The sequence below is a fragment of the Vicugna pacos genome, chromosome 10 (genome assembly GCF_048564905.1).
Source record: "Vicugna pacos chromosome 10, VicPac4, whole genome shotgun sequence".
Classification (NCBI taxonomy): Eukaryota; Metazoa; Chordata; class Mammalia; order Artiodactyla; family Camelidae; genus Vicugna; species Vicugna pacos.
Genome location: NC_132996.1, coordinates 48,170,274 through 48,242,362, shown reverse-complemented (window position 1 = coordinate 48,242,362; position 72,089 = coordinate 48,170,274). Strand labels below are relative to the sequence as shown.

Genomic DNA, 72,089 nt, shown 5'->3' with positions numbered 1-72,089 from the left:
TCTTCTTTAGATTATTCTCAGTGCTTCTGAATCATAAGTGAAGTTGCTGTGACTGTCTTGGGATATGAACCTTGTCATATAATCTGCAGGTATCTCTGATTTTCCTAGGATCACATTTTAGAATTACAATTGTTGGGTCAAAGTCTACGTAGTTTTTAGTTTCTTGATACCCAGTGGCCAAGTTGTGCTCATAAAGGAATGACTTTTTACATTCTCACCAGCAGTATAAGAAAGGAGACAGAAACTTGCTGGAGAGAAGGCAGATTTCAGATGCTGGAGGAGAGTATTGTAAACCTGAATTTCATCAGAGGTTCTAGAGAAGAGTCTAGGTTCATTTTTATGAACTTTACTGAAAGGGCGTTTCAGTATTGGACTGGGCTGGACTCTTAGCATTTTCCCTTGAGAGAGTTCAGTACTGGTACAGTGATCGTTAGTTATGTAGTAGTGGCTGGAACTAGCTCAGTCTTTGCCAGTTTATAATCACCAAAAATATTTCACATGTCTGTCTCCATTCTTTTCTAATGTTTTAAGATCATTTGAGTCCATTAGATCGGAGAATTCCCACACTTACTCAGAACCAAGACTGCTGTCAGTTCCTGTGCTGTAGGGGCCCAAAGAGACAAAGTTGGGGGTGGGGCATAATTATCCTCCTTGACATGGATACACATGGATATCCATCCTGTCCCAAACATCAAACATCTTAGCCCAGCCAGAGGTAGATGAGAACCCAGAACTTACAGTAATCTCAATGATCTTAATGCTTGGTTTGAAGGGGATAGTGGTGTTTGGTTTCCTTTAGGAGTGAGAGATTTTTAACTCATCTTTGTCTACAGGTGAGCCCAAGAAATCGGGAACCCTGAGCAAGATTTTTAACAAAAGTTCAAAGCAGCTTAAAAAAGTATAATGATAGTGTGTATTTGGGCCATAATTGCATATAGAACCAGACACCAGACTAGTTTTCAAGAAAGAGTAACCTTTGGTAAATTATATGAAGACTAAGGGAGGCAGACTGGTGGGAGGCAAGAACACCACCCTGCAAATGCAGAAGCCAGGGCTTTCCTTTGGTCTCTCCCACTAAGTTAACTTAATCACAGTGTGACCTTGGGGAAATTACTTAACCTCTCTAGGCCTCATGTTACTCCATCTCATCTTAGGTCTTCAATTACCTCAACTTGCATTCCTAGATTTTTACAAAAACTCAAAAATATTGCAGGGAAATAAAGCATTTAATTTGTAATTGCTGCTCATGGCACATCAATGAGTTGGACAGCAGCATAGATCATTTAAGTTTCTCCTTCAGAGAGAGCATATCAGATGTCACCGAGCTTCCTTTCTGACCTTCCAGATCTAGTTCTTTTCAGCCCCAGGGAATTTGCACTTGCTATTGCAAAATGTTTCCTTTGACCTGCAGGTGTTTCTCATTTCTCCCATCTCAGATAAAATCTCTCCAAAGAGGTCTTACTTGGCCATCCATCAGTCAGCCTCTGTTCCAACATCATCCTATTTTAATTGCTTCATGCCATTTGAAGTGATCAAACTTATAGATGTATTCATGTGCCTGTTGTCTGTTTCCCTTCACAGAATAGAAGATCCACAAGACAGATGTTGCGGCCTCATTCAGACTGCATCTAGAACATGAAAATGACCCAAGGCAGGAAAAACTTAGTAGGCTGGAAATGAGAAAAGAGTCCATGAGGCTGGAGCTTTTGGGATGAGGAAAAAAGTGGTTAAGACTTGATCTCAGGGAGGTAGGCAGGGGCTAGATCACATAGGTCTTATTGACTATGGTGATACATGAGAATGAAGCTGTTTATAGGAAAACCTTTGAATCTTCTCAATTGTATATACTTTAAAAAAGTAAATCATTTGCAAACATCTATACTTTACTTATTAATAACAACCAATTACTTGAGACACACTTTACAACTGATCACCCCATCCTAGTATGTCACAACTTTGTAGCTTTATAAGATAATCTCAAAGGCAGGGGCTCTCAACCTGGGCTCCAGGGAGGGGCTTCAGAGAGTTTGTGAATCCTTGAACCAAAAATGAAAATTTTTGTTTGTAAGTGCAAGCATGGACGTGTGCTTCTGGGAAGAAGGTCCACTGGCTTCAGCATATTCTCAATGGGGCTTTATAACCCCCCAATTTAAGAATCATTGATTCCTGATCTTAGCTTTCTCTGAACACCTTGACTCCTACAGCACCTTGCTCTGTCTATTTAAATCACAACTTAAATTTGTGAAATATACTTTCTTCAATAAGCGGGTAGGGAAGTAAATATGAGACATATTTACTTTTTAAAAAGATCAATTAGCAAGTGACAGCCCATGATAAATTCGTGTCCATGTGTTAGGCAACCTCAGTTACTTAACAAGGGCTGATTTTCCTCCCCGTGACAATGGCTGAAATATCCACATAAGATGATCTTTAAATATTTGATGTTGCCTTAAAAAAGCTACCCTGATTTTTTTTAAAAAGAACATAATTTTAAAACCCTTAGCTTATTTTTAATTTATAGTCCTTGAAAAAAAAATAAGTAGCTGGCCCAATCATTTATATGCCTGGGCAAAAGCAATACATCTATATAAAAGTACAGTGATATATTTCTGTTGCTGGTTTAATGTGCTGCTCCTCGCCCTGTATGTTCTGATTCATTGGAGAGTAGCAATCATGTCGACAGGCGCTGTTCTTCAGTTCCCATCAGCGACAACTAAAGGCCAATTCAAGGTTGTGGTGGGGTCATGAATCTAACACAGTCGCTGATAGAACAATTTCCCTTCCACGCAGCCTTGTCAGTGGGACACACTGGGAATAGCCAGGGAGGCTGGCGGTGTGTATCTCTATCCTCTTGCTTTCCCTTTTGTTTCTGAGCCAGTGTTTGTGGTGGGTACCAATCCAGTGCCATTAGGGAATAGAGGGCCAGTGAGTGGAAAATTGATAAGGAAGAAAATTTCCAATGCCTCAAGAATGTGGGGGGAAAAAAATTCTGCCCCTCTGTGCAAACAAGTCATCTGACAATGCATTACAGGGGGGTCAAGAGCAGAGAGAACAGAAGGAGAGGCAGAAATAAAGGCCTGCTGGTTAGAAACAGGAGAGGTCTCAGGGCTTTACAAAGAAGATGTTTACATTTCAGAGACTCTGAGACTTCATTAAACAACTGAGTTCTCTATTCTTTTGTTTCCCAAATAGCGTGTGAGGGAGTGAGGATGCGGCAGCCACTTCATCTGTGCTCCTTACTCATTCTGGGCTGCAGCCCAAGGTTGACCAGAAAGCCAAGCCTTACCCCTTTCAGTCCACAGAGTGAATGCAGGTTTATTGAAGACAGAGTCCAAAGACACAGCTTCTTGGGTGAGGCTTTCATAGGCAGTGTCATAACTTTTACAGGCTAAGCCTCAAGTTTTCTTGAGATTAAAGACATCTGGAAAGTGGGGTGAAGGATGAGGATGGGGAACTAGGTTGGTTGTGGGACAGGCTGGCTGTGGGACAGGGTGGCTCCAAGTCATGGCATTCAAAGAGTATTGGGTCTGTCAGGGATTAACAGCATTTTATAGGGGTTTTGAACACAAGCTTGTGATCCAGAGAGGGCACAGAGGCATTAAAAACTCACTCAAGGACACACTGGTGAGTGTGGAGCTGGAACTTGAACCAAGGCCTGTTGAAGTCCAGAGACTACCTTCTCTGTCGCTAGCCCCCGGTTTTGAACATCCACGTGGAGGAGGTTAACCATGCACTGTCCCCCAGTGTGTCTCTCGGGGCCCCAGACAGCAACCATCCTATCAGCAGTTCCAGTTCTAAGGGTGGGAATTCTTTGATCTGATGGAACCAAATATTTTCAAAACATCAGGAAACAAATTTAAGATGAGTGAGTAAAATGTGTTTCGTAGCTATAAACCCCAAAGACGGAGCTAGCTCCAGCTACCAAAATATAACTAACTACGCCTTTCTTCCTTCAGCAAAGACAGTTAGTTACCTAAAAGGAAAAATTATAAACACTAATTCAACACAATGAGTAAGTTCATATAAGAGACAAACCTACTACAACAGGTCTGAAGTTCACTTTAGTTACTTTACTCACCGCCCTTCCTTTTTACAAGAAGGAAAAAACCCTTATTTTTTTTTTTTACATATTTTTCCAGATTATAAAATGAACAGAACATTCTGGAGGCACTGAAAGGTAAAAGAAGGGAATCAACCAGTCATAGTCCTACAACACTGTTAATATTTTAGTGTATTCCTGCTTCACCTCTTTTGTATGTATAATTTTGGTCAGTTTTTAAATAGTCACACTGCATAGATAATTTTGAAACCTAGTCTTTAAAATGTATCATTTCTGTGTAAACATTTTCCCATCTCTTTATAAACATTTAATAAATGACATTTTAATGGCTGCTTAAGGTTCCAACAAGTGGATATTCCAGAATTGACTTAATGGTTCCTTTATCACCAGACATGAGGTGGTTTCCAATTTTTTGCTAATACAAATAATGTCATGATAAATATTGCAGGACATTTTCCACATTTCAGATTATTTCCTGGGGCCAGACTTACCGAAATAAGATTGCAGGGTCAAAAGGTATGAAAACCTTCAGCACGCTGGAGAAATACTATCATATTGCTTTATAAAAGGGTTGACTGCGTTTTACTGCGACTAGCGACTAATCAGGCAAAACTGTAAAATGATTAAAAACAGTTTATGCAGTTAGGCTGAGTTCCTCAACCTCAGCACGATTCACCTTCTGCACTGGAGAACTCCTTACAGGGCGGAGGCGGCTGTTGTGTGTCTTGTGGGCTACTCTGCACCATCACTGATATCTTCCCACTGGACGCCAGTAGCAAACCCCAGCTGTGACAATGAAAAATGTTTGCAGACATCGTCAAATGTCCCCTGGGTCAGAGGGGCAAAATCACCCTCTGGTCGAGACCTACTCTGTTAGACAAACTTCAACTTGTATTTGAGCTCCGCCTTGTGCTAATAGTCCAACGTCGGCAGATTACTTGATCTCCTTGGCTTGTCGTCTGTTATTCATTGTAAACCAGGGATGACCACACTCAGCACGGGGGTTGGTTGTAAAGATTAAGTAAGATAAAGTGTGTATAGCATTTCCCATAAGACTTGGGGCGTGGTAAGAGCTACGAGCCACTTACAATGAAGATCATGGTGTTGCTACTTCTAATGCCCAGGGAAAGAACTTGGCCTTTATATGAAGAAATGGTGTCTGTCCCTCTTGGTACATCAGTGATCTTCATTCATGCATGCATGCATTCATTCATTTATTCGTTCAATCAGTATTTATTGAGCCCTTACTACACACCCGGGATTGTTCCAGGCGCTGAGGACACAGCAGTGAATAGAAAACTGCTCTCATGGAGCTTACATTTGAGGGGGACACAGATTAAACTGAATGAAAAAGCGTATTATATGATATGTTAGGAAAGGGAATAGGAATTGTTCGGGAGGTAGGGGAACGTTAAAATTTTAGAAAAGCTATCTCAGGAAATCTCTATCGAGAAAGCGAGAAGTGAGTTAAGACCCGATTTCACCATGTTTACACTGCAGTAAGAGCAATCCAGACAGAGTGAGTAGCATGCCTGGACTGCTTAAGGACTAACACGGAGACCAGTGTGCCTGGGGGAGGCTGGAGAAGGAATAAAGATGCTGGGTGAGTGGTTGGCTGGTGATGAGAGCTTTGTAGAGATTTTGCTTTTACTCTGAGTGAGATGGGATGCTGTTAGTTATAGTTGCATTGTACTCTTTAAAATAATTTCTGATGAGGAGGAGGGTATAGCTCGAGTGGTAGAGTGTATGCTTAGCATGCACTAAGTCTTGGGTTCAATCCCCAGGACCTCCATTAAAAATAAATAAATAAACTTAATTACCTCCACTCCCCCCTTACCAAAAAAAGAGATTTTAAAATAATTTCTGATGAGAAACCATGGAAGGAGGACAAGGTAATGTAAGTGTGTCTATCCTGGGGATGTAGACAGTGTGCTAAGATGGAGAAGGGGGAAAATTTGTTTCTTCTTGTTGAAAAGGCTTAATCCACCCAAGCTCCAAATCTTGCCAGTTTGGAAATTCCATCTTATATCCATTGAAGGACTTAGGTTGGCTGAAGGCAAAAGTTCAGGTTTAATAAAGAGAGCTGACTGCAAGCATCTGGCATCTTCATCCAAGGAGACCTGCTTGTTTCATTCTCTTGTTTGTGTGTGTGTGAGATGTCCATTATTATGGACACGACACTCTCCCTAGAACATGGAACTCAACCCTCTCTCCTCTCTGGACCTGCAACAAGGCTGTTAAAGCATTCATGGAAGGTATGTCCATTCCTCTTTCTCCTTAAAATGATTAGAAAATGAAGTATTGGAGTGAGAAAATGAGACAGTAACTAAAAGAACAAAGTGGTGTGAGGAGGGTTGAAGGCACTCAACCATAGCTTGTTGTTATGGCCGCAGGGTGACAGGACAAGTCATTGAAACAAATTTCCCTGTCGCTTGGGGGATTTGGAATTCTTGTCTCTTGGATTCTTGGTGAGACTGTGTCAGCGGTATGTAGTTCTCAATAGTCTTTTCTTCCAGTACTATGACTCAGACTTAAGGTGGATCTTTTATGCATGTCAACAAGTATAAAAACATGCTTGACTGTTTTGATCTCCCTTAGTCCAAGTTGATATTAATCAGAATGTATTTCAGGTAAAAATCTCAACATGTACTTGAACTCAAAGGTGAGAGTGCATTGCATTCTGTTCTCATTTCACGGAGCAACTCTCCTGCCAGCTCTGGCTTGGCAACTTGACTCCCCCTGCAAAAGATGGTTCTCTGGAATGCTACAGAGTGGGGAGCATCCCTGACACCACCCGAACTTTGATAGCAAGAGGAGTTGACTGCTTGGTGTTCCGTAAGGTTTGCAGCATTTGAGGCAATTCTGTGGCTTTCAAACTTTAAAAATCATCTCTTCATATTTCGTCAAAATGAAATTATTTAATCCAGTTCTGCCTCCTGCTACTCACTGCAGAATTATCATAGCAGGATTTGCTAAAGGACCAAAGACAACTGCCAACCCCTTAAAAGGCAGTTTTCCTGTACAAACGTCACACAGACAGACTGCCGGCGACTGCATTTATTCACTTCCCAACATTCATTATCATACGTCATCTTGGATTAATTTCTTGACAACAGCCAGCTCATCACTTTGCAAGCTCCACCCTAAAATGGGAATTCAGTTGATGCCTCCGGCCGAGTGGGCAGCCTTCATCTACTTGGGGTGATGAAGATGTATGGTCCCTTGATCCAGTCCCTTATTCCTTAGTCATTGTCCCTTCAGCAGAGGCATCTGAGCTAACCAGAGCACTCGGCCAGCCTGTCTGATGACTTTTAAGCCTTCCCTTGTCACCTAATGAACCTACCTTTTCAAAATCTATTACCTTGAATGTAAAGAAAAACTGGTTGTTTGTGTAGCCATAAATGCCTCACCACTGAACACATCTCACCCTTGTATTAGGAGGGTATAAATTCCCACCATGTGCTTCCGTCCTTATCACCTCACAAGCTGCTCGGGAAGTAGCAGAGCAAATATCCTCCCTGCGTTCTCCCACCACTCTGGTTGACGTCAGTGGGTCCAGGAAGCACCCACCACAGTGGTAGGATCATTCTTGAGTTTCACAGCATAGGGTCCAGTTTGTGACCATCTGCAGTGACAGGCCTGCCCTCAGCACCAAGAATGAGGTCACAGCAAGTGGCATGGAAACACCCCCGCAGCTTGAATGAGCAGATATACATTCGGCCAGCTCTCATTAGATATGTCTGCCTTCTTGGGTGGAGAAATAATAGACTCAAACCAGTTGAAAATCCCAGATCAATCTACACTAATCTGCTGAATTCTGAAAGGAGTGGAATTCAAATATTTTCTCCCACTGAAACTATGACCCAGACCAATATCACCACCAAGCTTACCCATCCACCCAACACACACTCTGGGAAGGGAGAGCGGGTACAGAAGTATTGAATCAGTGAATAAGGACCAATGGATAAAAATAAAGGCCAAAAGATTAAAAAAAAAAAAGAATATCAAATAATTGTGCACAGTGAACCCAAAATAAAGCAAAATTATATCAGTCCCTCTTTTTTAATTGAAGACTGAGGATTCGGGTAAATAAAATGAAATGATTTGGGAAAATATAATTCACTTTAATAGAAATACAGTAGTCCAACTTAAGAGTAACTTACATATAATCAGCAAGTACCTGAGAGGCAGAGGGGTTCAGAGTGTTCTTTTAATCTGTAGTAAACCAAGCATTATCATGAAAGTAGTGTCTATAAACAGCTTTCTCCTTCCTGTGGTCTTCACCAAAGAAGGTGAATAGCCTGGTTTAACGACAGAAAGGCAGCTTCCAGAGCCGGGAGGTGAAATTGTCCTTCCTCTGGGAAGGTGCCAAGGACCAACAGGGCTTGTAAACTTTAGCAGACAGATGTATCCTTTTTTTTTTTTTTTTTTTTGCTCTGCACACATGAGAATCTGACATCCCAGCCTGCTCCAAAATTGGCAGCAAGGTTAACCAGCTATAAAATAACGGAAAGAGTATATCTGAAGGTGCAAACTCTTTCATGCCCTAGGGAATCTTCAGCCCCTTGTAAAAGGCTGGGTCCTCCCCACCCTCTCCTAGCCAGAGGGAGGGCTGATGCTAGCCACTGCTGGGGTTTCGAGGTATGTCCATGGCTGCTTCATGGCTTGTTTTCTGAACAAGCCCACTTCAGAGACTGATCAAGATCAAGCTCAAATAGAGGATTTTTAGGCATGGAATAAAATTCAAATTTTCTGATTAGAGAAATGAGAGCTAAAGCTAGAGAGTGCTAATGAAAGATTCCAGGCAGAGACGTCGGGGCCCGCAGCCAGCTCACAGGCTGGGCTTGGCAGACAGACAGCAGAGCTCTGACAGGGAGTTTCTCTGTGCATTTTGGAAGGAGGTAGAATAGATCTAAATGCAGCCAACCTATTGATTTATTCTCTTTGTACTGGACACGGCTTTTTATTAAAGAAAGCAGATATTCAATGGTGTTAACTACTAATGGGAATTGACTTTTCACTAATTGCACAGACCTTGGCATTAATACACTTTAATGGAACCTGGGCTCTGCGTCCCTCAGATCAATCCTGAAGTTTTTCTCTAACTCTTTCTGGTCAAAGGACATGAACAGCACTGTAACTGAGGGAGACCTGTTAAGATTTTTGTTGAAAAATTCATGGAATGAATAGGCTGAGGAATTTTCTTTGATTCCAGATGACCAGAGAGAGGAATAGTTTTGCAACCTGTGAAATACATGGAAACTCTGTGGTCTGAACTGACTGCAGAGTTTGGAGTTGGCTGTTTGGAATTCAGTTATGAATGCTGGGAAAGAGTCTGGCTTCCCATGCACCTGGCTGGGTCCTGCCCTGGCTGAATTCTCTGAGGCAGAAGACTCATCACTTATTTATCGTTCATTTGTTGGATTTATTTAAAGCAAATAGGATCCCTGACAGCTGCTGGGCTCACATAACCTAGAACTAGGGCTGTGAGAATTTATGCTGCTCTCGCGAACCCCTGGTAGAAGCTGACCTCACCCAGCGGCAAAACAGCAGAGAAATACTAGATCCTGCCAGGAGGAAGGACATTCTTGAAGTTCCCAGGATGGCAAATGTCCCATCTCCCATTCTCTAGGATTCAATGCTAGATTCTTCCTCTTGCCATGCCAGGCAAAGATGATCCTCTAAAGACAGTGATGCTTCAGACTCAAACCACGAGACCATGATGTTCTCAGAGAGGATGTTTGTGTCTTATCCATCTTTGAATATGATAATGCCTGGCATCAGGGTGGCAAACCCCGTTTAATTCGTGGCTTTACCTCTTTCTAGCTATGTGGCATTAAAGAAGCAAGCTCTTTGAGCCTCTAAGTTTTTATCTGGGGTTAAAAAAAAGATAATAGAAACACATACATTGCAGGACTATTGTGAGATTAAATGAAATATTGTATGTAAAGGTTTTAGCTCATTGAGGGAACACAGAACACCAATGAATGATACTTCTGATCATCATCATCTTTGAATCCTTTGCACTTGGACATGGGGTATTTGGTAAATGTAAGTTCAGTGAATGCATTCATTCTCTGATTCAGTTACTCCTGTGTCTGCTCTGTGCCAGGCACTGTTCTGCAGTGTACAGGCAGACACATCCCCTGACTTCGTGGAGTTTACAATTTGGTAGGGATACGTGCAATAAACAAGTAAATGAATGATGAATGAGTAAACTGTCTGTAATGTAATTTAGGATAGTACTATGAAAGAAACTAAGCAAGATGAGGGAATAAAAAATGACTCTGTATGACAGCGAGAGTGTCTGTGAAGAGAGAGAGGGCAGCAAAGGGAGATGCTGGGGAGACAAGGGACTAAATAAATGGACAGAGTCCTTCAGGTACCCACAAGTCACTTTGTCCAGCTTGCTTTAACCTCTCTGACCTTGGGGTAACTCAGTAACTTCTCTCTTTACTTGGTGAATTTTCATGCTACAGTTTCTTATTGTTTAGTGAGGTGCGGTAACTCCCAATATCTAACTAACGAAGCTAAATAATAAATAATACCTCCTTAAGCCTTGCATCCTTTTCCCTAAAGTGCCCCCTCCCTACCCAAAAAAGAACACTACGACCTGGAAATTTCCCTACAACATTTTCACAGGAGGGAGTCAGGAAAATGCCTCTTTTCGTTTCTGACTTCCTTACTTCCAGCCTGCCTTCCGGAAGTGGACAGCCATGGATTCAAGATGTCTAGAAGCTGAAGAGAGTCTTTGCTTGCTATTTGGCTCCGCAAAGTGTTACACAACTAGACTGCCATATTGAATTATTTTCAGCGGTAGAAATTCTTCAGTGCCCCATCTCAGACCAGGCTTTAATTTGAAAGTAATAACATTTGGGCAAAGCTCAGATGCGCTAAGTTGCTGCCGAGGGCTCGGTAGGTTTTGAGGTAATTGGTTTTACTCAGTTGCTGATGCTTCACTTGGACAAATGAGAAATCAAACTACAGCCCAGTTTGCAGAAAAGCCCATGTCAGCAGTTTAGTCTGACTACTATTTCAAAGCTTGTTATGTTATTGGCAATAAAATGCAACTAATATACTGTTAATTAATATTGCATCCTGCAGCTAATTTATCACGTTATTAATCAGAGTGATAAAGCCAGGGAAAATGTGTCTCACCTTTAGTGTCTTTTCATCTCTTTTAAACACTTGTATTTGTGCACAAATACATGTTTTGGTCAACACTGCCAAGTGTTTGGTTGTTCCTGGATGAGTTTATTCTATTTTCAAACAGTAACTTGCCCCTCAGGAATATTTTATTTAGTAAGACAGGACTTAAAGTGAAAGGGTAACCATTTCTGATCGTAACCTTGGCTTTGTGCTTCTAGTAATTATCCTTTAATTGCATTACCCTATTTGAAATAGAGTTGTAATTGGAAAAAAACAATTTGACATTCCCTGATGCTTACTCTGACATGCACTATTTGCTTTTTATTCAAATGTAAATTTTCTCCATAATACTATCAAAGAAAGAAAAAAAAATTAAGCAAAATTGAAATGTCAGTAGCAATTTCTGACATGCAGGCAGTGTCATTCACTTGTGCTGTCTGGAAGGCAAGGCTTTTGGTTCAGATAGAAAAAAAAAAAATCAAACTGTGAAATTAGCATGCTCCGAGGAGATGGGGAGAGAGATGGATGGGAGAATCACAGAGCTGTCCCTCTGGGATACACGTCCCCTTTGCACAGTGGCTTCAAAATACCAAACAAGCTGCCAGCTATAATTTTTGGATGAATAATCCTTTTTGCTTTACAATGAAAAAAAATTTTTTTTCCTTAAAAACTGAGGGATAAGAAACTTAGCTAGCTCTAGTGTTATTTCACCCTAGGCACCTCGAAGGTGTAATTTTAATTTGGCGCTTGTGATATGTGACAGGCAGCCTAAGATGTGGCTCCAGTGACATCAGTCTCCCGATAGTCATACCCTTGCTTAATCTCTTGCCTTAGAGTGTGGGCTGGACCTTTTGACTTGTGTCTAACGGACAGAACATGGCAAAAGTAATGGGATGTCAGTTCCAGGGTTAGGTTACACAAAGTACTGTGGCTTCTGCCTCGGGTTTCTCTGTTCTGCTCTCTCATGTGCTCATGCTGAGGGAAGCAGCTGCCATGTTGTGACCTTCTCAGGGGAGAGGCCGTGTGGTAACTGAGGCTGTTGGTCTCTAGCCAACAGCCCGCAAGGACCTGAGGCCCTCATCCAATAGCCCATGAGGAACCAGATCCTGTTAACATTTTGTAAGTGAATCACCCCTCAGTTGAGCTTTCAGATGAGCCTGCAACCCCACATGACCCCTGATCGCAACCTCAGGTGAGACCTTAACTCAGAGGCACCCAGCTGAGTGGTAACTGGATTCTTGACCCACAGAAGCTGTGAGGTAGTAAGTGTTTGTTATTTTAAGTTGCTAAGTTTCAGGATGATTTGTCATGTAGCATGTGATAACTAATACAGGGCAGGAGAGAACGGTTATTAAACAAAGAATTTTAGACATGTTTGGCTTGCCACATAGTTTGGTGAACATGATTTTTTAACCTTTATTATAGGTATCATTTATTCACAAAATTTCTGTGAGTTGGAAATTAAATAATGGATGCAGAAGTACTTAGGGAAGTTCTAACTACCATACATACATGAAATGATTAGTATCAAAAATTTTTTGTAGCTTGGACAATAACTCTCTCAGTCCAGTGTCTCATTATAGAACTCATGGTGTGGTGGAATGAACACTCTGTGTCAGTAGACCTGGATTCCAATCCCGGTTTTTTTACTAACTGGGTGTATGACTTTGAGAAAAACCATGTAAGCTCCATCATTTTCAATTTCCTGATCTGATAAACCTGTAGAACTCTGAGAGGAAGGGAAATAGGACAAATAAGTTTTGATCAATGAGAGCAGCCGATGAGAATGGATATAGTCATTGAGATTCTCTGGTTAAAAGTGACAGATATCTAGCTTGAAATAGATTATCTCTAGGATCTGCTTTAGGCTTCAAAACATTGATTTTTAGTATTTCTTTGGCTTTTACTAGGTTTCCAACATAATATGATTGTAATTTTCCTTCACCTAAGAGTCTACTTTTAAGAGCATTTGTGTATCAGGGTGAGTTAAAAAAAATTAATAATCTTTCTTGAAAGCATGGCTAGCCAAGTGAATCAAGGACACAGGCAAGCACTGAGAGTGGGTATTAGGGCAATGATGTCTGATGCCAGGCATGACAGAACTGACTACCGGTGCCCATTTCTGGTCACCTGATTCTTCCACCCAACATACCTCCTAACACTTAGCCTAGAAGAAGTGTTTTTATTTCAGGAGCTGTCTCACATACCCCTGGAGTCTGAATTTTGCAGCTATGACCTTCATGGTGTTACAGGAGGGCAAGCCCTTGTACAACTCTGAGAGCAGGCATCTCCTTAAATTGTCTCTCCTCAGCACCTCACTTGCCTCACTGTGGTCCTGGCCCTATGCCATTTCCCTTGGTTCCAACAAACATAATCAGTATAATCACCCTCTTCCTTGAAGGCAGAGAAGAAAGCTGCCTCACCAGAGAGCTGTAAGGATCCCATGAGGTCCCCTGGACCACAGCATCTTCCTCATTGGCCTTCACCAATATCCCAAAGTCTAAGCATTGGGTCACTTTATAAGGCAAGAAGGGATTAGGAAAAATATATAGGATTTGGAAGGAAAAAAATCCAGGGTTTAGGAGAAAATGACTGCGGGAACTAGGGAAAGTCAATTAACTGACCTGGGCCTAACTTTTTTCTTCTATAAAATGAGGAAGAAAACATCTGCCCTGTCTTTCTGCAGGTCTATGTGGATCAAGTGAAATACTGATAGAAAACTCACATTGAAATCTGCAAAGCAGGATCTAAGTACTGCCTGTGATTGTCAAGGGTTAACACAGAGTTCTCTCTTTAGCACTTACGATGTCATCTGCTCAACGTTTAGGACACTGGAAAGAAGGGAAACAGGCTGAGTAAGCTTGCGTTGATGAGCACAGGATAAGAGCATGGGTATATGAATCAGGATCCTTTAATCAGAAGTGGAAGAAATCCAACTCAAAATAGTTTAGGAAAAAGAAGAAGGAACTTTCTGAAAGGGCATCACACTCAGTCTAGAGTAGAACAAGGGTGAAGCTGATCCTCAGGGAAAATTGGAAAAGGGACTCAAATTCAACCAGAACTTTGCTCTTCTCCTGGGAGAGCATCCTTCTCTACTGCATAGATTGTCTTCTTCTGGGAACCCGGTGGATAGGGGCTCCCAATATTCAAATCCTTTTGCTCCCACCACCCAGAGGAGGCTAGTCCTCCTCTCCTTAGTTGCAGTTCTAAACATTCCAGGGAAGGATGCTGACTGTCTTGGTTGAGGGCAGATGCCCCACTCCTGGACCAGTTGAGGCCAAGGAGGCAGAATCCCCAAGGGGACACCTAGCAACTACATTTCCCCGAGGGGTGGAAACACCTGGGAGCAGCCCTCTAAATGTCCTCTGCAATAAGGCTTTGACCAGGTGGCTGGGTATCCACATGCAGTGATTTAGGTCATGCGGTGTGCACAATTGCCCCACCTGCCGGGGAGAAAACCAAATGCCAGGCAGCCGCATGAGAGCACTTAATTGTCAAGAAAATATACCCGAAGAGGTGGCAGCAAAAGAAGTCTTGCAAAACATCAGTCCTCGTAAGAGGGAATGAGAGAAGTTCCCACTGGGAGAAAGGCTATGCCTATGCCAGAGAAGCCCTCCTGAGCCCTTTGGAATGAGCCTGTGAGAGAAGACCCTGCACTGGGATGGGCGACAGTTACATTCTCTCATAGCCGAAAACCCCTCCATCTTTTCCACCTTTCGTTTCATTTGTTTGTTGCTGTTGTTTTGACAGGAAAGTGGACTTACTGGTGGGCGTGAGTAAGGAGGGGACAGCGCCAAGGCTTTCGTGAGTTCAGGGCCTGCCATTTGTAGAGGGGGCCACAATGAGGGATGTATTTGACCCCACAGCCACCCGGGATGAGCCGCGTTTCTGCCACCATGTTTTCAAATTCATCTGCATTAAGCTTGGTAAATCCCCACTTAGAGATGTGGCTCTTCTGGCGGAGGAGGGACCTTGAACGTGGCCCCGCAGTAGGGCTTCGGTCACAGGCTCCTTGTGCCGCAGCTTGGTGCCGATGGATGCGATGACCTGGCCACCATGCGCTGGGGCTTTCCAGCCGCCCCGCGCAAGCCTGCCTGGAGCCCGTCAGCTCCAGCAGGGACAGCTCATCAGTGCGGGTGACGGGAAAGGGGTGGAGCCGCACTCGGGTGTGAATACCATCTTTGCCCCGGCTTTTCACCAGGGACTTGTTGGCACAAATACGGGGGTGGGGGCGCTCCAGGGCTTCAGAGGAGAGCTGCCCACACTCATCTGACCCCATGTGGCCACAGAGCGGGAACGCGTCCACCTTCACCTTCTTCCGCCGCAGGTCAAAGATGCGGATCTCGGCATCAGGGACACCTCAGCAGAAGCGAGACTTTGGTTACAGCTTGTCCTTACAGTGCCCGTAACGCCAGGCGGCGGCCCGTGGCCACACCTGGGTCTTTCGTGGCGCGCCAAAGGGCCCCCTTTCGTTTTGATGGAACGGAATGGGAAACTCAAGGCAGCCACGAACGTGAGCGGGAAAAGTGGAAAAACTACAAAATGAGTGTTCTCTCGTCAGACTCTAAAGAAATACCTGTCCTCCCCAATGTTGTTGGTGGCACAGTTCAAATCGTCGGGATTGTCAGTGCAGGACTCCAGTCACCCTCCTCACCCATTGCCTGGATGTTTACTTAACTGGCACCGAAGCCACGCCATCCCTCCTGCTGAATGCAGCCAGGTTAATCTTCCTCAAACCTATGTGCTCTAATCCCCTCTCCGCTGCCTGCAACTCCTCGCCCGGGCACCTAGGACCCTCCAACCCCTCCCACCAGCGTATGGTCCCAACCTCTTTCCAGGTTCATCCCCCACTTCCTCTCTGGTGTGTAAATATAGACCTTTGTTGCTTCCAAATACTCCAGCCACCCTCACCTCCAATCCCGTGTGTGGGCTATTTCCTCTGCGTGGAATATTCCGCCTTTTAAAACCTTCCCTGTGTGTCCTTTATGAAGCCTTTCCTGGTGCCCTAAGTAGATATGACCTCTCTTCTCCAGAACTCATGGTTTGTACTTCTGGACAGCGCTCACCACACTCTGTCTCAAGTAGTATTTGCACTTATGTTCCATTTTTCCAGGTGAAAAGATCCTTGAAAGGAGGTTAGAAAAGAAATGGTGGTGGGGAGAAGGGTATAGCTCAGTGAGTGGTAGAGCGCATGCTTAGCATGCATGAGGTCCTGGGTTCAATCTCCAGTACCTCCATTAAATAAGTAAATAAATAAACCTAATTTCCTCCCCTCAAAACAAGAAAAAGCAAAAACAAAAAAATGCTAGTGGCAAACACATATATTTCTTACTATGTGCTGATACTGCTATGTGTTTTATGTTATTTAATCCTTTTTACAGAGAGGTTTAGCAACTTGCCCAAGGGGACACAGTTTAAGCCAGGGAGTTTGCCTTCCTGAGTCCAGGCTCCTAACCACGACTGCACCTCTTCTCATGGAGGGAGAGGCACATTTACTGTGACCAACAAACCCCTTTCCAAGGCAGTGTACTTGATTTTATTTATAATTTTGCCTTCTTTCCCTTAAGGAGGCCCTCAAGGTTATATTAACTTCAGGTTCTATAAAAATGGATGGAAATATAGTATCTTATTCATCCCCGAATCCTCTTACTATTTAAAAAGTAATAATGATCATCATAATGATGATGGTTCCAAGCCTTATACAGAGCGCTTACAAGGCATCTCAGCCATCTCACTGGATACTCACAACACCCTAAAAGTTAGGCGTGGCCATTGCCACTTTTACAGATGACAAAACTGACCTCAAAGACACTAAGTGATTTTGCCTAAGGCCACCCAGCTAGTAAGTGATGGAGCCAGAGCTGAAGCTCAAGGCTTCTGATCCCGTACGTTATGCTTCCTCCACTTAGGTATTCGCTGCCTTTGGGCTCTGAGAGCCTTTCCAGCGCTCAGTGGATGATGCTTTTCCTGGCCCCTCTCCTCACCCCATGTAGACCCATTTGAAGAGCATTCCATCACATCCAACAATTATCTAAATTAAAGTCGTCCATCTTGCCTTTCAAATTCTTCTCCAGATAATGAAACTTTTCAACCAACACAGGGTGCTTGATGTTAATCACACAGAGAAATACAAACTCAATCTATTCACCTTAGAATAGGTAGACCCTAAAAGGTATAGGAACTGCATTTACCTTCCAAGCCCTGAGCTTGGTCATTTCTTTGGGGGGGAACTTCTTCGACGGCCTGTCTTCAAGAGACTTTCAAAGCTCTCAAGGAAGTGCTAAGTGGTACGAGCAATACATTTGCCTGTATCTAGAGATTTTTGGGTAAGTAGCCTATAATTTATCATTCTGCATTACAGAAAGCCTGGAGAATTATATTAAATAGAAGCTTCCAGTTTTCACAGCTGATATGTAAACATATTCCCAAATTAGAGCAGCCCTGGATCATTTGTAACGACTAAACACTTACCCTGGAGAAATCACTGTACGTCCAGTCATTTCCAAGCATGCACCTGCTCTCAATGTCACTCAGGGAAGTATCTCCACCAGCCCGTGCCTGTCTTCTTTCCCAGACTTACGCAGTCAGCGGAAGAGAGGTAAACAGAGGCAGCGGCTGGGAACGCAGGCTCTGGAGTTAGGCCAGCCTGGACGTGACACCAACCCCACCCTCCAGCTGTGTGGCTTATGCTTATTGCTTCACATTGTTAACTGATTCAGCAAATACTTGCTAAGCACTAGATACCAGCCAGCGTTGTAGGTCCTGAGACAAAAGAGTGAACAAAACTATCTCATAGAATTTCCGTGTGTCTGCAAAATGCACATAATTGAAGCACCAAGCTCATAAGGCTGTTTAAGGATTACACCTTGGCATGGGACCTGGCTCAGACTTATACTATAAAAGAATAATAAGATAATCTTTAACTTTGAGTCTAGGTTTTTTTTTTTTTTTTAATTGAGGGTTGTTTGTTTATATTTTGAGCCACTCCAAACTGTTTTTTCCAGAAATTTTCACGGGATTTCCCTTGATGGGGAATGTATGAGAAACAGTGTCTGGAGCTTTGGGCCGTATAGGTAGAAACTGTGAGGAGGACAACAGGAGGGTTAAGGACACGTAGTAAACCGAGCCACGGTCAGAACTTACTCAGGTGGCCTTTGCATTGATTGTCACAGGAACTCTTCATTCCTCGTTTCATTCTGAAAGGATTCTGCTGATATTATTTTTCACCCCTGGAGTTTCTGTCTGCCTTGAACACAATCAAACAGTTTCAAGTGAAGCATTTACCTAAATCCCTGACGCTGTGTTTCTTCTCGCCCTCCGGGTCTCAGTGATGGGGGCTGAGTTGGATGGCCCAACGAGGAGATCCTCACTCCTGCCCAGATCTTACATGCCAGACTCCCTTTCTTCGCTCAGAGAAGAGAGGAGGGGGCTGACTTCTTCCCCTGGGGGCAGGGAGAAGAACGGCAAGGGGAGAAGGTGGAAACGGAGCTATCAGACGGCATCTCACCAGTTTCATCTCTGTCTTCACACTTGCTTCCCTAAGGATTTTACTCAACAAGATTTACTAAATGTGTACTATATGCCAAGCACTATGTTCAATGCAATAGAGAATGGAAACGACCAAGGCTCTTCTAAAAAAAAACCAACTCATATAACTTGGCACAGATTGGCTACTCAAAAACTTAGACTATTGCCTATGTTAATTTTCCTTGGTACTAGAAATGTCACGTTATTTAGTAACAGAGTTCTAAGAGTCTTGACTAACATTGCTAGTCATATTTATCTTATTTTTTCCCCTTTGTGCCAGAGTTTTCTGTTTCAGATTGCCACATTTAACAAATAAAAGCATGGGACCCAGTTAAATTTGAATTTCAGGTGAACAAATATCTTTTAGTGTATTTTGTGCGGTAGCTGTATGTCCCAAATATTGCATCAGGCATACTTATACTAAAAAAATCATGTCACTTATCTAAAATTCAAACTTCACGGGGGTCCTCTATTTTTTCGGGGAACCCTATTTCTATTAAATCAGAAATTGCTTTTTATTGTGCATCTGTATCCACATGGCACATTTAATCCTGATAGTTATCTCTAGCCCATAGGCACCGCTATTCATGTTTTATACTCAAGGAAATTGAGACCTCTAGAAATCGAGTAACTTGTTTGAAGTCACAAAGCCAGGAAGTAGTAGAGACAGCATTCAAACACAGGTTTGACACCAAAGCCCATGTTCTCTTCTCTGGATTAGAAATACTTCTAATTCAAGTATGAACTGGTTCTGAAATACTCCACTACAATCCATACTTCAGTAGAATATTTGATTTCCAGAAGAAAGAACAATTTATATAAAAATGAGATGGAAAATTTTCTCTTCACTACATAATATTTAGAAGAAACATTCCTCCCCTCTCAAACCACTACGCAAATAGTACTTTGACTCTCCCTTAAGAAATTCCGTTTCTACACGTACACCTTCTCCAAAGCAAATCTGAAGAAGTTTCAGTGGAAGATTGTAGTAAAACACCGCCCTCTTCTGGACACGTGGGCATCATACAACATAGATGGATACAAAGGATTACAAAGTTGGAACAAAAGTACAATGCAATTATGTGCCCACTGACAAAATGAAAAGCTGTTATCACTTATGAGATGCATCTGTTACTTTTCAAAGCGACTCCTCAGAATGGAAGCAGAACATTTTGGAACTTGCTGAGCCATAATTTTTTACCCATTTTTATGGAGGTGGCCAAGTGCTGGGGGTAGAAGTAGGTAAAATCTTTATTTTCAGGACATACCTTCAGTAACCTATAATAATACCTAACCATAATAATAACACCTAAATCATCAGAATCAAATAGTTCCAATGCGTCCTGAAAGGGAAGAATTTCATATGCATAAGATGAACGAAGGACACAGTAAATATAGGTAGTCATTTACACTTACATGTGGAATAAAAAAAAAAAAGTCAAAGTCTAAGAAACAAAAAGTGGAAAAGTGGTTGCCAGGAGCTGTGGGGGGAGGAAAGAGAGAGAAGTTGGTGAAAGGGTACAAGCTTTCAGCTATAAAATGAATAAGGTCTGAGGATCTAATGTAAAATATGGTGACTATTGTTGATAACACTGTATTATATAATTGAAAAAAAAAAAGCAGCAGTTAAGTAGGCCAGGTGGGAAGATGAAGTGAGATAATACCTAATAAAGGTAGCGTATTGCTAAGAGTTAGACTCTTATGTGTGAACCGAAATTTTATTATTAGGTCTGCCCCAATTATTAATTGTATAGCATCAGCTATTTTAAGTTTTGAAGCACAAAAGCCAACAATGTAGAAGTATAAAAAGTTTCTTTTTTTTCAAGTGCCTTTATTTCGAGAAGCTTTGAATAATAGTTGAGGTTTAAACAAACCAAATTTTTCTCTAAATTATCTAAATTTTAGACCTGTACCCCTTCTCAAGGAAATCAGAGATATCTGTACATAGATGTTTTGGAACAGAAACCTCAGAACTATGTGAACCTATGAAATTCATGGCAAAGATAATCCATACTTTATCTAATTTCAAAAATAAAGTTAAAAAATATATTAGTATAGTAGAATATAAAAGAGCTGAAAGCACCTAAATATGCTGATCATGAATGAGTAAGAATGTCCTGCTTTCTAAAATACTAGCAAATATTAGAAAGTCACTATACATTTCGTTTTGGGGCACTATTATCACTGGAAGTAACATACAGATGATGTTCAACGGTGCTGAGTTCCCTTTCACTGCCTCACGTTCTGCCTTCAAACACGAAGAATTAAATCGTCATTAAGGGCAGAAGGGAAGAAGAACTGGAGATGTAATGCTTAAACTTAACTTTGCTAGCAGTGTATTATAAATCACAAAGTTGAGGCAACGATATACCTTTAATTGCCTACAAGTTAATTCAGACTCAGCTATTAACACTTTTTGATCATTTAACCTAGGACTGAGTTCTAACTATGAAACATAGGATTATAGAGAGAATACCTAAGTGTTCAATTTTCAAACATTCTAAGTGCTTTAAAAGCCAGTAATACCAACCAAAATATCAAACATTGATAGCTTAATTATGAGTCCCTTATTTTTGTTATAGAATTTCAGACTCTAGTGGCAAATTACTACAGTCCATACTACATTTGTCTTTTTTTTTTTAAATTGAAGTATAGTCAGTTACAATGTGTCACTCACATGTGGAATCTAAAAAAAGAGAAAAAAAAAGACACTAATGAATTTATCTACATTTGTCTTTTAAAGGAGGTTGAATCCACGAGAGATATAGAGTGAGATTCTGCAAGGATTCAAAAGTGGAATAAAGATGTGGCTGTAGGCCACAGCTGCTTGCTCTCCTTCCTTAAAATATATATATGTATGTTCCAAGGGTATGAGTTTTAAACAGGCCATTTTACCATTGAGCTCTGATTGTATTTTAACTTCAGATGAATAGAGCTAACTCTCCATCTGGTCACCACTTGTATTCACTTAATGTCCAATCATGGGGAACAAACCAAAACGATTGCCTCACATAAATGAAAAGTCCTCGGTTGACTTGTGTCTTGGTCTTTGGCTTCTGCTTTTGCCTGTTGTTTTCATTCTAAGGCAGACTCTGCTTAGGTGGTGTCCAAATTAGGCTCCAATAGGTCAGTCTTAAATCTATAAGCTGAGCATCCTTCATTGAGAGAAAAAGAGCATCTCTTTTTCTCTAGTCCCAGCAAAGCTGATGTTTGTTGGCTTTGGCCTGGCTAATCATGCATTCCCCCCTTAAAACATTCACTAAGGCTTGGGAGATGCTGTACTCTCAAAGGCCAGGGCTTAGTGACGGACCCACTCCTGGAACCAAAAACTGAGGTCAGCGCCACCTGAACTGCACGGGCTGAAAGGCAAGTTTCAGTGCTGACACTGAAAGGGGGAATTAATACTGGGCATGCAAAACATTTGGGCTTTAACTGGAGCAGTGGAGACAAAGTAAACATGAAGAATAAACACAAAGCAAATTCAACTGTGTTCCACCAAGGAGGAACCAAATAAATGACCAAGCTATGTATTCATTGACTCTCCTAAGGCTAGATAAAGCGAAAGCGAAAGCGAAAGCAAAAGCGAAAGCGAAAAGAAAAAGAAAAAGAAAAAAAGAAAAAGAGAAAAAGAAAAAGAAATTAGTGAAGGGTTTATACTCTTTGATTTAGAGCCAGGAACTTTCTGGGAACCAATTGGGAATGGAGACTAATTAGGCTGTTGTGTTAACCAGGGTTCTCCAGAGAAATGGAAGCAAGAGAATGTGCAGATACACACACAGAAAGATTTACTTTAAGGAGTTAGCTCACACTGATTGTGCACGCTGGCAAGTCCAAAATCTGCAGGCAGTCTGGGGACCTAGGGAAGAGTTGATGCTGTAGCTCGAGTCTGAAGGCAGTCTGTAGGGGGAATTCCTTCTTCCTTGGGATATGTTAGTCTTTTTAAGGCCTTCAACTGATTGGATGAGGCCCACCCACATTATGGAAGGTAATCTGCTTAATTCAGTTTACTGATCTAAATATTAATCACATCTAAAAAATACCTTCACAGCAAAATCTAGAGTAATCTTTAACCAAAAACTGGATACCATGGCCCACCCAAGTTGACACATAAAATCTGCCCACTTAGATTCCAAGGAATTCCCACACTGAAACAGAAGGGCTGGTCTCCCATTGCTCAGACCAATTAAACTAAAACTCTGGAGGTGAGGCCTAGGTAAAAGTACTTTTTGATAGAGCAGTTGTTCTTCAAGCATGGTTTCCAGACTAGTGACTTCAACCTCACCTGCAAACGTGCTGGATATGCATTCTCTGCCCCTCCTCCAGACCCACTAAATCAGAAACCCTGGATTTAACCCTGGCCCTGCAGTCTGTGGTTTAGCGAATACGCTCATATGTGAGCACCGTGGGTCTAGAGTTCTCCAACCACAGTGCCGGCGCAAGCAGGAGCCTAACAACTCACCACTATTCTCTTAACTAGAAGGGCAGGTGTAGCAGTAAGACTCTTTCAGGTGCAAGAGCTAACTCTCCATTAAGGTTTTCTTAAGTAATGGTGTTTATTCCAACGATACATACGAAAATAAGAGAGGGGTCTTGGCTGTGTGGCCAGGCTTCACTGAGTCTGGGTATTTTCAAGACACAACAGATGTGCTAACCCGACAGCAGGTCCGGTGACAGTCGTTGAAGGTGGAGTGTACAGGGCCCTACAGGTCCGTCAGTCACAGTGCCTTAGCCATGCTGTCACCTCACCGCTCCTTGCACAAACTACTGAGTTTTTCTCGTTTACCTTCTGTTCAAACTCCTGAGAGAATCTGGCTTAATCACCTTCATCATTTGGATACTGTTTCCTTAATAACTGCCCAATTCATAAGCTCTGTTGTCCAGTGTGAAGATTGGCTTTCCTTGGATCAGTTCTCCCTCCAAGCCCAGTTGGGACCAGGAGAAAACAAAATGCAGAATGTTAAGAACCTCCTAGGTCCACTTCCCTTAAAGGTCTGAGCCCCCTAATGTGGGTTTAGGGTATGTCACACGGTAGGACTGGTCCGGGAGGGATGTTTAGTTGTCCTCTGACCCTTAAATCTATCTGTAGTTCTTTGACACAGAAAGACATCAAAGAGAAACTAAGCATTTGTTCAACTATTCATTTTGGGGATGAGTTGGAAACTTAAACTGAAATGCTTTGTGAATGTTTCCCTTTCAGTATTTCCCATAGGAGTCTCCTTGTGGCCTAATTTAGGAATGCCATGAGCCATAATATTTTGGGGGAAATAAAAAGAATCTTCCTTGCATGCACCAGATTGTAGGGCCTGTATTTTCTGCAGAAATTCTCTCTATATAGTCTCATTCACTAAGCCATAAATGACGAGAAGCTTGTTGGTATTTCTAAAAAAACTCATTTAAGGAAAGGAAAAAAAAAAAAGCTCAAGTGACAGTTTTCTCAAGATCATTTCAGACTGGCCCCTCTAGGCTCTCTTTTAATAACTTATCTGATATACGACTATACCAAGCTGAGCTGAAAAACAGGCGGAGCCAAATCAAAAGACTAACTAACCTTTGGGGAGCGCATGAGATTGTTATTTAAACTTGAAGGATGACACAATTCACTAAACATGAATCACTTTACCTTTCTTAATGCCAAAATTAAACTTGCAGTTTACCCAGAACCTTGGAGAGCCCACCAACGCCATACCAGTATCGCCACTGTTGGTTACTTTGTCTTATGCCACCAAGTGAACGTAACCAATTGGCAGCTGATAGCTAAGGGATACTTACAGAGCGAGTGCTTGCATTTTGAATTGTTTCAAAAAAAAATACACACACACACACACATATCATCCAGCCTGCTTACAATAAAAATTATGAGCCCAAAACCTCTTTTGTGTTTTCACATATTAGCTGTTGAAGCTGGGGGTACTGGAAGGTTTGGCTATTTTAGCAATGTTTGAAAACAGTTTATTTTCACTAAGTTCATTTATTTCAAAACCATAGTCTAGGAAGATTACAACAACTTTTTAATAAAACATTTGTTTGCATATGAAATGAGAAACTTGAAGTTTCTAATCATTGTTTCAAAGAAATTATTCCCTAGTGGTTTCAAAGAAAAAAAAAATACACTTCAGTTGTGCCACTTCAAAGGGCTGTAATTAAATACTTTCAAATTGAACATAAAGATGTAGAATTACTAATCCAACTGAGTTAATAACCTGTTTTATCTGATAAATCTCCTTTATCTTCTGGAAGTTAAATTCTCTTGGTAAGATTAGTCAGTCCTCATAAGCATGCTTGCTGTTTCAGATAACCTACAAGTCAGGGTATATACACTACAGAAGTCTCTTACACCTTTCAAACTAAGTGTTCAATGAAGTGTTTGATGATTTAAAAAAAAAAGCATTTTTATAAAAACCAGTGAAAAGAAACCCAGAAGTGTCCATGCATATCTTCATGTCCTCACTCATATTCTTAAAACTTTAAACTTAACATGTTGACTCCTGCTGGGCAAGACCTAAGAATGCTAACAACTAAGTGTTCAATGAAGTGTTTGATGATTTAAAAAAAAAAGCATTTTTATAAAAACCAGTGAAAAGAAACCCAGAAGTGTCCATGCATATCTTCATGTCCTCACTCATATTCTTAAAACTTTAAACTTAACATGTTGACTCCTGCTGGGCAAGACCTAAGAATGCTAAAAAGAGAAGTCATTATACTTTAAGAATTTAAAAAAATATTCCACTTCAATGTAATTACCAGTGCTCACAGTTAATTTAGAAGTGAAGCGATTAAGCATTAAGTCGTAGCAGCGAAGAGTTTATTTTCATGAAGATACCAGCAGATGTCAGCAAAAACTAAGGCAGTGCCACATGAATCTGAACAAGGGCGTTAAGCTATTTCTAGCAGCGTTAACTCTAATTTAAGAAAATCCCTGCTGGTAGGCAGAGGTTGGTCCATGTGAGACAGCTCCATTTTCTACATTGCTACTCAACTTGTACTTACCTTTCTGGAGGTGGGAGGGGTAGGAAGGAGAGGCCTCAGTGGGGTCTAGCTTTTCCGGGGTAGCAACAGCTCTTCCGGAGAAGTGAACCACTCTGACTTTGCTGAACAAAACCCATCTACAACACTACATAACAAACCACACTACACTAGCAGCCACCTCCCCTTAAAAAAAAAATAAAATTAAATGGCTTACAGGAAAGTCAATTACCCACGCACCACATGTTCAGGGACTCTGAACATGGAATATTTGTGAACTCTTGGAATGCATTTTTCTGGAGAGATAGTGCATAGTTTTCATCAGCTTCTTACCAGGGATCTTTGACCTCTATAAAGTTAAGAACCATGCTAGAACTTACTATAAGTTATATTCTCTGAATTAATAAATCACACTGTATGTATGTGTATATATGTACATGTTTCAAAATACATCTGTTAAAAATTACTTAGTTGAATCCATGCCAGGAAAGCAGTTTTAGAATAGACTGGCAGGTTGTAGCACAGCTTGTTACACAGAACTAGACATAATATTTTAAAAATAGAAGAATCTCATACATTAATATTCCAAAGGTAAGTAGCTCTTTTCTTATACTTGTAAAAGACAATTGGGAAAAAGGTCACTGGGATGCCAGTTATTTTATTCAATTATATGCATGCATTTTTTACTCTAACGTTTGTGAGTGTACCATTGTATAAGACCAATGTTTGTGGCCTTAACTTTTCAACCAGGATCGACATACAAAGTTGTGTGTTTATACAATTTTTATTTTTGCTTTTTAGATTAGTAGCATTCTAAAATAATTCAGCCACCTTGAATCATACTTATGCAAAATATGAAAAGGATCTAGACAATTTCATTGTATTCTATATTTCTGTAATTTTACGTTAAGGAAACAGGAAGTGGACTGGTGATGTAATCTTTCTGAAACACAGCTTTTATTACAGCCTACTCTAAATCGATTTACCTTTTTGTGTAAATATTTTGCACGCTCACTGAAAGTTTGGTCTCCTAAACAGGCATAATGATCAAATATTTGCAAAATTGTTCAAGAAAATCTCCCTTGAAACAATTATTATCATCTCTGAAAAATAACAAGTATTCTACAAAGGAATACTGAGATATAACAATTTGAATTTTAAGGTCATTTATTTTGTTGAACATATGTTCCTGTTTAAAACAAAAAAAGTCTTAAGATTTTGATTTGTCCCTATGAAGAGCTTAAGCAATGTACTAAACAAAAATGATGGCAATAATGCAACTAAGAAGGTCTAATAACCTAGAAGTTCAGATAAAAGTGGGAGCTTGTATTTGTATCCTCTATAATAAAATATTTCCTTAATTCAGGAAAAAAAAATCTAGCATCTACTTTAAGTATATAAAGCTAAAATATTCTTTTTGCCAGTGCTCTGTTGAAACATATGGATAGGAATTGATAAACTATACTTCTAATAACCAGGTCAGTGAACAATTGTAATTTAAAAATGACATTTAATTCCATGGCTGAAGATGGCATTCCATCAAAGTAAAACCAGTCATTTTAAACAGATACCAAAAGTATACAGGAGTACAAATAAACCTCTATTGGTTAATTCAATCAAATTGGAAAGTATTTCAAATTGCTAAAAGCTCATGTGATTAAACTAAAGTACTATATTTAGGGAAAACAAAACAAAATCCTAGTTTAGGGGCCATGTCCCTAGATGATAAAAAGATTTTAGACAGACTGCCAGGTAGCTGTCTTTAAAAAAAAAAAAAAAAGCAGCGAAAGTTATCATTCACCCTCATCCTTAAAAGGGTACTCACACAAATACCAACATCAAGAATTCATTTCCAAAAAAAAAAAAATTCATTTCCAGATGGTTTATACTCTGTCTCAACCAGTGTTTCTCCACCTTTCTTCATATTACTTCGTTAAGGAGCTGTTTTTAGTCCTTTTACTCCTAGTCAACATCTTATTAAACTTAAAACAGATATATGTCTTCTTATACACAGAATAAGATTTTTGCCACCAAAAACAAATTTTCACCAAGAATGCAAGGTCTAAACAATAAAAGGTTTATAGTGTTGATTAATTTTTCCTAAAGTGGGCACTGTCCTCACCTGTAGGCAGTTCTTGCCTTGCATGGACAGTAGTGTGGGACCATAAAAATGGCCATTCAAAGCAATCTAAATTAATGGGGAAAATAATTATTATTGTTCTGTGATCTTGAAAAATCTGTCAAAATATTAAAAACTGTCAGTTATAAATGCAAAAGAAAATTAAAAAGTTGTAAAAACAAAAGTACTTAGTACACTGTAATTTAAAACATTAGAAAGTTATTTCATTGTTAAGAAACTAATCAAGAGTACTTTGACAATACTTGCGCCTTTTTGTTAAGTAACTCATGATAACAGGCAAGCATTTTTTTCTATACCATTGCAATCTGTCATAGTCCTTTAAGTTTAGATTAGCTTCCCCCATTTTATTATTTGTGCTTTCAATGTTGAAGTAGCTCTGTAATTTCCTTTTATGTGGGATTTGTTACCATCACCTTCTCTGGGGCACGTTCAGCCTTTTCATCACATCCTTCCTCGTTTACGGTAAGTCTGCCTTCTCTAAGTTCCTCCAGCTGCCTACCTAGAGGCTCCAGAAAAGCAGCAGGGTTAGCATGCCTGTGATCAGTGATCTTTCCACTACTTCAACTACATTCATTTCAGATCTCACTTCTAGCATCAGCACTTTCATTTCTTCACTGCACTTTCATCTTTGCTGGCCAATTCTTCTGATTATCCATTTGGTCAAAAACGCCACGGGGGGGACAAGGAGACAACACAACTAAGGGCTTTGCTGTCTGTGAGGGAACTGAGTAACAGATGTGCAGTCACTAGTCATGAGCAGAATTGGAGAGAAGTAACGTTACTGGTTACTGATCACGAAGCACGTTACTCACATAGTGATCTGTGGACTTAAGAGCTAGCAGGGAAGTGTGTACTTTACGAAACTACTCAGTTAACATACCATGGCAACTGAAATTTGAACTGTGCTGTTAGGGGACTGGTTTATTTAACTAATTCATTGTCATTGAAATTTGTGGACATGGGAATTGTGAATTGTGCTAATGGAGGACTCCCTACACCCTGCTTATTTATACTGACCCAGACGGGCTTAAAGCTGACTGCTGAGTAATAAACAGCCCATCTAAATTTACATCAAATAACGAATCTTAAAGCACCTTGAAAGCAACTGTTCAGTGCACGTTGAGTGTATGCTGAGATGGTTTTCAAATTTTTGTCATTTGGCAATCAACTTTAAAATGCATCTTAAAAATGACAGAATTCTAGAACTAGAGAATGGACCTTTAAAGATCCTATAATTTGATACCACAAATTATCCAGCATGTTTGTTGTGAATTATTTCTCCTCCTTCAATTTCAATTTGCTCATACAGCCACTTGCGGTCACAGCGGCATTCGGCTCCACATTTGGTAGAACCACAGGCAGGACAAGCATAGAAACACCCTAAGCAGTCTTCATCCAGGCAGTCACAGAGGTCCATTCCACTGAAAATCAGGAGGCCCTGGCTATCATAGACCTTACTCTTTGCTGGGATCACTTGTCTGTAAAATGAAACACAAGGTGAGTTACACTGCACAAATATATATTATTTATGAATGTTTAACTGAGAATAAGGTAATAAAAAAAATTAAGGAGATTAAAATGTTTTGAATTAGGGATGAAGTCCTGCCAAATTGGTACATGGCTTACCAGACTCAAGGCAACTCTACAATTAGCAGTTAATGAACTCTATGTGAGAAAATACCTCGCTCTAAAGTGTTGAGACAAATCCAAAGGAATGGACAAGAACTGTGTCCAAAAAATAAACATATGTAAAGACTATTTTCTCCTTACCCCCCCCCAAAAAAAAGGCTAGGTAATAGTGGTACTTTTTTTTTTAGCTACCAATCTCTTTACTGCTTTCTGAATATAGTTTCATTTGTATTACAGTGTACTACCCAACTATTTTTTATACTGCAATTAATCTGTTTCTTGTTCTTTAATGAACTCTAGCAAATCTGGCCTAAAAACATTTAACGTGACTCATTGGAAAACCTTAGCAGATGGAATAAATGGCATATGCAGAAAAGAATTCTGAATGACTACACTAACATTTCTTTGTCAATTTGTATTTTAGAAATGCTTGATTTAAAAAGTCAAATTCTAAACAATTTAGTTTTATTGTTCATTTTGTTGACTGTGCCATAATGCTTCTATTTCAGACATTAAAAAAAACACAATCTCGTATTCTCATAAAATTTATTTTTTAGCTGCCTCCTATAGTGATATGTTTAAATTATTTCAATTCTTGTGCAAAAAATATTATCTTGCTCATTTCACTGATACTTTCTTAGCAACAAATTTTTAGAGTGGAAGGGGATGCCTTAATTTTATGAGGCCCTCAGAGGATTTTACTAATTTCAGATAACTGAATTTAAAATATCTAACCAGAAAATTCAAAACTTAAGAGAAAGATAGGAAAACAACACAGATCTGAAGTAGCAGGTTAACATATGCCATAAGTAACACATGGGCTACCTGTCTGAACCAGCAGGCGCATTTTTCGTAAGCCTTCTTTTTTCTCTTTTACCAGTTTCTGGAGCAAATTCAGTTTGCTTTCCTGGGTTTGCAAATTGTAATGACCTCAAAGCTTTAGCAGTTCTTCCCTGAAAAAAGGGAAAGAAATTATCAACTCAAATCTTGATATTAGACCATAAATAGATTAATATTTCACTTATTATTAACCCAGATTATTCCTTAACCTGGAAGAGTCTGGAACTTATTACAAAAGACTTTTTTAGAGCCCAAGTGTAACAAAGTTTATATGGCCGTGGGCCATATTCAAAGTTTGCTGGTTAATGTATTTATAGTATTTTCATTATCTAACTTTAATCTCTGGCATATTAGGAGAAGAGGAGCACAGGCATGGTGAAAATGCAAAAGCTGGGGGAAAGGCAGAAAAACTGCTGTACAACCCAATGGCACGGAGCAGAGGTTCCTAGTAATAATCTTGAATCCTTAAGAAAAGGCTCTACCATATATATATTCCATATATATATTTAAAAGCAGAGAAGTAAGGTGGTTTCAAGTTCTGTAACAGTATCATAATCTTTTTTAAAAGCTTTGATAAAACAAAAATTTTGCTTGTTAAAGGTTTAATTTCGTTACCTGGCAGGGAGGAGGATAAGGTTTGTGTGATACATTCCACGTTGGCAATGGATAAATGAAGTGGAGAAGACATCTGAAGTGACAGCAGTAAGTACCTAGTAAGAACTTCAAGATAACACTGGGTCCTGGAGATATGTCTTTGAGGGGATAACAAAAGGAAAGTGCTATATATAATCTAAAATTTAATTATCTTTTAATCTGGTTTACTAATATGATGAAAAGGAGAAAACTGAGTAAAATATCCCAGCAGCAAGAATTATAAATTGGTTATATATAGAAAATATAAAAAAGTTCTCCTTTGACATACCTGTCCTTGATCTACATCAGAGATAGCTTTATGAAATCTTGAGTTGTTCTGATACAGAATAAATACTCTAAATGTAGGCATGTGAATAAGGAAGAGTTATAAAATATGAAATACTTACAATGTGAAATATATGCATTTTGACCATAGGAAGTCCTAAAATTAGCCTTAACCTTACCAAGTAAGAATTCAGAGCTAGAAGCAAAGGAAGTTCACAAGTATCTTATAAACCCAAACAACAATGGGAGAGTGTCAAAGGAGAAAGAATGGTTGAAATAAGAAACAATTTCTTCAAGTCACTTCTGAAATTCCTTTTAAAGTAGTAATTTTTAAGTTCTTCATAAAAAGGGGAATTCGTTCTGCTACATTTCAGACCGTTGCTTGCTGGCATATCCCACTGAGTTACTTTGGTATCACAAAATAAGCTAAGACAGTTAAGTCCTGGCTTTGCTAGAATGTTCTAAAAGCCACCCCTAATGTCTTAGCACTAGGAGTTACAGCTTGAGAATCCTGGGCATATTATGTTATTCCTTACCCAAGTCTATTTTCTTATCATCTAATTTGGGTTTATGCAAATATTTAGAAACACTATTTTCACCTCCCTTCATATTTATATTTTCAACTTTATATTCACTGAATGCTAATTAACATACAGCCGTCCCCTGGTATCCCTAAGGGATTGGTTGCAAGATCTGATCATTGTGGATACCAAAATGCTCAGATGCTCAAGTCTCAGAGTTGAACCTCTGTATCCTTGGATTCAATCAACCACATATTGTGTAGTACCACATGTATTTACTGAAAAAATCCATAGATAAGTGGACTTGCATAGTTCAAACCCACACTGTTCAAGCATCCAATGTAATAAATAATGTAAATATGATTTCCTCATAATTAAACAAAACCCCACATTGTAGAAGTAATATTTAACAGAAAAAAATGACTATACATACATCTGAATCAGCTTTTCTTCTCTGCCGGTCTTCAGAATCAACATCCACACTTCCATTGATTATTTGTGTACATTTTGGACAAAGCTTCCAACCAGGTACAAGCTGTCTTCCAAATTTTGCACTCAGAAAAGTGGCATCATCTAAATCAATCACATGCAAATTTTTTTTGGCTAGTTTTTTGTGTATGTTAAATGGGTCACAACATGACTTCTGCAAATCCTCAAATCTGTCAATGTAAATTTTTGCATGATGGAAGCAAATTGTATTGTTTCCAGAAAGTGTCATTCCAGTTCTAAGTTGAAGTAAAAGCATGTCATTTGATGACAATTCTTGCAAAGTCTTGAAACCTGTGTGACGAGTATAGTAGGTTTTATGGCACTCATTTGTGGTACGAAGCTGGACTCCCACCGAACACGGATCCATCATTCTTTTTTGGATTTTTGTCTAGAGATCTCTCTCTAGTAGGTTGTATGCTGATCCCCCTAGAGAAAACATTGAAGAGCCAAGATTTGTACTGCAAATTTTTTATCTGGGAAACTCAAAAACCATTTGATAAAATTCAACGCCTGCATAATAGAAAGAAAATGCTTTTAGCAAGAAAGGCAATAGAAAGGTATTTACCCAAAGCCTACAGTAAACATTATATTTAATCATAAAACATGAGAAGCATTCCCTGTAATTTTAAAACTACACAAGAATACTGTATCAGTTTCCATCTAACATCATATTAAAAAGTATAAGGACTGAAAAGGAAGAAACAAGAAATATTACTCACAAATGATATAAATATCTACATTGAAAATACAAGAGGTTCAACAAACCATTAGAACTAGTAAGATAATTCAGCAAGGATGCTAGAAACAAAAAACACTGTAAGATACCGTACAAAATAGATAAATCTTACAAAAGATATGCAAGACTTAAAACGGAGAAAGACAAAAAAAAAAAAAGACATCCTAAATAACTGTAGAAATGAATCATGAGAAGTTTGACAATAAATACGGCAATTCTCCAGGAATTCATAAATTCAGTTTGATTCTAATCAAAACCCCATCATGGATGAGAATATGAATATATGCTAAAATATACATAAAAGTAACACACCAACTCTGCAGTATATATACTTCTAAGGAGGGAGGATTCTTTTAAGAGAGATTTACAGAAGTAAGGCTTGGTGGAATGCATGCAAGTGTTTCACTATTTTGTGTATTTTCTATCTGAAATTTTTCATAACTAAATAATTTTCAAAACAAATACAAAATTTAAGTTGAATCCTTAAGATTTAACAAATACAAGTCACTAGGAGAAAACTGTTGTTCAAAATAGATGTGAACCACTGAAATCTGGGTGGTGGAAGGGTACTGGAAAAGTCTAGGATCCTGCAACTTTCCAAGTGTTTTCACAAGCTTTGCGCCACCAAAAAAAAAAAAAAAAAAAAGAAAAAAAATAGAAAGCTAAGATACTTTCTGATTTATTTTCCTGCAGAGAGAAATTGTAATCAGACCAAACCATATACAAAGACTGGCCTCATATAACAAAAAATAGTGAGTAAATACACATTTCTATGTTTTAAGTTAAAATACTAAATTTAAAAAGTTAAAAAATAGAATATTGTTTAAGTTATTTGAACATTTTAACCTAAAATTTTTAAAAGCTGATTAAAACAGAGCATATTTATCTTTTTAAATTCATTTTAACCAACTTTTAAAATTTAACTAAGAATAGTTCCCATCACATCAGATAAAATGGTTTGTATAATACAAATAATTAGATTTCTTTTAACAGAAAAGTGGGTTAAGATAAATTAAGGAATGGAAAAGAAAAAGCCAGATATATGGTTATAAAACACCACTACCAAATTACGCCATATTAAACCTCAGCAGATAAAGGACACAAATCTGGCCTGACGTTTCTTAACTGTCAACACAAAGAAGGAAACTGATCAACTATTCCCCTAGCACATCACAGAAACTGCTAACATTTAATGTCTTATTAATGCCATAGATTCTTTACATTTGTAGGTAACTATCACCAATTTGTAGCCATTAATATATAATGTAATTTTTTTTAACATAAAACTATTCCTTAGCATTCAAAGACTTGGACAGCACCCTGACCATATTTGATTAGAAATCATCTTGTGGCTTTGAAATTCTAGAAATTCTATCTGTCCACAGTAATAATACACTATTATCCATTACAGAATTTTGTTTCCTTGGCTACTGGGAACTCCTGTTCCTTTACTTTCATTTAGTCTTGGCTAAATTATTACTTATTTCACAAGAGTTTATCAGTAGACTCTTAAGTTATGCCAGTGAAGTCAAATTCTTATTTCTAAGTGATCTGACTCTCTTGGAAACCTGAAAATATGATTAACTCCTAGTAAATCAATTTTTTCTGGTAAGTATTTGCTTGGCCATTTTCCACAATAGCATAAATTCTTTTATTAATCTTAAACTGCTACTATGAACCTATATTCTTAGTTGGAGAGTACACAGTTAAATTTGTTTTTTCCACAAGTTAGTCATGACACTATCAGTCGTTGAAAACATCCCCTTCTGGTAAATAGTTGCAACCATTCTGAACTCTTGGCACATTTCTGGGTACTGTAATTTTTGAAGGAACCCTTGAAGGAATTACACTGCTACATCATTATACTATTTTCTAAAAAGCCATCCCTCAGGTGTCATAGTTAGAGTATAATTATTTACTACTGGAGTTGACAAATAAGATGCTCAGTTATATCTGAATTTTAGACAATGCACAAGTTATTTTAATTATATCCTAAATATTACTAAAAAGTAATCTGTTGATTATCTGAAATTCAAATTTAATTGGGCAACCTGTATTTTCATTTGCTAAATCTGGGAACCTCATTTACTATCTATATTTTTGCATCTTCCAGTAAGTAGAGATCGTTCTTCGGTGTCAGCTTCACATTATATTCCACCTTACTTGCTGCGGAAAGAAAGATGAACTACCTATGAACAAATTATAGGACCTGCTCAATTAAAAGTTAAAATGCCCTAATAGAAGACAAAGCACCAGGTGCAGTACACCAGTTTTAAGCAGTACTCTTTAAACACTGCTTAAAACTCAATGGCACACTTACACCATTCACTTGAGTGAAACTGTCATGATGAAAGTATATATACTTGTGTCCATGCAGTTTTATGCTTAAAGTCTTACATTAGCTTCCTGATCTACTATTAGGCAGTATATTGAAGCACTGCTCAAGAAAAGTCAAAAAAGCTCAAGGGGTATACAATTGTAGGCAGTCATCTTCAGTGGTTACTGCCTGCCTTCTAAAAATTAACACCCTCTGGTTGCTCCTCCCCTGCTGTCTCTCAGTGTCCTCATTTCTGTCCTCCTTCTCTAAAGCTCTGCTGTAGAGTTTCTTGGACCTGTTTTCTAACAACTGTTTCTTTTGCTCATTTTGGTCTGTGTTCTAGAAATGTGGCCCACAATTAATATTTATTTTTTTCTTGAAGTGACAGTCCAGAAGCTTCAAGTTGCTCCCTTTACCTGTTATGTTCTCCAGAAATGATTATCTAATATCTTTCTTAATAGAAATACATTACTATTTACTATTCATGAACCAGTACTGGCATCAGCTGGGAATTTAATAGAAGAGAGGACTCTCATTATGGGCCCCACACCCACTGAATCAGAATGTGCATTTAAAAAAGGATCCCCAGGTGATATGTAAGCACATTACAGTTTGAGATGCACTGCTTTGGATAATTCAACTAAAAAAACATTAACCAAGCATCTTCTATATACTTGTGGAGCATATCAAAAAAGAATAAGGAACGAACACACACACACACACACACACACACACACACACGTATATGCCTTCCAGGAAGTCTGATACTTAGGGAAGATTATAAAAGAAAGGGAGTTGCAAATTTCACAAAAATAGGTATAGAGAAAAATACCTGCTTCAATGGAAGACTGCATTGTTGAAAGCACAGTGTTCGGGGGTTTCACATTCTGATTATATGAGAGCTCTGAGTCTCTCACTGCCTTCGAGCTATTCTATAGCTATTCTACAACTGACAACTGTAGATAACTGACAGCAATGCAAAGCAATTCTTGTCTGTATTCTTCTTGTATATTCTGTCTGGTAGAGAACTGACTCCCCTGGCCCACTGTGGAAGAAGCTAGTTGTGCCTCTACATTTGCTTATTTATTTCAATATTCCTGATCAATAAATGTGTCTATTCTCTTGACTGTCATCTGAACTGGTTATAACACCTTATCAGTCCCCTTGTAAAAAAAGGTAAACAAAAACCACGTGCTCCTAATTTTATATCTGTGTGACAGTAATGACTTTACTTCCCTCCCCCTTTTTTGTGGAAAATCATACTTAAACACAGGAAAGGACGAGTTTACTATAGCCAAGTCACTCTGACCAGCATTATACCTAGTACTTACTAACATTTGCATTATAGGGGTCCCAGAAGGAGATGAGAGAAAGAAGAAGAAATGTATTTGAATAAATAATGGCTTAAAACTTCCCTAACCTGTGGAAGGAAACAGATACTCAGGTCCCAGAAGTATAGAGTCCCAAACAATATGAACCCGAAGACACTCACACCAAGACATACCATATAAAACGGCAAACGTTAAAATGGCAAGAGTTAAAAGATAAAGAGAATTTTAAAGACAGAAAGGGAAAAACAACTAATCACATACAAGGAAACTCCCATAAGACAAGCAGCTGATTTTTCAGCAGAAACTTATCATGATAATACTTACAGTGCAAGGAAAAACCTGCAACGAAGATTACTCTACCCTGCAAAGTTATCATTGAGAACTGAAGGAGAGATAAAGTTTCCCAGACAAGCAGAAAGAAGCTCATCACCACTAAACCAGCTTCACAAGAAATGTTAAAAAACTTCTTTAAGTGGAGTATAAAAGTCCATAACCAGAAATAAATAGAAAAAAAAACCTCACTGGTGAAGGGAAATATATAAAGGCATTGCATCAGCCTCTTAAAAACAAGGATGAAAGTTAAAAAACAATAGCAAAATCAACAATAATTACAATAATTAGTGAAAAGACACACGAAATAAAAAGACACCAAAAATAACGTCAAAAATGTAAAACGTGGAGTAAAAATGTAGTGCTTTTAGAATGTGTTCAAACTTGAGCAAGAATCAGTTTAAATTAAACTGCTATAAATATAGATCAAAATATACAAACTTCATGGCAACACAAACCACACGCTCACAACAGATACACAAAATGCAAAGAAAGGAACCCAAATATAACACTGAAAAAATCATCAAACCACAAGGGAAGAGTCCAAGAGAAGAAAGGAACAGAGAAGAATTGCAAAAGCAGCAATAAGTACATACCTATCAATAATCACTTTAAATGTAAATGGACTAACACCTCCAATCAGAAGACATAGGGTAGATGAATGGATTAAAAACATTCATTTATATTCTGCCTACAAGAGACTCACTTCAGATTTAAAGACACACACCAACGGAAAATGAAAGGATGGAAAAAGATATTCCATGAAAATGAAAAAGAAAAGTCAGCTGGAATAGCAATACTCATATCAGACAAAATTGACTTAAAAATAAAGACTGTAACAAAAGACTTAGAAGGGCATTACATAAAAGGGGCTATAACATTTGTAAAAATGCATGTACCCAATATATGAGAACTGAAATGCATAGAGCAAATATTGAGACATAAAGGGAGAAACTGACATTAATACAACAATATCAGGGTACTTTAATACCCCCACTTACATCAATGGAGAGATCACCAAACAGAAAAATTAATTAGGAAACACTGGCCTCAAATGACATGTTAGACCAATGAAGTTAATAGCTATATACAGAATATTCCATTCAAAAACCACAGAATACACATTGTTTTCAAGTACACATGGAACATTCTCCAGGTCAGATCACCTGTTAGGCCACAGAACAAGTCTCAATAAATTTGAGAAGACTGAAATCATACCAAGCATCTTTTCCGACCACAGTGGTGTAAAACTAGAAATTAATTACAAGAAAGAAACTAGAAAAAACAAACATGTGGAGGCTAAACAACATTCTACTAAACAATTGGTCAATGATGAAATCAAAGAGGAAATTAAAAAATACCTTGAGACAAATGAAAATGGAAACACAATTTTCCAAATCTGTGGGATCCAGCAAAAGCAGTTCTAAGAGGGAATGCAAAGAAAATACATGTCCACCTCAAGACACAAGAAAAACCTCAAACCATCTAACTTGACACCTAAGGAAACCAGAAAAAGAACAAAGACTAAAATCAGTAGGAAGAAGAAAATAATAAAGATCAGAATGGAAATAAACCAGAGACTTAAAAAAAAAAAAAGCCACCAATAGAAAAGATCAATGAAACTAAGAGCTGGTTCTTTGAAAAAAAAAAAAAAAAGAATGAAATTGATAAACCTTTAGCCAGACTCATCAAGAAAAAGAGGGCCCAAATAAAATAAAATCAGAAATTTAAGAGAAGTCACAACCACTATCACAGAAATACAATCATAACAGGCTACCACAAACATTTGTACCTTAACAAACTGGACAACCTAAAAGACAGAGTTCTGTTTCCTAGAAACAGAATCTAAGATTGAATCAGTAATCTAAAAACTCCTCACAATAGTCCAAGGTCAGATGGCTCCACATGTGTATTCTCTAATACATTTAAAGAAAAGTTAATACCTATCCTTCTGAAATTATTCCAGAAAATGTGAAGAGAAAGAAACACTACCAAATGCATTCTATGAGGCCAGAATTACCCTGATACTCAAACAAGACAAAGACACTACCAAAAATAGGAAGAAAGAAAAGAAAATTATAGGCCAATATCTGTGATGAACACAGATGCAAAAATCCTCAACAAAGTATCTGCAAAATGAATTCAGTGAAGCATTAAAAGGATCATACAACATGATCTCATGGGATTTACTTCATGGATGTACAAATGGTTCAAGATCCACAAATCAATGAATGTGATACACATTAACAAAACAAAGGGTAAGAATCATATGATCATCTCAAATAGATGCAGAAAAAACTTTTGACAAAATGTAACATCCATTTATGATCAAAGCTTTCAAAAAAGTGGGTATAGAGGGAACATAACTCAACATAATAAAGGCCATAAACATAACAAACATAACAAACCCACAGCTAACATCACACTCAATGGTGAAAAGCCGAAAGGAAAGCGTTTCCCCTAAGATCAGGAACAAGTCAAGGAGGCCCACTCTTGACAGTTTTATTTAACATAGTATTGGAAGTCCCAGCCACAGCAATCTGACAAGAAACATAAAAAACATCCAAATTGGAAGGAAGAAGTAGAACTGTCATTACTCGCAGTTACATTATATTATATGGAGAGAACCCTAAAGACTTCACCAAAAGACTATTAGAACTAATTTTAAAAATTCAGTAAAGTTGCAGGACACAAAATTAATAAACAGAAATCTCTTGCATTTTCTAAACACTAACAATCAGAAAGAGAAATTAAGACGACATCACTTACAATTGCCTTAAAAAGAATAAAACACCTAGAAAAAATTTAACCAAGGAGGTGAAAGAGTTATACTTCGAAAACTGTAAGACACTGGTGAAAGACACTGAAGATAACACAAAGAGATACTGTGCTCATGGACTGTAAGAATAAGTCGTTAGAATATCTATAAATTGTTATCCATAAACATCCATAAAGTATCCACAAATTGTTATTGTTAAAATATCCATACTACCCAAAGTAATCTACAGATTCAATGCAATTCCTATCAAAATACCCATGGCGTTTTTCAGAGAATAAAAAATAATCCTAAAATCCTAGCACAGTGCCTGACTTGACACACAAGCACTTGCTGAATGAATTAAAAAAAAAAAAAAAAAGAAAAGAACCCAATTTCACTTTATATAAAGCTTTCTTACTTAGGTCCTAATGGTTTCCTCTAGGTTCACCTAATGCACTCCCCTCAGATTTTTTAATGCTTTATCCAGTATACTTTCAGATCATATCTGGAACAATTTAGCAAACTCTTCATGGCCCTAAACTCCATTTGTGATTTGTTTCTATTCCTTAGGTCCTTTAAGGCCAAAGAGAACTGAAAAGGAACTTCAACAACTGAGAGAATGTTTCCAGACCAAGAGGAATGAACAAAGCTTTCTTCATACCTTAATTCTGGATGTGGTCAAAATTGTCCAACAGTATTTAACACTATAGGTGCTGAGTAAGTGACCCTGATACCGAACTATAAGCCATTCTGTAGAAAACACGTGTCTCTTCCGAGAAAACAAAGTCTGGACTCTTCAGCATGGCATTACTTGTTCATACTCCAACTACACTACTTAAAAAGTTCTTTTACATTTTAAGCCTTTATACTGTCCTCTTTGCTTGGAAAGCCTTTGGCCATTTGTGCCAGTCAACCTAACTTCTCCTTCAAAACAGTGTCAGTGTCTTCACCTTTCTGCTGTGCCTTACTCAAATTAATAAGTCCTTCCTCTGTGTTTGAAACTCGTACTCTATTACTTCTCAGCTATTGCAAGACAGTAGCTATATGGTGCTATTTTCCGTATCACCCAAAGCGAAAGAGTAACTTCAAGAACTTCCCTTTTCACAGCACTCATCACAGGCTTTCTTGTTAGTTTCTTTCATTACCTATTAAGCTCTGTGAGGGCAAGGAATTACCTGGGTCCTGTTTACAGCTGCAGTTTCTCTAGCACAATATTGGCACTTAGCAGAAACTTGACATCTTTCGAATGAATACAGGTTCCTAAATCGCCAGAATCTCACACCAAGAAGGCTGAATCTCCCCAAATTAATACGAGTAGGTGCCCAGGATCCTACAATTATTGCCCCCGCAACCCTGTGGTCATCAACATAACACCCCTAATTCCCGGCTGTATCAGAATGTTGCAAGCCACCGGCAATGTCACACGAGCACCTACCATGCTCATGCTACGCGGATGGAAAAGTGACCACTACCAGCATCCGGCCTCAGTTCAACAGCTAGGGCTGGGAGGGTTCCGATTTAAAAAAATAAAAACCAAATAGCAGAGGCGCGGTTCTAGGCCACAACAGCCCTCGTCTAAGCAACAAACCTAAGTCAAAGTTTGGAGGGCTCCAGGTCTCCCGAAGAGAGGCGACAGCCCGCGGCGGCGACAGATGCGGCAGAAACCGTGCTGGGCCTCGCCTTACGGGCCGCAGACGACCCGGAGGGAGAGGGGACGCTCAGGGTGGCCGGCTGCAGGAGGCCCCGGCCAGCAGCTGAAAACCCCCCTCATGTGTCCGGCCTGCTCGCCCCCCTCTCCTCAGGGACTCGACGCCCTCCGTCACCCGCACCCCCACCTCCCCGGACCCGTCTCCACGCCCCCCGGCCCCCTCCACCTTAGCGTCGGCACTCCTCCGCCGGGAGGGTGGTTCGGGCCGCACTCCAGCCTCGCAGCGCGGTTTGGGCCGCCGGCTTTTCAGCGCTTCCCCGCGCTACCACCGAGAGGGCGGCGGGCGAGGCTAGAGAGGCTCCGCGCTACCATGAAGAGAGGCCCCGAGAGAAGCCTAGAGCGGAACCGAGCCTGGCCGCCTCCGGGGCGGAAAGGGCGGGGCGGCGTGAATTGGCGAATGATTCAAGGTGAGGCAATGGTTGCTTCAGAAGCTGGTTTGCTTTTGCCGTCTGTTCTCGGACGTTAAGTAATTGGGCGGTCCCTGAGGCTGCCTCTTAACAAGACACAGGTTTGGCTAATTTGAATTGTGTTCCAATCTCTACGTCTGTGCGTGACGCCAAATTTTTTCACCCCGACCCGCCTAATCCCTGAAGGAGAAGTGAATGAGTTAAAAGGACTTCAAGAGGAGACCTTTCATTTAAGGTTTCACATTTTATTTGATTTTATTCCTTAAAGCGAGATATTTTATAAAATACATCTCCTTTATTATAGACTAGAAAAATAGCTATGGTTATTACTTCGAGTAAAAGGTAGGCACCAGGGAGGTGCTTGTGAATTTTCTGAGGGGAAGCCAAACCCTGTATCTTGTATCCCTATTGTCTGTCCCAGTTTAGGAATGCATTAATTTTTCAAAGTAGATTTTATTCATCTAGAATCGTTGCGAGCTCAAAATCCCTTAAACGGAAGGGTCTCAGCCTTCAACCAGTTTCAGGTGGAGGTAAGGGGGAAATCCCTCTCCTCCCAAACTATTGTGTTTTTTTTTTTTAACCAGCCAAGAGAAAAATGTGAGGCAGGGAAATAAAGTAAGGTCCACCAAAGCCCAAGCTTACTAGTAATGCTGTAAGCAGCTACCTTAAGTTGTTTTTCTCAACGAACCTATCGTCCTTTGTAACACCTCCATGTTGCTTTGCAACCAGGCAGGGTTTTGCCACTCACTAAATTACACCAATTTTTAGAAATGACGAATGGGAGAAAGGCAGGAACAGTGTGTAATTCTCTCAACTGTCTGCAAGATGTGATACTCAGTAGTTCTAGTAGTTACTTTGTGGCTGGTACTTTGCTAAGTTATAATGACAGAAAAACACAAAAACAAAAACAAACTTGTTCCTGCTTTCAAAGAGCTCTCAGACTAGCGAGAGAAACAGGAATGAACAGTTAACCACAGTGTTGTGTGATAAATGCCATCCTAGAGACTCAAGGATATGAACAGGGTAAAATGAGAGGTACTAAAGCAGAGACATCCTGGAAAGAGATTAAAACCTGAATTGAACTGTCATGTGGAAAACTAACCTGATGCAGTGGTGGCCTCCAAGTAAGCTGTTAGGCAGTCTGTCCTAGAAGTAGTGAAACAGAAGGCTCCCGGACCAAATTCAGGTGCCTGAATAACATGGTTTACTGAATCAATGTAAATATCCAGCGAGAAGCAAGGGGAAAGAGTTGGAGTAGGTTGACACATTTAGGCTAGGATGCAAGCAAGTGGAAGGGCACCATCACCTGAGTAGTGAGTTACATGGTGCTCATGTGTTCTGTCTGCCACAACAGCTTTTTCCACAGATGGTATGCTTATGAGGACTAGCGCTGAGACTACAGCAAGGAGACCCACAGGTGGAAAGTGCTTTGGGCCAATGGCACACACCTGCTTTCTTGAATAGACGCCGGGAAACATGCCTGGCCGCAACCAGGTCTTACTAATTAGCTCAATAAACAGACATGAGTTTTTTTGCATTTCTTGGCGAGAATATTGAGTGAGACTTTAGTAGGTGTCACGTATGGATGGCTGATTTAAGAGTGACATAGCTTTTAGCCCAGAGATGGCATAATTATTCATATCTTAGTTCTTCCATCCCTTTTTGACTATAAATGACCCTCTGTTCCATCACATTTTTTGATTTATTTTAGCTTTGGTATGCTTTATAGTTTACTAACTTACCAGGCATATTTAACACAATTCTGTCTGTGTTTCACAAAGTACATGCTTACTCATATTCTATATATAAAACATCCTAGGAGTTTTGCATTTATCTCATAAGCTGTTAGTGTACTTAACACTTCTTCTGACTAACACTTCTGACTTCCATCCATCCTTCAAGAAACTGCAAGGAGTTCACTATAGCTGGGGTGGGAAGCTAGAGATATAAGTAGAGGAAAGATAATGCCCTTTTTATGCTGTTTTAGAGACACTAGATTTTATCCTGGAGAAAACTGTAAAACTGTAAGGAGTGTGGAGAATAGAGAAGAGGTGCAGTCCTGGGCAGGAAGGCCAGGTGGAATCTCTTGCCCGAATGCAAGTCATTAAATAATGAAGATGTCAGTCAACTAAGGCTGTGGCTCTGTGGAGTGAGAGCTGATGCCCCTACTCCAAAGACATTTGGTAGTGTCTGGAGACACTGTTGTTAATTCCAGCTAGAGGATGCTACTGATATCTAGTAGGGTGAGGACCGGGAAACTGCTAAACATCCTATAGTGCACAAGAGAACCCCTCACAACAAGGAACTACCTGGTTCAAAATTTCGATAGTGCCAAGACTGAGAAACCCAGAACTAAGGGAATTAAGAAAGCATAGAGAAGACAGAAGTTAAGCAAGCAGATTTAGTTAGAATTTGTAACTGATTAGATATATATGTGAGAAAGAAGGTCATGTGCTAAAGAACCAAGAATTAGGGAAACACGAAGGATTAGCAGAAAATGGGTCCCAAGTTTGGGATGAGATGGCTTGGCGCTCTCAAGGGGATATGGGAAATGAAAGCAGATGGATTCTTAGTAACTGCTTTCTCCTTCTCTTCTTTTTCCGTAAGCTTTCACGTTGAATTTTAACATATCATAGAGAAGAACACAAGCCTTAAGTCAATAGCTTGATGAATTATTGTATCCATATAACCACCACTCTGGTCAACAAATGACCAATAGCCCTGAAACTGCCTTTATGTTGCCCCCTAGTTATTGTCACCTGTCACCAGAGGTAACCCCCATTCACACTTCTTCTACCACAGACTATTTTTGCCTGTTTTTGACATTTGGAGTTGAGCTAAATATTCAATTTTGTGTCTAATTTCTTGTGCTCCACATTATGTCTGAAATCCATTCGTGTTGTGTGCAGTGTAGTTCTTTGCCATTGCTGAATTGTATTGATCTGACATGAAGGTGAGAACATTTCATTTTATCCATTTCACTGTTGATAGACATTCAGTTGATTTCACTTCTCTTTTTACAAAAAATGCTGCTGTGAACATCTTTTGGTTAACGTATGTTCACACTTTGTGTGAATGTATGTAGTGCGTGTGGATACGTAGTGGATAGTGGAAATGTTGGATCGTAGGCAGTGTGTGTGTTCAGTTTGAGCAGATACTGACAAGGAGTTGTGCAAAGTGGTTGCATCTATTTACAGTCCTTCCAGCTCCAATTTACACTCCTAAACATGTTCACCAGAACTTGGAATTATCAGCTGTTATTTTTGGTTTTCATTTTACTCTGGAGGTTGTGTAATTAATTGTTTCCTAACACTAAGTTGCTTCTGTGTGTCAACTCAGGGCAAAAAACAAAACTCTATATGGGCTCTGGAACTGGATGCCTGGTTCAAATCCTAGATCAGTCACTTATTAGTGGAATAACCTCTGTTATTTACTGTAATTCTCTGAGCTTCAAATCCTTGTCTATAAAATAGAAATAATATCATCTGCCTTATACGGTTGTTGTAGGGAATAAGTATGTGTAGCAAGCATATACACATATTTTGTGTGTATATGTATATGTATAATACATAATATGTTAAACTACAAGCCTTGGCCCAAGGTGGAATTGGTCGTGCTAAGCCCCATGTCAGCAAACCAAAACTTTAATAAAGTTTCTATTCTTGGCTCTCCCAAGAAGGCCGAGGTCAACCTATCAGTGCTTGCATACTCAGCGCAAATTACCTAGCCAGGCTCCAAGACTTCCCCTTTGCTCCAGACGAGGAAAATATCCTTGCTTTGACCAGGCAGCAGCTGCCTAGCATGACTTCCCTGTTCTTGCTCCCTTCTGCCTATAAAGGTCTTTCATTTTGTACAACTCCTAAAATTAGATCCAGTTTAAAGATCTAATTGGCTTTTTTCAAGGATTCATGAATTGACAGCATCCCTTCTAGCAACTAGAAGGGCCCTCCAAGGAGTGGTACAAATTGAAAGATTTTTGTAGGAGGAAGGATGGGGCAAGGGAGCTATTTGCAAAAGAAAAGAAAGTATTATTTTTATACTTGGACTTGGGAGGTGGGTGATAATGGCAAGGATTTTATCATGCAGATTGCCTCTTCCTCTGAGGGAGATGGAGAGGGCCTTTGTGACAGATAACCTCTATGGTGCTGACCAGAAAATTCCAAACTGATTGAGTAAGATTATATTTCTGCAGAATGTCAAAACTGCAGTTAGATCAGGTATTAAATCTAGGTTTGGTATTATGGGTTTTATATGGTTTTCTTTTTAATAGTGTATGTAGTCGGCCCTTCATATCCATGACTTTGTATCCACGGATTCAACCAACCGTAGATTGTGTGTGGTGCTGTAGTATTTACTGTTGGGCCAAATGATCCAAGGACAAAAGTCCAAGGACCCCATTTCTGGGCTCTCAGATGTCTGTCTGCCTGTGATCCCTCAACAGATAAAAGTACATTATTTACTGGGTGTGTTTCCACTAACAAACTTATAGCCCTAGGTAATGCCTAAGCTCACAATAGCTCAGGATGGCTTGTTTCAGCCCACCTTATCAAACGCCACTGCCTTTCAGAGACCCTAAACCTCTTACCTCACCTACAGCCAATCAGAGACTTGTGCACAAGGCAGTTAGGCACCTTGAGACCAACCTTACAAAAGACCCCAACAACTGGCCCTCGGGGCTCACACAGGCATCTCTTGTCTGTGTGGCCCGCTGTTGTCTATGGCAGTGTAAGCCTAATAAACTCCTATTTCCAGACTTTATCTCTGGTAAATTCTTTTACCAAGCCATGTGTCACCATGTCACCAATTGGCAGCCCCGTTGTGGCCCACAACATTTACTATTGAAACTAATCCATGGATAAGTGAGCCAGGCAATTCAAACCTGTGTACGTATACCTCTATGGTATTATCTGTGTGTGTGTATACCTCTATGATATTGTTGACTTGAGACAAATAGACTGCTAGATGTTTCTCCAGTGAAGATGGGTTTATTCAGGGTCAGGAGAGAAGTGCAGTTTGGGTTCTGCAACCATGGAAGCCAACATGCAAGTCCCTGAACAGCAAGGGTAGGCAATGCTGTTATAGAGAGGAAGGGAAGCTGGGAGGGCTACAGTAAACAAGGATTCCATGGCTATTCATCGGCTGAGTCCTTGCCAGAAAAGAAATCTTTCTTTCTGTTGGGCTCTGCTGTCAGCACAGGGTGTGAGAACTCCCCTCTTCTAGTCTCCCAACTGCATTCAGTTGAGGTTTCTGCTTCCTAATCTTTTATAGTTCTATACACACACACACACATATACACATATATATGGTATTTTTAATATATATACATATATGGTGTTCTATATATGTAGTATTTTATGTATATGTGATGTTATATGTATAAATCTGTCTAAGGAAAAAAAATACTTCTTCCTATGGGTTTTTCTTTACACTATATACTTCTCTACTTCTGACACCAGATGTGTGGATTTTTCATACACGAAACAATTCCTCAACACCAGCTGATTGTCCTACAATTTACCTCAATTGGTAATTCTGACACTATCTCCCTGGAGATAGTGAAACTGAGCAGGACCCTATGGGGCCCTTCTGGGTACAAAAGCCTTTTAGTGTCCCGTTTCTTGTTCATAAAAAAGTTTGGCCTCCTAGACTCCCCCCAAGTTCCAAAGGGCAGGTTCAGTTTCTAACTAGGATGGTAAGGGAATGCAGAAACAAAGGAGGAGCCATCAAGAAACAATAGTGCAGGAACGGGGCAGGGTCCTGGTTCCTGCACTATTCCTCAGGAAACATGTATAACAATAGCTCTTTGAGTTCTACTGGAACTAAGGCCCCCATCTAGGTGGAGGATGGTAACTTCAGGCTGAGCAGGAGAGTCCTGGAACGCTGCCCTGTTACCTCACCACCAACCAGTCAGAAGAAAGTCACACACCCTGCAGCCCTCACCCCAAATTTTGCCTGTGAAAACTTTTCCCCAAAAACCATCATAGAGTTTGGGGTTTTTAATTGTGAGCCGCCCATTTTGCTCATTCTGCTTGCAGTAAACCTTTCTCTACTCCAAACTCTGACGTTCGGTTTGTTTGGCCTCACTGTGTGTCGGGCATGTGAACTTGTGTTCAACAAGTGTCAGACCCACATGGTAAGGGTTCAGTCCCGCAAGACTGCCCCCTCCCCACTTCAGATATCAATCATAAGTCCAAATTGTTACCTGTGCTTCTGACCCACTGGCTGTAAATCTGAGGTTCCCATGTTCCCCTGGTTCCATTAATTTGCTAGAGCAGCTCACAGAACCCAGGAAAACATCTTACCAGATTACCAGTTAATTAGAAAAGGATATTGGTCAGGAACAGCCAGATGGAAGAGATACGTAGGGCAAGGCAGGTAGACACAATGGCAGAGCCTTCTAGGCCCTCTCTGGAGCACAACACTCTCCCAGAACCTTATGTGTGTTCACCAGCCTGGGAAGCTAAGGAAGCACCGTTGATTAAATCAGTAGCCATTGGCGATAGAACTCAATCTCCAGCTCCATTCCTCTCCCAGAGGTAGCCGAAGGCTTAAAGTTCCAACCCTCTAACCGCATGGTTGGTTCCCCTGACAACCACCCCTATCCTTTGGGGCTTTCCAATGTCCCCTCATTAACATAAACTCTAGTGTTGTTCTAAGGAGCTTGTTCATCACTCTTATCAATTAGGAAATTCTAAGGATTTTAGGAGCTCTGTGCCAGGAAAGGGGACTGAGGCCATATATAAATTTCTTATTGTAGATCACAATATCACTTTATATGTGTGTTTATATATATAAAGATCTCCTTCATATATATGAAATATATACCTGTCTGCCACAAGAAAGCTCTCAATAGTTGGTACCTATAATTGTTTTTGCTACTATTTATAGACCACCAGTTATATCTGGAAATGCTGGAGTGATCAGCTCACACATGTCCTCTCATTCCAGACATGCTGTATTTCAGTCTTAAAGGATGGATATCAAACTGAGAAATGGAGTTATCTGAAACTGTATCTCCAGACTTCTCTCACTACTTTGTACCCTCCTTCCTTGCAAAAATATTTAAGAGTTGGTTGATTTAAAGAAATGTGATATAGGGAATTTAACTAATAGCTGGACAGTAAGACAGATTGAAAGTGCATTTTTAGCTGCTTCTGATTTTTCTCATTTGAAGCAAAGATTTCAGACTGTTGTGGGGGTGGCGTGGGGAAGGAAATGCAGATCTGTTCACAGCTGCTACTCAAAATTCTAGCCATAAAGCCAGGAGAGAATTTGGCCCAAGTTAAAACCACAGGGCTCTCCATTGCCATCCCAATCATTAACGTTTCAATTAAGATTCATTTGAGTGTCCACAGTGTGTCACTGCAGCAACGAAAGAGGCTGATGATGACAGGGAAGGCTTCAACCATTTTGCTTATGTCTGAGAATGACTCAAATGGTGTAAAGAAAAAGCAGAAACATTCTGTAATGCAACAACACTTAAAGTCATAAAATATAAGAAAAAGAAAAGTATCCAACAATTCTGTTGTATAACTTCTTCCTTTAGAGGTTGATGAAGCTCAGTTCCAGAAACGCTGATGTTACACACCCAGTATAAAAGTCACAGTTGGTAAAAGTCACACAGCCAGGAGATCACGGGGAAAGCCAGCCCTCCTGCCCAGGTCTTCTAAGTCAACGTGCAGGATTTTTTCCTCACTCTCTCAGGGTGCCTCTCGATCTATAAGTAAGTATCATATTCTTAGTAAACCAAAAAATGTGCTATTACATATATCTCTGTTCTTTTGAATTACTCTCTTGGAAGATTAGAAACCATTGGAGCCTTCTTGTCCTATGCTTTCTGTATTAGCTATCATTACTGATAGGGAGGGAAGACACTGATGGCTTTGGGGCATGCTTTGGCTTTAGGGGGTGCTTATTTAGATGAACATATGAACAAGTCTGAGTATTTTGGGGTTTCCACGAGAGAACCCTCATTTGGGCCTCTGGGCAGGCCTTTGAAGAGCAATACTACCTTGAAGCCAGCAGAGGGCGAGCAGAACATTGTTTTGCAAATTTTCACCAAGTTCCTCCTCACTCTGTTATACCTTCTGTTCATTTTTTTGCACACACTGGATAAATTCCTTGACAGTGGTGGGAAAAATACCTCCATTCCCTACACTTTTAGGGAGAGCAGAGAATGTCTTTCTCAGTGAATTGGAGTTTTATTTAACTTATTGGTCAGTTAACTATCAAACGAGCTGGGTTTGGAAAGTTCTTAAGCATAGTAGTTTTTTTGTGTGGCTTTCACATGCTTTTCTCCATAGTATTGGGTTAATTAAGTGATTTTAAATATGCATAATCAAATATATTATACAGATTCTCTCACTTCTAATAATTACTTCAGAGAAAAAATGACACTCATAAAGTTTGGAATTATCTCCCTAGTCACTTGATTTTGCTGTGTAAGAGGATAAATGTGTACTGACTTAAAAGAAGTTTGAAATGATGACTTTTTATAGATACAGTTTTAGAAATAAAATTCATGTGTCAGTTAGTTCAAGTAATCATCCACTTGTTTTTCCAGAAATCTTCAGTAAATTTACAGATTCGTTATTGCTTTGTTTTTATATCCTCAGACTTTGGGGAATCAAACTAAAAATGATACATACTTGTCTTCAAGGATTTCATGAGAGACTGAGACAGAAATATCATTGAAAACTTTAAGGGCAATATTAGACAATTAGACATACATGTGGGGCAGTAAATTTGCACAGAACATAGGCATTTAACCCAATCAGGGGGATCTGGAGTGCTTCCTGGAGTTGGACCACCTGAGCTGTCATAAAGGATCAGTAGGGATGTATTCTACCCTATATATTCCTTAGTCCACCCTGTTCTCTTTCTTCAGCTTTTCTGGGCACTTCCCTCCCCTATCTACATGGTTATGGGAAGAACAACCACTTGATACACTATGACACTGTGTGCTGAGGCTACAGAATTTTGTCCAGGAGTGGACACCTCAAACTTGTTGGGCCAGTCGGTGTCTCCTTATGATTTTTCAGTATGGGCCCCCATGACGCTTGAGAACTGTCAACTGCCTTGTTTTCTGCCCTTTGGTAGAGAAGAAAACAACACAAATCTGAGTTAAACTGACCCTCAGAGGGAGAAGCAGAGACAAGCTGTGGAGAGAATGCATGTTCCCAGCATTCCAGCCTCTGGTTCTGTTGTTACCTATAATAAATGTGCAACCACTTACCTGTCCTTCTGTTTCATGAGACAGCCCAGTATCTTTATCATAAATTTCTTTTTCTCTCAAACTAGTTTGAGTTGGCTTGCTTTCCTTTAAACCCATAAGAATCCCAGCTGGTATAAAGAGTTACCAAAGCAGAGAGAGGGTGAAGGATGTTTCAGGGGCCACAGGAACAAAGGTATAAAAGTTCAAAGAAGAAAAGGCATGTATACAGAAATATAAATATTTCAGTATTATTGAAACATGGCTTAGCACGCGTTCTCTCTCTCATCTTAAGAGATGCAGTGGGTTATCTGTCATTTTAAGGAGTCTGACTTTACCCTGAAGGCAATGAAGTGCCATAGAATGGTTTACACAGTGGGTGACATAGATTTGTAGTCTAGATAGATCACTCTGGCAGGAGTTTCTTCAACAGTTCTCTCATCTCGGAGCTAGTCATGTGTTATTTCCTCACCTAGGAACCTCCAGGAAGGGGATGGGACCTTGAAAATGTGCTCTCACTAACCAGAGCAGGCCCTAGGGTCATGAATTTCTGTCCCTCCCATTTAATAGTATGTGACAGTCCATCCTCCCCTCCATTCTGAGAGTACCACTAGGATAGGGGCCATGTCTGCTTTGTTCATCATGAATTCCCAAGGCCTATGTTAGTACCTGGAGCAAAATTCATTAATATTTGGCTAATAAGTGAGTAAATGAGTAAATGATTAAATAAACAGTGATGAGGTAGATAGATAAATTCAGGATATGTTTTGGAAGTTAATAGTCAGGGCTTGATGATTTTGATAAAACTAGCCGTATTTATTGAACATTCATTATGTATTAAGCAGGAGGCTCAGTGCTGTGCATGCATTACTTTATTTAATCTTCACAACAGTTCTCTGTGTAATGTACCATACCTTTACCCATTTTGCAGATAGGGAAAAAATAAGCTTAAGGAGACTAAGTACTAGATTGAACTTATGAAATTGCCATCTAATAATTTGCCCAATATAGTTACTAAATCAGAAACAGGGACCGGTTCAATGCTAATGTCTAGATCATGATGCTATAGTACTGCACATAGATGTAAAGCGTAGGGGAGAGAGGGGAGTCAAGAATGATTCCCAGCTTTCTATCATAGCTGAATTATGTTATCCCCAGCTGGAGAAGAGAACACAGAGCAGGAGTACTTCTGCCAGTGGAGATGATGAATTTGATTTGGGACATAGAGAGGGTGAGGCCTGTGGGATGACCTCAAGACAGTGTCCATCTGCAAGCTAATGTGTATGGGTTTAAAAACACCTTTGCTGAAGGATTGGATTCACTGGTTATTAAGTTGTCAATAAAATAAAAATACAAAGTGAGGTCTAGAAAGGAAAGTAGGTTGTGTACAGTGAGTCCTGGGTGGAGGAGGACACCTTGGGTGGTATCACATAGGAGACACAGAAGTGATTGGCAGAGACGAGAGAACCCAGTGCCATGGGGGAAAACAGAAATAGGGAGTTTGGGAAGGAGGAAATAGGAAGGTGGGCATGGTATGGTGTCATATGCAGTGGAGAGGGCCAGTAAAATATATATTGAAAAATATCGATTAGGTTTGCCAACCAGGAGTTTATTGATGACCTAGGTAAGAACAATATTAGTCAAGTGGTTTGGCAGTAGCCAGACATGCGGTAGAAAAAATGATTGGGAAGTACAGCCAAGAAGAATAATCTTTCAAGTATTTTTCATTGAGAAGAAGAAAGAGGCCAGATGTTAGTTAGATGAAGATTCTGGGAGAAAAGACACTTTTTACTTATTAATTTATTTTTAGTTTTTATTTTAGTCTTTTAGGGAGAAAGGGACAAAAGTATGTTTACCAGCTGTGAAAAAGAAGCCAGTTGACAGATTGAAGATACAGGAGAGGGTATTGGAGGTAAGGCCTCACAAAGGAGGGAGGAAATAAGAAAAAGCTCCAAGGTGGAGGAGTGTACCTTGAGTAGGAGCTGGGACACTGAACTTCTGGCCTTAAAGGAAAGTAGGTGGAGATGTATGTGAATGTATGCATGGAAGACAATTCTGACAGACATGCTGCTCAAAGGGCCTGATTCTATTGATGTAACGGGAAGTCAGATTATCTGCGTTAGAAGAAAGTATAGTCGTTCCTCGGTATCTGTAGGGGATTGGTCCCAGGACCCCCACAGATACCCAAATCCACACATGCTCAAGTTCCTTATATAAAATGTACAGTCAGCCCTTTGTACTGCGGGTCCCACATCCTCGGGTTCCACCAACTGAGGATAGGAGCCCGAGGATACAGAAGGCCCACTATGGGACAGTCATCATGCAAGCTGATCAAAGATGAGTAAAAGTGAAACTGAATGAAGATTCAGCCAAGGTGAGAGATCATATTTGGAAAGAGTAAGCTTTAGTATAGTTCTGAGGTTTTCTCAATGCTAAGCTTTCTAGTTGACTGGAGTGGACTCAGACCATCAATTGGTCCGAAGTTTGGTTTTTACTGGGACAGGTGTAGTTGAAGTACAGTTGTACAAATGAATCAAGGATGCTGTTGACTGCATGTAGCCCCTAGGAGCTAGAGGCTGTAGTTTCAAAGTTCTCCTGGGGACTGAACACAGGCTTTGACTTGTGTGAGGCAGAAAGTTAAAGCTGTCTCTCAGTGAAAGGGGAATTAGAAAAACTGAACACTAATACTAAAATATAAAGACAATTCCCCTGAGAAATCAAAGCTCCAAACATTTTCCATATGCATATGTGAAATCTCATTTGACATTCTTCCTAGGATTTTAATGTGAACACTAATCTTTCATGCCAATGGACTCCTAGGTTGTCCAGTAGTAGTAAAACTCTTCGTAGGAACATTCCCAATAGTCCAGAGCAATAAAGAACTTCAAAGAAGAGTTAATGGTTAAAATTTATAAATCATAGAAGAAAATAATTCACCATGAGAGAGAATAATGAGACATGATGAAGAGGAATATTAGAACTTTAAGAACTTGGGAAAACACAACAATTGGAAAGATACTATAGAATGACTATGCTTAACACTATTAAAGTGATAAAAGGAGTAAAAACCGAAAGGAAAGAATAGGACATTATGATACTAGGGTATGTGAATTTGAAAACAGTTGGAAGAACTCCTTTTTTAAATTGAAGTGTAGTTGATTTACGATGTTGTGTTAATGAAAAAAACTCTTAGAAATGAAATCACTGAAATTAAAAATTCAATGGAAGGTTAAACGATAGCCCCTGGGTCATAACGGAATAAGAATTACTGAACTGGAAGGAAGAGTTAAGAAAATTAACCAAAATGCAGCAAAGATTAAAAATGAAAAATAGGAAAAAAGTTCAAGACATACAGGATAAACTGAAAGGGTGAGAGTATATCTAAAATAATGAGAATTCCAGAGAAGAAGAGACAGTGGAGGAGAGGCAATATATAAAGAAATCTCCATAATTGAATGTGTGATGGTTGTAAGGAGTGTATAGTTGTGTTTCTTTTTTCAGTCTGACAATCTTTGTTCTTCTATTAGAATATATATAATTCTATAATTGACATAATTACTGATGTATTTGGGTATATATTGACCATTATGCTATGTGTTTTCTTTTTATCTCATTTGTTCCATTTGCCCTATGTCTTTTTTCTCTCCTTTGTTAGATTAATCAAATGTCTTTTTATTATCTTTTCCCCTTATCAGCATGAAAATTATGCATTCTATTAGCAGTTAAAGCTGTGCTGCCCAATACAGGGATCATTAGGTACATGTGGCTATTTAAATTCAAATATGAATGTAAATTATTTAAAATAAAATATTCAGTTCTTCATGTCAGGTACTCAGCAGCTACATGTGTGCAGTCACTACTGTATTGGACGGAACATACATAGAACATTTCCATCACTGCAGAAAGTTCTATTGGACAGCAGTCATCTAGATAATCTGAAGGTCTGTTTGTATCATCTCATCTGGGTTTTCTTTCTGTCTTATTTCTTGATATGCCTTGTCATCTTCCATTGAATGATGGATATTGTATGAAAAAATTACACAGGTTCCAGATGCTTTTATCTTCCCTCAGAAAGAGTTCCTTCTGTTCTCTGTCAGGAAGCCAAGGATGGGGGTCAGATCACTTTAATTTGATCAACAATAAGGTTGTCACGAATCATCGGTGTTGCAATTTTTATGAAGACAAATATACAATTGGTTTGCCCTCAGTCTTGTGGACATAGCCCTCTGAGGGTCTTACCTGAGAGGCCAGGGGTGTTTATTAGGGCCGCTTCTTTTTGCTGGGTCACATGCTTTTATCTCCTTGGCACTGTCAGAACATTGAAAACTGTGCTATGCCTTTCAGTAGCATTCTCCTTAGATTCCTACCCTTTTGCCTTGTGTATCTTAAAAATTTGGCTATGTTATCAGACTTGCCTCTCCCCATCCTTGCTGTCTTGGTAACTCTGGACTCCATTCTTTGTCTTTTCTGTTCTATTCGATTACCTGAAACTCTTTCAGCTTGCCTTGCCTCTGAGGAACTACACTCTGCCCAGATTCTTAGCCTTTCAGCCAGCACTAAGAATTAGGAAATTCCCCAAGAAGAAACTTACCAGCTCACCTCTCTCTCTTCACTTTTCTTTAGTATCTTGTATCTTTAGTATCTTTAGTATCAACCACCTATCAATTGTCTTTGTATTAGATACATGTTGCTTCTTATTGTTAACAGTAATTCTGCAACATATATATTACTGTTCCAACTTTACTGATAAGAGAGTCAGGGCTCAGAATGGTTAAATAACTTCCCCTTGGTAAATCCAGATCTAACTGACTTTAAAGTCCTCAGCGTCATTTCCCACCTAGTCTTGAGGGTGTAGCAAAAGCTTGGGAAGACTCTGCTTTTCACATCCCCTCACACTTAGCTTTTGTCACTATGATCCAATCCAGCCTTTCTAGGTGATATTCTGAAGAAATAAAAATAGAAATAGTGACAACAGGCCATGCTTATTGTACTGGGAGGCTCCAAAATAATTTATTGAGCTAACCTACGAGTATAATAGTCTAGTAACCACCAGCATGTTCTCTGCTTGAGGCAGTTCAGCTGGCTGGATGTAGAAAGAAAATCAAAGATGAGGACTGTTTTCATTTAAATAAATTAGCAATGCCATGGCATCCATTATTTATAGTAGCTATTTTAAGCTTACAGTACCAAGCAGAGCCAAATAGAAGATGCTGGGCATTATCTTTTGTTTCACCTGCTGGCTTGGAACAAAGCTCCATGATCCCAGCACTGAAAAGCAGACAGGACCTGAGAACTCTTCTTCCCAGCTCCTTGCTTAAGTACAGATTCTGAACTCCCCATCGTTTATCTTCTTACTCCCTACTCCCCTTCTGCAGTGCTAAGCATATTGATCCCATTCTTTGCTATGGTTTATCCTAGTCTGAAATTGAATGGCGGAAATTAAATTATGGTTGTGGATACCCTGAAGTTCCTAAGTCAGATAGATGTTAGCAAAGTGATAGTTGAGGAACGATTCTATCTCATTGAGAACAAGAGGGTGTGTTTTAGACTGGAACTCTGTCTAAAAACATTTGGAAATTGGTGAGTCCAGTTATTCCAAGAAATAGTCTAATCTCTTCTTCTGAACACATCCGTAGTTCAGAGAATGACATAGAACATGGTCCTGTTGCGGCTGGGTTACGTTTCAATCCAGAGTAACCACCAGATGGGCACCAAGAAATACCTTCTTTTTTCAGTCTCTTGCCCTCTCTCCCTTTATTACCTCCATTCCCTCCCTTTCCCCAGCCCCCTGCTGGGTTCTGAGAAATTTTACTGCCCCAAGAAACCTATTTTAGGCTTCATCTTTGGATGGCCATGGTGAACCTTTATTTTCTTAAATGGACCAGCTATAAGGCAAACAAGTTTTTCTTTGAAATCACAATTCAATCTTAGAGCATGAACATAATTGCATTTTTGTGGGAGAAAGTCTTCTGTGTATCAGAGAGGAGAGTAGAAAGTGGTGGGGTAAAGGGGACAGAGGCCCCTCTGCTCTAGGATTACTAATAGAGTAGGATGACATGACTAACGGGGGAAGATTTTAAGATATTCAGCTTTTAGCAGCCTGATTTTTTTTTTCATTATAGCTGCTCTTTGACCAGCTGTGTGGCATCTTAGCATTCAGCCAAGCCTTGAGACCCTGACACAGATTTCTGGCATTCTCTCTCTGCTCAGTTCCCTTCTCTCTGGTATTCTGCCTCACAGATTTCAGCTGCTCAGCCTCCCTGACTCTGATCCCTGTCTCCCTGGCTCTGTAAATGAGCCCTCTCTGCATAGCTTATACCTCCCAGCTTTGGAGTCTGGACAGTTCATTTGGGCAGAAATTAGGGGTGAACATGAGGGGTGACAGTCTTGTACTACCTGTTGTCCAAAGTCTGCTCTTTCATAAATTTTGTCTGGTTTTCTATTTGCTTAGGGTGAAATGTCTAGTCCAGCATCAGTTACTCTATCAGGAGCAGAAGAGGAGGACTGTTCTTTCCCAGAAGTTTATAGCAATCCTCTCCTAAGCCAGACTTAGATTTGCATACTCCTTCCCTACCAGTCACTAGCAAGAGGTACATGATTGTCATCTTTGATGCAATCTGCTGAGAGTCTACTCATGGAATTGAGGCTGGCAAACTTTCTTAAGGTCACATTTCAAAAAGCGTGCATATCAAAGGAATAAGAGGGAACTTTCTGGGTGAATTAAATGCTTTATATCTTGGAGTCAGATGCTCTACCATTGCACAACGAGGTCCTAAATGCTTTATATCTTGATAGTAATGCTTGTTACACAACTTTATGCCTTCAAAACACATCAGATTGTAAACTTAACATTGGTGAACATTATTGTAGTTAAATTAACCTCTATAAAACAAATTTAAAAATTATTATTGCTTGCTTTTGTTGCAATATACAGAAAACTGTATTTTAAAAAGTACAGATATCAACAGAAAAAGAAGCCTGAACCCCAGTCTGTCAGCCTCACAGGGAGCATTGTACAAGGTAGTATTTTAACTCTAGAATTGCTAGCAGCCAAAGATAGAATCTTCCCAGGTCAGAATCCTTCAGAGCTTTTTTTCTTGCATTCTTCCCCTTATTTTTTTCTGGTCACTGTCATCTCTCAGATGGCCAAGTTCTTTCTCACACCTGACTTAAAGGGAAAATGCTTTCCTCTCTCTTTAATGAAATGATTTCTTTTTCCTTACAAGAGCCCATCTTCCTTAGCCTCCCTTAATAGCCTGCAGACTAAAACAACACAGTGCAGTGTCCTTGTTTATCTTCGTAGAGAAATCATCTTTTCTTTAGTATCAGAAGTGTCTTGCCCTTATTTTATTTGGGACCATTTGGCGAAAGAAGTCATTATAACTTTGGAGTTGCTGCCCTGTAGCAGATACTAGTGGTTGTCTACAGAGCATCTGTCCCTTTCTCCTACTTAGAACTCTGTTCTGAAAAATCTGTTCCAGTATCCAGCACACTCTCATGCAACTCATGTGACTCAGGGGAAGGTGATTTCATCCTCTTTCCATGCAGGATGAGCTCAGTAAATCTATGATGCATGAATTGCATTTATTAAACTTTGTTTTAATTTCTCCTTTGATCTCCTGTTTATAGACTTAGGGTTGTTTCATTTACCAGGTGGTGTTGGTGTAATGACTAAGGCCTAGAGGCAGGGTCTCTGAAAATGTAAGAGACCTGAAACAAAAACTGAAAAAACAAAATAAGGCTTTGGATGGGTCAGCCTTGGTTAGATTGTGCTGCAAGAGCAACTACTTCACAGGTCCTTCGTGGCTTAATACAAAAAGCTTTATTTCTAGCTTATGTTACATGTTTATTGCAGGTTAATGACGAGGGAAGGGGCATTCTGGGCTCTGCAAAGTCACTCAGGAACCCGAGATAATAGAACCTCTGCACCATCTAGAAAACCCAGCCCTCCTGACTGCCAAGGCAAAAGGAGGGAGAGTCTGAAGAACTGAGATTTTTCTCTGCCCATCACTCCCCTCTCGTTGGGCAGGACTAATCACATGGCTTTACTCAACTGTAGGGACTGAGAAGCATAGCTTTCTGTTTGTTCAGAGGAGAGCAGGGGCAGAGCCAGATACTAGTGAGTATTTTACTGTCATGTCTACCAAAAATCCAAATTCATTAATTTAAATTAATAAAAAATCCAAAATTAAAAAGAATAAAATCCAAATTAATAATTAAACATTGACTTAATTATTAAGCTGGGTATTCATAAATATTTTATTGCATTTGAAAAGTTTATTTCTTAATTTTGAAGTCCTCAATAAGCATGATTGCTATACAGTCATAACAATGCATGGTTTATACGTGCTGTTTGTACCTAATAATGTCACATACAAAATTGTAAGACTGCTTTCATAACTTTACTGGTACATTTGAAGATGTTTGATGTGACATGTGATATGGCCTCCAAAATTAAGAGATCCCAAGAAAGTCTTTTAATGGCCCTTAGTACACAGTAATCCCATGAGGGCATGGTGTTTCTTGCTTCTCATTTTAACCTTGGGGTCCAGCACAATCCCTGACATAGTGGAGAAACTTGTAAATACTAGTTAAGTTACTGAACTAATAGATAAAATAATTGTCTGTACTTTGAGGAAGGTATAATCTTATTGAAGAAATTGATGAGTAAAAATGTTCAATACCTTTCTGTAAATGTTGTCAGAGTCCCAGTTGAAAAGAGTTGAAACACACAATAACTGAATAATTTGAGGAGACCTTAAGATGTGGGTGGCTTTAAGGGAAAAGGGAAGCGGCAGCAGCCGGAGAGAGGGTCACCTACAGCAATGGTGACTTAGGTCAAGGGACTCAGCTAGCCTGCAGCATCCTTTTTCGGGGGGGATAGAGAACGTGAGGTGGGAAGGTCCACACCATGCAGAGGCAGTTTAGCAAGGTCAGGGGGTGTGGAAAGGCCTCATGTGTTGAAGCAATGGTGAGAAGCACAGCATGACAGGAGCAGGAGGGGTCTGGAGTGGAGGCTGATGGAGCCAGAGAAGAGATGGGAGCTGTACTGTGCAGGGCACAGGGAAATGGGATAGGAAATCAAACCCTCCAAGCCACCCTCAACATCCTGGACCTAGGGCCGCAGCTCCTCACACGCTCCCGCTGAGCTGCCAGAGTTGCCTCGGCACGGGTGTGCTTTGACTGCTTCAAGGCTCTGACTCATCTATTCTGCTTGGTCGGGATGGGCTTCCTGGCAATTGCTGCTGATTGGCGGTGGCACCCACTCCAGCCAGGTGAGATAATTGTCAGTTTCGTCCCCAGGTGCAGGAGCAGTGGCAGGGAGTTTGAGTTTGCTCCCTAGGATCCATCCAAAGGCCAGAAGCCAAATGCAGGCATCCTGGACGTGGGTGGTCATGGGAGGGTAGCGGATGCCCCTTCAGTGCCCACAGCCTTCAGCTCCTAACCTCTAGTCGTGTCTTCCTGGACTGTCCACACGCCCGGATATCTCTTTCAGAGCCTTCCTAGCTTTCCCACATTCCTGCTGGTCTGCTTCGTGGTTGATCTCTAGCTCATTTACTCTTTAGCTCCTAGTGTGGTTGGTCACCACCTGGGAAGTCTTCTCCAGTTCAGCTAAACTGCCATAGGCCATACTTGCACTACGCTTGACTTAGAAGGATAGAGGTCAGGAAAAACAGATGCCAGCAGGGCGGTCAAATGCGTCTCTTCAGTGGGAGTAGTCTTTGCAGCAGTCCTTATTCTCATCCAGGAGCCAGTCTTTTTTGCACCCCCACCCAGGTTTTGGTTCAGGTGTGAGGAGAGGTGATGTAACTGGTAAATATGCACCCTGGCTTAGGAGCCCTGTATCCCAAGTTTGACCTGGTATCTCACATTACAGTCTCAGGCACAGGGACATGTTCCTGCCAGGGACACGATTACAATGGTTTTCACTTCCAAGCCTTCCAAACAAGAATTTATAGTTCATATACGTAACTTTCAGTCTGGGTTCTACTTACCAATCTAGGGTTGTTTTTACCATAAGCACTGTTGCTTTGCGACAGAATTGCTCTTCTACCTTAATCAGATTTTCAAGGAAACAGCGCTAAAATGTTAACCCAAGGTCAGATTTGCAGGAGACGGGAAAGGGTGTTGTTAACCCTTTATCCAGAGGAAGTCTCACTGAGAAGATAGGATCTGAGCAAAGACTTAAAAGAGGTGGGGGTGTTAGCCATGCGGCTATCTGGTGAAAAGTTCTCCAGGCAGAGAGAACAGTCAGTACAAATGCCCAAGGTGGAGGCATGCCTGGGATACGTGAGGAACACCAGGATGTCAGTACATCGGGAATAGGATGGATGAGGACAAGAGTGGCGGGAACTAGTCAGAGGTTAGTGATGGGGACATAGTTCAGGTAGCACCTCTTAGGACATTGTCAGGACTCTGCATATTTCTCTGAATAAAATAAAGAGGTATTAGAGTTTTGAAAAGAGGAGTGATGAAGGTTGACTTAAATGTGAGACGAATCATTCTGGCTGTTGTCTTAGTAAAAGATAGTAGGAAAGGTTGGGAGCACAGTGACTTTGTTAGGAATCTGATGCAGCAACTCAGTGTGGACAGCAGCGTGGGTTCACACACTAGCAGCTTAAATGAGGAGTGCGAGGCACATTCCTGATAAGAGACAGAGTGTGCAGTTCCATGTTTAGGCTTGTGTTCTGTATAAAATGTAATTTACTAAGCTTATTCAGATAGCCATGTACCTGAGTATAGAACATAAAGAATTACAGCAAGGTGTCCTGAGAAATTTGAAATATGGCCGGTAACTGTTCAGTGTTCAAGAGTGAAGCAAGTAAAAGAGAAATAGATCTGTATTGCCCAGACTGAAGGATGAAAATTCCTGAAGGCCGAGTTGCAGTATGAGTGGGCAAGGCTGGTGTTTTTAAGTGAATGGAAATTTGTTCTGCTTCTGTGATGTAAATTACCAGGTATTCACTCTCCCTCTCATTTTTGCTCAAGTGCTAAGGTATTAGCCAGCCCCTTCCTGGCCACCCTCTCTTTAAAACTGCAAACTACTTTCTCCTGTCTCCTAATATCTCCAGTCCTGCTTCCCTACTATATTTTTCTCCGTAAATCTGATCACTGTCTAATACATTATGTATTGTACTTATTTATTGTCTGTTTCCTCAGTAGAATGTAAGTTCCCCAATGGCAATTACTTCTGTCTGCTTTGTTTACTCCTATATCCCCAGTGCTTGACAAATGCTAGGCACACACTTATTTTTTGAATGAATAAATGGCATATTTATTAGGAACCAGTTGAATTTCAACTAACTGGTATTTTTTTCTCCTGATATATTATTGTTTTTGTGTTTGTTTTTGGTGAAAGTCTGGGTTTTTCTTCCCCATTCATGTCTTCTCAACTATGAAGAATTCCAAACATATAAAAATAGAGGAAATAGTATAATTAAGTCCTGTGTAGCCATCATCCATCTTCAGTGATTATCAGCTCATGATCATTCTTGTCTTATCTTATTTCCCCGTTCTTATCACCGCGCTGGCCCACAAATTATTTTGAAGCAAATCCAAGAAAATCGTATTTCAGTATGTATCTTTAAGAGACTAGGACTCTTTTTAAAAATTTTTCTTTATGTCGCATTTTGGTAATTCTCACAACATTTCAAACTTTTTCGTTATTATTATGTTTGTTATGGTGATCTGTGATCAGTGATCTTTCAATGTTACTACTGTGACTCACTGAAGGAAGAGACTAGGACTTTTTAAATACATAGTTACAATACCAGTGTCATGCTGCAAAAAAAAAAAAAGAAAAAAAGAGCTGTAACTCCATAATGTCAGCACAGAAAAAAAAAAAGACTATTCCCATAATGTCCATAAATATCCAGTCACTGTTTTAGCTTTCCCAGTTGACTCACATTTCGCTAACAGTTTGTTCAAATCAAAATACAAATAAGATCTCTGTATTGCAGTTTGGTGGCTGTGTCATTCATCTATTGCTACAGCACTGCTTTTAACAAAACCCGCATTACTTCTCAGGACAAACAAACAAATGAGAATTTATTGCTATTGTATCTGGGCTCATGTGCACACCTGGGTTTGGCTGGTTGTTGTCTACGTGGACTGCCTCATCTGGGGTGACTTGGATGATTTGGCCTTGGTCCACACGTCTGTCATCCAGGAGGCTGTCCCAAGCATGTACTCACAGTGATGGCAAAGGAGTGAGAGAGCAAGCAAAAATACGCAAGTGTCTTGAGGTTTACATTTACCTGTGGTGCACCCTCACTTCACATTCTTTTGGCCAAAGCATGTCATACTGCCAGTCACAGTGTCAGGTTAGAAAGCACTACAGACTTATGTTGCATAGGATGGGGTGAAGAATGGGACAATTTTTGTGAACTTCTACTGAGGATATATCATTTAAGACTCTTCTAATCTATTGGTGTCCCCTCCTCTGTCTCTTTTTATTTTCCTTGTTGCAATTTATTTGTTGAAGAAAATGCTGATTTTTTTTTTTTTTGCCTTGAGGAGTCTGATTTTTCTGATTTTATTCTTACAGTGTTGTGAAACATGTTTCTATACCTCTGTATTTCCTATAGATTATAGTTAAGAGGTAATCAGATTCAGTTCTGACAATTTTTTCTTTTTTGCCAAAAATATGTTGTACTATGTGTTGTGTACTTATAATAGGAAGCATATGCTATTTAGTTGTCTTTCTTTTTGTGATCTTTGCCTAATTCCATTATTTCATTAAGAGTACCAGAATGGCGAAATATATTTTAGGAAATTGCCCATAATGCTTATGACATAAAAAATAAAGTATGACCCACTCGTAGTAAGCCTAGTCAAACAGTATAGAAAGGTTCTAAATGATTCCCATAGGTATTAACTATTAATAGTTTTTCTGTGCGTCCTTCCAGAAAAGAAGTTATGCATATCCCAGCATATAAAAATATTTCTATTTTTTTATTCATACAAAAGGATTATATTTTACACATTATTCTGCATTTCCTATTGTAACTCAATAATATGGCTTGGCGATCTTTCCATTATCAGCTAGTATAGGTCTTCCTTCTCATGCCACAGGCTGTATGATATTCCACAGTATATATGTCATATTTTATTTAATAAGAACTATAATGCTAAAAAAGCACATGTTGTTTCCTTTTTTGGCTACAATAAACATGTTATTCTGTATATCTTGCAAGTGTGGCTTTAGATGAATACCTTGTAATGAATTGCTAGGTCAAAGAGTGCATATACTCTATATTTTGCAAGATATTATCAAATTGCCTTCAAAATGTTGCATAAACCTGTACTTCTACCAACAGTGTCAGCCCTCATCCTTGTCAGACTTTAAAAGTTATTGCCAATTTTGTGGGCAGAACTAACCTTTTCTTTTGGTTTGCATTTCTTTAATTATAAGTGATGAATTTTTCCCATGCCGTTTGACCATTTTGTTTTTTTCTGTAAATTATCTGTTTATATCCTTTGTTTATTTTTTTAGACTAGCTATCTTAATCTTGATTCATATAACTTCTCTATATGTTAAAGAAATTATTCCTTTCACATATGTATTACAAATATCCTCCCCAGTCTTAAATACAATTTCTTTTTTTTCTTAATTGAAGTGTAGTCAGTTATGATGTGTCAATTTCTGGTATACAGCATAATGTCCCACTCATGCAAACACATATGTATATTCATTTTCATGTTCTTTTTCATTAAAGGTTATTACAAGATACTGAATATAGTTACCTGTACTATACAGAAGAAATTTATTTTTTTAATCTATTTTTATATATAGCGGTTAACAACATACAATTTTTAATAAATAATTTTTCATGTAGTCACATGATTTCTGAATTGTATCTTGCTTAGGCCTTTCCCATTCTGAAATTTTGAATGCATTTATTGATTCTTTTAGAATATTCATGATTTCAGTTTTTAAGCCTTTAAATCTAAGATATTCCTGGAAGTTACTTAATTGCTACAAATTAGATAGGGATCTGACTTCATTTTCTTCTTAATGGGTTATCTAGTTGCCTCAAATCATTTATTGAATAATCTATTCTTTTTGACCACTTATTTGAAATACTCATTTATCAAATAGGCTTCTATCAGTTTTTGAATTCTCTCGTCAATTCTATTGACTCAAATTCTGCTTCTTCACTCCCAAACTAATTACTGTAGCTTTTTATCATGTCTAAGTATCAGGGTGAGCTTATCCTTTCCCATTTTCTTTTTCAGAATTTTCCTGGCTGGCTGTTGGTATGTTCTTTTTCCCAGTTGAATTTCAATTTAATCTTTAATCTGTAAAACTTTAATCTGTACAGAGAGGAGTCTAAAGAAACCTTTGCTTGTTCTCACTTGTATTTTTCCACTATATGAGTTTATTTCAACTGGGGACTAGACCATTGATAATATAACTGGTTTCTATGCTCAGAATGACAAGTGGTGGAAATTGGGGAAACTCGATTTCCATACACATGGCCCCAAAGAAGAAAAAGCAAAATGCTCCAGATGGATTTCTAGAGGCATGGATGTTTGTGTGTAGGTTGTCAAAAATCTTGTGATTCTTGTTTTTACAGTGATAAGGCCAACCAATAAATGTGAATAATAAGGGATCTAGTAAAAATATTTAAGAATAACCTCTGATTTATTGACTAGGTATTTTCCTGCCTTCTTCCCCAATTCCCAAAGTTCACTTGGTATAAGCAAGTATTATTTTAAATTTTGTGTGTTTTTTATTTGACATTTTCCCAACCTTTTTTGGACTCTTCTGCCATGTTGGCACTAAACTTAGAACAATCTCCTTGGGAATCTGATGCCCTTTCAGTTCACTTCTTAAATATTCTTAAATATTGACAACCATCAGTTACACTCCTAAAAACCTATCTTTCCCCATGGGTTTTATACTAGATTTGATTTCTTTTCTTATTTGCACTTCCCATTATAGAGGAAGTGACAGCTAGTATGTTGCCCTAAATGCTTATGCTCCACCTCTCCCCACCTTTTTAATATAAGTTGATATTTTAGCAGCTGGACTGAGCAGTCAGAGAGATTCCAGAATCGATGAGCTTTTTTTTTTTTTTTTTTTAGCTTTTATTAGAACTCTTAATCTTAGTAATGTTCTACGGTGTATAGCATTCTTCTCATTTAGCAGAAGAGTAAACTAACTAAAAGAAGCCAAGGGGAGAGGAAAAAGAGTTATATTTATTGTACTCTTATTATGTGCTGAGAGTTGCTGGGTGCTTGACTTTATGAGGGCAGTGACTGGGTTTGTTTTGTTCACTAGTTCATCCTCAGTATCTAGCATGGTGCCTGGGACATAACGCCCACTGAATATTATCTGTTGAAAGCTTGAATGACAAGCCATGCTGCAAGGCTGGATAGAAATGACTGATGAATAGAGAGCTGTTCTCCCTGCCTTGGTGAGTGTATTTATGGAGCACACCAGTTTGTGTACCTGTAACAGCTTTAGTAAATCTGGATTATTTTAATCTGTTTTATCAAAGCACCTATTCTCAATGAGTATGGGAAACCCTAGCAGATTTTAAAAATTCCCCAACAATTTAGTTTTCACCTTTGCAGTTTTTAGTCTCTCTATATTAGGGCTTGGGGATAGGCATGGGGGAGTGGGGCAGTACATAGAAAACTATGTTTATTCTAGGAAGAGTGTATCTGGGATGTGTTTCCCTTTGTCAAATGTTGTTACTCTAACTCCTTTAACACTGCAGAACATTATTCTTTTGAAGATCGTGTTTGGGTTAAATTATAGAACCACCCCCAAGAATAACAGTTTCATGGGAGGAAAATGTGTTTCACATCTTAAAATTTCAATTTATATTTTTGGGACAAACTCAGGCTGGTTTTCATTTGGCATTTAATGATGTTTGTGTTATCCACAACACTCTTTTCCATTAGCAGAATTAATCAAGGGTTGTTACACCTCCTCCACAAAGCCACTGGGTTTTTTTCAGTTTTTGCATCTCCATTGCTTTGTATGCCTGTGACACAGCTCCTGATTAATCACTCACTTTAAATATTTTGAACAACAGGACTGCTGCCTTTTGCAACCCTGGAAAGCCTGGGGAAGGCTACCATCACTTAGAGCACACATGAAGAGGTACATTACAGTAGCCTCAGGGTCTCCTGCAACCCTGGGGTAATTTTTCACAGAAGTATGTTTTAAAATTTGAGAGCAGTTGTATGCCTTTTCTACTAAACTGCCAAACGATTTAATGTCCTTTTAATGTGAGAAGCCATTTGCATTGTCCTGAAGTGTTACAGCCTTTAAACCAGTCACAAGATTGTACTAGGCTCCATTTACTCCCAGATTTCATGTGCTATAGTAACAGTGAAGGAAAAATCATACTCATTTCTCAAGCACTGTTGGCAGTTTCTGTTGCTACTAATGCAAAGGTTTGGTTTTTAATTTGTTGTTGGTTTCTGCAAAGCACAAATTGTATTATTGGTTTTAAATGATGATGGATACAATTATTTTAGATATATGAGGAAACAAAACAAGATTGTGGTGTGAAAATTCAATTTTAAATAGCCTTGATTAATTTATTTTAGTGGCATATAGCAAAGACTATTTTTTTTTATTATGCTGGAATAAGCCAATTTACTGCAAATCAGTCTAACAAATGAAATGCCTGGAGGTACCTTATAAATTGCAATACTGGTTTTGTTGTAGTGAATATAAATGAATGAAATGCAAATTCCTAAGACAGTTAAAAAATGTGTCTAACAACGTATGTGTTTAAATCATTGACTTAACTTTCATAGTTGATTATATTCAGCTAAGATTTTGTTTGTTTACATCTTCTCAATTCTGACAGAAATCTTAAAATGCCAACCATTTCGAATTATAGATTTTCTTTCATTTGGTTTTAAGGAAGGTTCTCCATACCTCTTTCTCACTGGCCATGCTATAGACTGCATGTTTTTTTAATCTCTTATACTCCCAATATTGTGATGATCTAATTTTGGCTTAATATATTTACCATTCTTATATTAAGACTGTTTTCCCTAGTCGCAGCTGAGCCATGCATAAAAATATGATTACTTTTCCTTTACTACACAATTTTAATATTTGTCCTCTTTTATTTGCTTAATTTTAATGTGCCTATTGTCAATCCAACCTTAGACTCTTTGACAACTATCTAGAATACCCTTGAATGTATTCATTTGCATTCAGGGTTCTATTTTGTCTTCCTGAAGGTGTCTCTCTGTGGCACTGTTCTTACCTGTACCTATCTGAATTGGCTCCTTCTCTGCCGGGTACACCTTTGATCACCTGGAACCTTCTTTCATGATCATCCTGAGATGCTCTCTATCTCTTCTTTGTGCTGTATAGCTTGTTTCTGATTTTTTGTGTGTGTGTGTTTCCTACTTAATTCTCATAGAAGATTTTTTGAAATTTTTTCATGTTTGAAAATATATTTATTTTTCTTCATTTTTAAATGGTAGTTTGGCGTGGTGATGATTTCTAGGTTGAAAATAATTTTCCTTCAGAATTTTGAAAGGATTTCACCATCATTGTCTAGATTGCAATATTGAGATTAAGCCACTTTTAATCTCATTTTTCTTTTCTTGTTGCTTGAGGGATGATGATCTCTTTGTCTCCACTGACCTGAAATCTGAAATTGCCTGATGGGTTTTGTTTTGCTTTGTTTTTTTGGTGAGGAGTTGGGGTGATTCTTCTCTCTACATAGCCTCTCTCTTTCGTTCCTTCCTCTCCCAATTCTCCCCTCCTCCTGCATCTTTTAGTTTATAAGAATGGTATAGTAAGAAATACATTTGGTCTTTTCCCCTGGTTTCTGGCACAGAGCTCTTCAATCCTTGGAATTCCCTGAGTGATAGGAGTATCATTTGTCAGTCATTCATAAGGAGCCCCTTTTGAGTACACCCGAGCTTTAATGAGGTGCCCTAGGGTGGTGCCCCTAGTCAGCCTCAGGATGGAGTCGATCACCAGAAAGACCAAGTGATTAGAGGGTTGGAACTTTCAGCCCCAGTCACGGACCTCGGGGATGGGGAAGGAGGTGGCACGGGAGACTGCACATTAAGCTTTAAACACTCTTGAACAACAAGATTTAGTGAGCTTCTGGGTTGGTGAACACATCCAGATGCCATTAGGGTGGCACACCCTGGAGACAGAAGTTCCTGCTCTAGGGACCCTTCTGGACCTCACCCCATGTACTACCTCTTTATCTGGATGTTCTTACAGGCAGGTAATTGTAAGCAAATTTTTCTCTGAGTTCTGTGAGCAACTTCAGCAAACTGATAGAACCCAGTCAGGGCGTTGTGAGAACCTCTGATCTATAACCATCTTGTCAGAAGCACCGGTGACAACCTGGACTTGTCCTTGGAGTCTGAACGGGAAGGGGGCAGTCTTGTAGGACTGAGTCCTTAACAGGCGGGATCTGATGCTGTTTCTGGGTAGGTAGTGCCAGAGGTGAGTTAAATTGTAGGACGCCCAATCAGTGTCTGCTGAGAACTGGGCAGTTGCTTAGTGGTACTGGAAAAAACACACACTGGAAGAAGCTTTCCTTAGATGTGTGCTGATCTGTGGCTTTCTGCTCAGTTTTAAGAGGGGACTAAAAAGGTAACTGAAAATATGAAAACAGGAGTGCATACTGTCACTGAGAGCTCCCTTGCAGGTCACTTTGACTAGGCCTTTGGAATGGGGGACCTCTGATGTTTATATCCTCTAGAGCTGGTGAGATTCTGCAGAGATCTTCAGTCTCCTTCCTGGAAGGTGAAGGCTGGCTGACAGCATTCTGTGAGCCCAGTGGGATAGCAACCTCTGCTATTTTTAGTAAGCTATTTTTAGTAGCTGACCCTTGAGCTGTTTTCAGTGACATCAGTCCGAAGTTCTTTTAAAAAGAAGACCTTCAGTCTTTCGTTGCTACAGAGCACTGCTGGTTTCCTGGCAATTCAAAGTGGGTTGGGGATCTGAGACCTATAAGACTTTCAAATAATTTTCTTTTTAAAAGTCCCCCCTTTACCCACATTTTCAGAGATACCTGATACTGCCAATTTCCAGGGTTTATTGCTGCCAACTGAAGATTCAGTTTTTTTATGTATGCTAAGTCATATATTTCTTTTTCTTCTGCTTTACATTCTCTCAAAATTAGTTTTTGTTTCATCTTGTGTTCTCCAAGTTTTTGTGGGTTTGTGCCTTAAAAAAAAATCCCTTTACTATTTTAGTGGCTTTTTAATAGGTTGTGAAAGTAGGTATGTGTATTCAGTCTTCTGTCTTTATCCAGAAGCCCAGAAAATGCCAGGAAACTTTTCTGGAGTCTTTTGCAATGTTGTTGTGCTTTTGATTTCACTTCTTAAACTTGTTTTCCTAGTGGCATCCTTAATGGAGATGAAGAATGACAGCTGAAATACCCTTGTCCCTTGTTGAATGGCCTGGGACAGCCTTTTTTTTTTGGTCTCTGTCATCGACTGGCTCTGTGATTTGAGTCAAATCCATTAAACTCTGCTTCTTTAGTCTATGTCTCTATAAAATAGAAATAATACCTTATGTTCACAGGGTTATTACGAAGATAAAATCAGATAATCTGGCAATGTTTTGTGAAAGGGTTTTAATGTGCTTCGTAAATGCAAACTAATCTAATATGCGAAGACATCTTAGTGTTCTTCAGAATATAAACAATGTCAGTTTTAAGCCTCTTCCCTCCACAGATTCTTTTTTCCATTGCCTAATTATTTTTGTTGCTTTTCCCTGAAACTTTTCTCCCTTTTCCAAGAGCAGCCAACTGCTCTACCCTGTGCCAAGAGGAGGGAAATGATTATCTTCAGCTCTTCCTTGTCAGACTTCTGCCAACACCTTCCATGGCATTTCTTCACTAAGACAAAAACAATGAGGGAATAAATTCATCTTCAGTTCATTATATCTTCTCTGTTTCTTCTGCCTTCGAGTATCCCATCTGCTTACCCTAGATAGAGACTCTTCCCTGTGCCATCACCAAAGTTGCAAACCAAATGACAGTGCCTGTCAGCAGCTTATCCCAGCTGCCAAACTGTGGAATATACTTGCTCTACTAACTGAAGAAAAAATACTGACAAAAAAAAAAAAAAAAAAAAGACCTGGATTCAGTGACCTAAGCCAAAAATAGTTACAGGCTAAAAACAAAACAAAACAAAATCAATTGTTTACGATTCTTTGCTGGCAGCAAAGAGCTCCAAAGTAGCTGTCCTTCTCCTGAACTTTCTCTGAAAGATTAATTGTCTCATGATTCTGTAGCATCAGTTCCTTGAAATTTATGTGCCAGAGATTCAAGTCTTATGTACCTTTTCTATTAAGTTTCTCTTGAAGCTGTTGATAGTTGGAAGCTATACTTTTAGCAATATAAAAAGAAAATGAGGTGGATTTTGACTCCTGGACTTGATGGAGTAATTGGGTCCAGCTTAGCCCTCCAATGCCCAGAAAACTGAACAAAATATATGGAACAACATTTTTCAAAAATTAGATAATAGGCATTCCAGGACTCTGATCCCTTTGGTTTTCTGCCAGAGGAGCAGGGATGAGAATCCCAGGACGAGCAAAATGAGTCCCTGATTTCAGGGGACAAGAGATCACAGTGTGAAGGAGAGATGAGGCAGCTGGAATTCGCAGGACAGAGTACAGGAGAGGAGAGAGCTGTGTGCAGAGAAAAAGCTCCAGAAATCTTCTTATGAGTCCCTTGGGTCTGATGCTGAATACAAATCCAGAGATTTATAGAGTGGAAACCAGTGAGGCTGGAGAAAGATAATTTGGGTAGTTGTTAAATGAAAATTCTCATAGCTCACACAGGGCTAGGAGATGTTAAAATTCTGACTGCTAGAGTGGAGAGTTCTCATTTAATACCTATGACATTTCCATAGAGACTCCAAAAAGGTCATTTTTTAGAAGTATGGCAAAACTAGCCACAATGTAAAGGCTACCCTAGACTTTTCATAACAAAGCTGAAAAAAGTGTTCTGAAAAGATCAACCTTATTGGTAAGTAAATTAACCACCTGGCAGAAAAATGTCCAGAAAATACTTCTGGCAGAAATATTTAAAAGTTG

General features: G+C 39.4%; 1 protein-coding gene and 1 long non-coding RNA gene across 4 annotated transcripts; one reads left to right on the top strand and one right to left on the bottom strand.

Moving 5' to 3' along the window:
* Positions 1–26,464: 26,464 nt before the first annotated feature.
* Positions 26,465–48,171, bottom strand: ARL14EP (ARF like GTPase 14 effector protein). Of its 3 annotated transcripts, none has more exons than XM_072969706.1 (4): positions 48,126–48,171; positions 32,181–32,662; positions 30,294–30,421; positions 26,465–29,317 (listed from the first exon to the last, which is right to left on the bottom strand). In XM_072969706.1, exons 2-4 carry the CDS (start codon positions 32,604–32,606, stop codon positions 29,089–29,091), a joined length of 783 nt encoding a protein of 260 aa, XP_072825807.1. In that variant the 5' UTR covers positions 32,607–32,662; positions 48,126–48,171; the 3' UTR covers positions 26,465–29,088. The 3 variants fall into 3 exon arrangements, with proteins under 3 accessions (XP_072825807.1, XP_006198409.1, XP_072825808.1); XM_006198347.4 differs by lacking the exon at positions 48,126–48,171 and adding an exon at positions 41,583–41,739; XM_072969707.1 differs by lacking the exon at positions 48,126–48,171 and adding an exon at positions 30,924–30,996 and having other exon boundaries at positions 32,181–32,293.
* LOC140698755 (uncharacterized) lies at positions 34,458–40,567 on the top strand. The gene is made up of 2 exons (XR_012076649.1): positions 34,458–34,580; positions 40,279–40,567. It is a non-coding gene; the product is annotated as an uncharacterized lncRNA (long non-coding RNA).
* Positions 48,172–72,089: the final 23,918 nt, after the last annotated feature.

Coding starts and splice junctions, on each gene's coding strand:
- ARL14EP (XM_072969706.1), bottom strand. CDS start 32,606: ATGATGGATCCGTGTTCGGTGGGAGTCCAGCTTCGTACCACAAATGAG. Junction 30,422..32,180: donor GAAGAAAAGCTGATTCAGAT/GTATGTATAGTC, acceptor CCCTTTTTTCAG/GGAAGAACTGCTAAAGCTTT. Junction 29,318..30,293: donor GCGCCTGCTGGTTCAGACAG/GTAGCCCATGTG, acceptor TTCATTTTACAG/ACAAGTGATCCCAGCAAAGA.